General features: G+C 38.1%; 3 protein-coding genes across 5 annotated transcripts; 2 read left to right on the top strand and 1 right to left on the bottom strand.

Moving 5' to 3' along the window:
- Positions 1 to 2,331: 2,331 nt before the first annotated feature.
- On the bottom strand, positions 2,332 to 9,724 carry RPL3 (ribosomal protein L3). Its single transcript, XM_083366005.1, has 10 exons — positions 9,635 to 9,724; positions 8,406 to 8,598; positions 7,773 to 7,941; positions 7,041 to 7,176; positions 5,967 to 6,153; positions 5,457 to 5,617; positions 4,783 to 4,884; positions 4,430 to 4,525; positions 3,784 to 3,903; positions 2,332 to 2,433 (listed from the first exon to the last, which is right to left on the bottom strand). The coding sequence occupies exons 1-10, from the start codon at positions 9,635 to 9,637 to the stop codon at positions 2,389 to 2,391; spliced, it is 1,212 nt and encodes a 403-aa protein (XP_083222131.1). The 5' UTR covers positions 9,638 to 9,724; the 3' UTR covers positions 2,332 to 2,388.
- An 11,627-nt stretch (positions 9,725 to 21,351) lies between these two features.
- Positions 21,352 to 51,658, top strand: SYNGR1 (synaptogyrin 1). 3 transcript variants are annotated; one of them, XR_014492847.1, is made up of 5 exons: positions 21,352 to 21,725; positions 38,245 to 38,482; positions 42,525 to 42,670; positions 45,749 to 46,051; positions 51,020 to 51,658. XR_014492847.1 is itself a non-coding variant. In XM_083365723.1 (4 exons), the coding sequence occupies exons 1-4, from the start codon at positions 21,627 to 21,629 to the stop codon at positions 45,962 to 45,964; spliced, it is 699 nt and encodes a 232-aa protein (XP_083221849.1). In that variant the 5' UTR covers positions 21,352 to 21,626; the 3' UTR covers positions 45,965 to 51,658. The 3 variants fall into 3 exon arrangements, 2 of the variants coding, with proteins under 2 accessions (XP_083221849.1, XP_083221850.1); XM_083365723.1 differs by having other exon boundaries at positions 45,749 to 51,658; XM_083365724.1 differs by lacking the exon at positions 51,020 to 51,658 and having other exon boundaries at positions 44,430 to 45,898.
- Positions 51,659 to 57,192: 5,534 nt separating this feature from the next.
- On the top strand, positions 57,193 to 70,224 carry TAB1 (TGF-beta activated kinase 1 (MAP3K7) binding protein 1). The gene is made up of 11 exons (XM_083365546.1): positions 57,193 to 57,332; positions 59,029 to 59,165; positions 59,306 to 59,459; positions 61,369 to 61,455; positions 62,248 to 62,386; positions 62,643 to 62,756; positions 65,132 to 65,243; positions 65,348 to 65,492; positions 68,135 to 68,357; positions 68,679 to 68,835; positions 69,620 to 70,224. Exons 1-11 carry the CDS (start codon positions 57,300 to 57,302, stop codon positions 69,822 to 69,824), a joined length of 1,506 nt encoding a protein of 501 aa, XP_083221672.1. The 5' UTR covers positions 57,193 to 57,299; the 3' UTR covers positions 69,825 to 70,224.
- The last annotated feature ends 1,865 nt before the right edge of the window (positions 70,225 to 72,089 follow it).

Genomic DNA, 72,089 nt, shown 5'->3' with positions numbered 1-72,089 from the left:
TTTTATTTTAATCTGTCCACAGAAAACTATCCTGAAAGGCTACCAAACCATTAAGATAGTAACAAACATGAGACAGGCAGCACTAATGACAAGCGTGTTTTTCATCTTATTCCTCCCCCTGCCACCCCATTTCATTCTTGTTCATTCTTCTTAAAATGTTGACTTTTGTTGTTGTTGTTAGTTGCGAAGTCGTGTCCGACCCATCGCGACCCTATGGACAATGTTCCTCCAGGCTTTCCTGTCCTCTGCCATCTTCTGGGCTCCATGCCTTCTTAAATGTTGACTTTAGAAAATGCAAATATGCCTTGCAGATTCTTTGTTGTTATTTTGGAATACTTTGTGACATCCCTTTTTATTTTGGGGTGTGATTTTTGTTGGACAACCACTCCTGGGAAGAATGTGTAAACTGAGTGACAAGTCATTTTTAGTATTTGCTTTATCTCTTTCCAGTTTCATACTGACCTTTTCTGAGATCCCCAGAGAACCTTGTGCCAAATAAATATGCCTGTTAAGGACAGGCTTGGCAAGTTAAGACGTCTTTTGTCATGTCATCTCATTGATTTGGAACACCTACACCCAACCCCCCTAGAGAATGGCTTATCCAATGGCTTCAGTATTTTTCTAATGTTTTATTGAGCTCAACAAAGACAGGACACGTTTTATGTATTAGTTCTCATGGTATAAATGAGGGAGCTCAAATTATGCTACTTTGGACACATTATGCAAAGACCTAGCTCTCTGGAGGCTGTAACACTGGGAAAGATAGGGCAACCATTATTGAAGTGGAGGAGCTCCATTACAACAAGGGTAAATGCACCCTTGAAAGACCAGAAATACTAAAGTTAGGGGCATCTACTTGCTAAGAGTCATGACTTGATGGCACATAATAAATCAAGATAAATGGTAATCTGGTTATTCTCTCTAAAATGCCTATTTTCTACATCTATACTATGCTAGGGATGCGCTGAATGGAAAATGTTTAGTCTCAAACACAAAACTTATGCTTTAAGAAATCCATTAGAAACACTAAGTTGTTTTTCTGAACTTTGGCTTAAAGAAAATCCAGAAGGGTATTGTGGGTATCTAGCATAAAGTGGTCCACTTCATTCTTTTTTGCAACTGTACTCCCAGCAGCCTCCCTTTTCCTAATGTGCCTCCTAAAGTGTTCAAATTCCAAGTACAGCCTATTTATTTGTTCATTTGTATCCTTTTATTTTTACAAATAGCTCAAGGCAGCAAACATGTCCAACACATCTTCCTTTTTCCCCACAACCTGGACAGAGAATGACTAGCCCAGTCACCCAGCTTAGCCTGGTGCCTTAATCACTTGACCAAACTGGTTCTCAACTGGCCACCTGCCCCTTCTTACTCCTATCTTCCTATTTTCTTCCTTTGAACTGCCACCCACCCCAAAAGAGGTCTGACCATAACATGCATATTTTAATCTCATTCATTTCCAATACAGATCCCAATCCACAATCCCGCTGAAACTAATGATCTCATTGTTTCATTTTCTAGTTTATATGTGGAAAATTTCACAAATTTCCAGTTGCAGAACTTTTAAGGCTGGAAGGAAAAAGCCTCCCTCAACTCAAAAGTGTCTATAGCCATGTTTTGATTTGGCAACAATGCAATAATTATTTGTCCTTTTTTTTACATTTTCCTGAAATGCCATTACTATTCACCCAACCTTTGATTTCCTGGTGATCTTTCAAAGCGTCAAGAGCTTTTAGAGATCAAGGCTGCAAAGTGATTTCTAAGTTATCAACTCTAGTTACACATTCATATCAATCTTTGTAGTTGCTGGAGTTTGTTGCCACATGCAAAAATAAGTCATTTCAGGTTTTGGCATCTTTTCCAAGGAATCACTAATATTTTGGAACACAAGAGAGAGATCAGTACCCCTCACTCTAATTTGGGCACTGCTGAAGCATAATGTGACACCATGAAAATGTCTTGTTTAATGAGTCTCAGCTTCTACAATCACATTAAGAACAAAATATGCCAGGGGGGTTGTCTTTGCCTCCACTGATTCTTTCTGGAGACCTTTCTTTACAATATCATACATTAAATGTCTGCTTCATATATCTTCCTTAATGAAATGCAATAGATTGTTACAGGTACAAAAGCTGTCAAAATCAATGGCAAATATTTCTAAACACTGGAAAGCCAAATAAATTTTAATTTAGATCAATGGCTTTCAGAATAAGGTATCAACTACTCTATTATTTTTTCTTTGACAGTACAACTACTGAACATATAGATCAATACTTGATATTAAGCAATCTATTAAAGCCTAAACACAGATAAGCAGCAACAAGGCAAAACAAAGGCTTTTATTTGTAGTTTTATTATAAACTACAGATGAAAATTACAATATGCCAGATATTAAGCAGCCTCCTCTTTGGCAATACGGTCTTTCTTGAGTGGTCCCTGAAAAGAGGAGGAAAAAAAAATCTCAATTTACATAGTAAATACCAGTTACGGATACTTTAGGTGTGGTTTTTTGTAAGACAGAAAATACTCCATTGAACAGCAATTAGTGAGAGACTGTTGCCACCTACGGGACATCTGATGTAGCAATGTTTGAAGTTTAGCCATGTGGCTAGTGAACTACATCAGGGGTCCCCAACTTATGGTCTACAGCCTGGCTCTTGGCCACTAGGCCATAGAAATGGCTGGCCAGTGTGCACGTGTGGGTGCGCATTTCCCCCCCCCAGCCCAGTTTGTGCATGTAAATGGGGATGCTAATGTGGGGCATGTGTCTGCAGCCCGTTTGCGTCGCTAGCCTGGGCGGTTTGTGCAGCCTGTTTGCGCATGCATGAACAGGCCACTAGCTGTCCTGGGGGGTGCACAGCTGTTTGTGCATGCGCAAACGTGGCTGCTAGTGCCATGCCAGCATGCGTGGCCTTGTGCACCAATTTTGAAGCTGCTCTCCTTCCCTCAGGTCTGTGAGCTCAGAAAGGTTGGAGACCTCTGAACTATATCTAATGTATTTTGGTTTTGGAGATTTTTAAACATGCTGGATGGAGTCTTGTAAAAACAGCTTCAGTAACTACATTTACATAGCAAAGTTCAATACATTTATATTGGAGGTGTAAATGTGTTAAACGTATCAAGGATGGGAAAGAGAATAAATTTGCTTTTGGAATTGGACCAAATCAATTCCCATTTAAGATCTCAAACTTGTATAGGTTCCTCTAAATAAATCTGTGTTAAGAGTTTTAAAGGCAAACACTTAAAAATGTAACTAATGTTTAATTTTGCACATAGCAGAGAATCTTAATATGAAACGGGCATGCAAAGTATACGTACAGCTCTCAATTCTTAGATTATGAAAAGTTCAAAGAAAAAATAGCCACCAAATAGGCTTTGTTTCCCCCATGCCTTTGCAAATCCAAAAATGGCAAACCTAAATCAAGTATAACTGTATAGTTTTCAGGTATGGAACCACTTCCTCTTGTCAAAATTTAAGTTATGCACTATCATACAGAAATGGTAAGAAATCCATATGGGCATCTATTCCAGATAATCTTCAGTAGAGTAACAATATAAGTTTGCAATTTATATTAAATCTTTATCAATGGTGAAAGCAGAATTTGAGTCACAACTCATCTAGGTAATATTTTATACAAGCCTTGATTATTGTCCAGACTCTCAACAGTTACTCTATATCACTGTGGAATGAATTATGCTGTAGATATAGTAAGCAAAAGGGCGCAAAAAAAAGGACAAAGTAAAACCATTATTTAAGGTAATACATTGAAAGGAAGTAATTCTTACCATGAAAGCTTTCTTCTCTTCTGCTGTCTGGAAACGGCCATGGCCAAATTTGGAAGTGGTATCAATAAACTTCAGGGCAATCTTCTCCAGGGCCCGACGTTTGGTCTGCACAAGCAAGGACTACATAGGAAAGTGGAAAGGATTAAAAAAAATTGATAACAGTCAATTTGAAAATCTCATTAGCCCCTATTCAAAACTCAACAGTTACTTTTACAGCAAACCTACAGCTTCCACTGAACACATCAGCCCTCTAGATCTTAAGAGCTCTCCAATTCTTGGCTACAACTTCCAGAATTCTAGATAGCACAGCTCCTGGATATACAGGAGTCCAGATTAGAAAGAACTGGATTATATGCTACACATGCAAACTGTATACTAACTGCTTGATTCTATTGGAGTGCTCCACTGAATCCTAGTTGAAAAGGAATGAATTCAGACATAAACTTACAAGAAGTGAGCAACCTGAGTGCTTTCATGCTTAAATCGGGGTTTTCTGTTGTTGCAGACATGATTAGAATTAACTATGAGTCAGTTACTATCTGTCTAGGTTGTTTCTGCAAATGGTAAATACTTGTTGGAAAAATCTCTGTCTGGACAAGGAAGCAGAGGAACTTCAGCGTCAACCACCAATGCCTTTGAAACATACCTTGCGCAGAGTGAGAACTCTCTTCTTGGTCCCAACAACACATCCTTTCAACATAATGAAATCATTGGTAACTTCACCATAATGGACAAATCCACCCTGTGTGGTAAGGAAGCAATATTTTAAGTTAAGCCAGGTTCCCTTATTCTAGAATCTATTCTGGATGCTAACAAAAACTCAATGATTAGGTTTTTTTCAAGGCAAAGTTTCCAGAGCAGGTAATAATCAAACAAAAACTACCAAAACACATTGTAAGCAAAAGGGATAATAAAAACTATTTCTGCTCCATTAAAACATGGCTACCCTATCGTTACTACTCAAGTTTGCTTAATTTCCAACTTTTAAACACAACTCACCAGAGGGTTAATGCTCTTGTCAGATTGATCATATTCTGTTGAAGCATTGTTTTTTATTAGCTTGCCATCTTTGATCTGGTAACCTTGTCCAATCTTGTAGATCTAAAAAAATCAACACATGGCAAAGGTTCATCAATACTGAAATAGTTTCTGAAGAACAGTACATACTCATTATTTGTTACCCGTGCAGGTAAAAAGACTGTACATTTTGTTCCAAGTATTCTGTATGCCTGTCAGCAAATGCTGAGTGATAACTGCAAACTAAAATGCAGCTGAAAGTTGTATTATCATTTGTGGACTTCTGATTAACATCCATCGGATTTTTTTCCTGCCAATTGCCAACCAAGATTTGACACTAACCAAACATTTTACACACATGTACATAGTTACAATATGTAAAATTAAATTTATTCTACAGCAGTTTGACACTGACACTGCAAATCTTCAATTAACAATATCAGCTATCTTGTGCTTTTCAAAATTATGAATCCAAATCCACTCAATATGCCAGTATTCTCCCCAAACCAAACAGAAGCTTTTAAAGTAGAAGTAATGGTATTTCAACTCATACTAACTGTAATGAGTACAGCCAATGCCAAGGAACTGTGGGAATAATGCTTCAACCTGGGTGGGTACCAACTGAATGCTGCAAACTGTTAAAGCACACCCCTTACCTTTTTATTGATTTCTGTACGATGATGGTACCCCTTCTGACCAGCACGAGCCACAGAGAAGGCCACACGAGCAGGATGCCATGCGCCAATGCAAGCTACTTTACGCAGACCCCTATGAGTTTTGCGGGGCAATTTTTTTGTATGCCATCGGCTAGTGACTCCTAAGAACACAGAACTTGTCAAGTTACTCTGTTAATTTTTAGTTCTTTGAGGAGAAAATACTAAAAACAAAAGTAAACTACCCAGGAAACCTCTGCAGTTACTCTTCTACTGACCACCCTGTTTCCCTTTTATCCTTCATGATGATGATGCTCTCAGAAGGAAGGCAGCATGGAATAAATTCCTCATGGGTCTCAGGCACTGTGCCCAGCGCATATTCCATGTCCTCATCACCGAGCGGTAGCTTATTGCAGATCAATTTGCTCTCCTTGTCACAATGTCAAAAGTTACCCCAAACTACATAATTTGAAAAACCAGCCTTCCTATAGTTCTACCTAAAGTAACAGTTACCTTTATATCCCTTGCCCTTAGTGACTCCAATGACATCTATCATTTCATCCTGGCCAAAGACTGTGGACACAGGCACCTGCTGTTCCAGCTTTCCTCGGGCCCATTCCACCTTCTCAGCTACGGTGCCACCATTCACCTGGATCTCCATCAGGTGAGATTTCTTTTGCCGGAGTGGAAGCATTCGCATCTGAGGGACCAACAGAAGCAATATTACTCAGTTTGTACAAGATGCTTCATTTTATTCATCTGTGAATTTTTCCTGCCATCAGATTAACATCTTCAATGAAATCATCCAAAGATGAACAATATTTGTTCTAATAGGCCACTCAAAGCCCTGTGTGCTTAAAAAGCAAAAATAAAAAAGCACCAGCATTACCAACTACCTTTTCTTTCTAAAACTGATAAAACAGTTTGATTATAAGCAAAACCCAGATGATTAACAGGCAGAATAAGAAGTAACAAATAGGTAAAAGGTAAAGGTAAAGGTTCCCCCGCACATGCGTGCTAGTCGTTTCCGACTCTAGGGGCCGGTGCTCATCTCCGTTTCAAAGCCGAAGAGCCAGTGCTTGTCCGAGGACGACTCCGTGGTCATGTGGCCGGCATGAGTAGACGCCAAAGGCGCAAGGAACACTGTTACCTTCCCACCGGAGTGGTCCCTATTTTTCTACTTGCATTTTTACGTGCTTTCGAACTGCTAGGTTGGCAGAAGCTGGGACGAGTAACAGGTGCTCACTCTGTTACGCGGCACTCGGGATTCGACCCGCCAAACTGCCGACCTTCTGATCGACAAGCTCAGCGTCCTAACCCACTGAGCCACCGCGTCCCTGAATAAGTAACAAATAGACCATGTGAAATACTCAATAAAATTGAAACCCTTCAGGGAAGCCAAAATTTTCCAATGAAGTGTCCATTAGGACAATTTAGTTCCTATAGAGCAGAGGGCAACTGTACTTTACAAAGTGTTTAGTAATATTAGAAGTTAAAAATTTAAAAATAGCAACAGCAGCAATTCCTTGGATAAGACTTCAGTGTCTGTAAATCTACGTGTGGAAGAAAAACAGGTTAAGTACTCACCTGAGTATGGGCAATAACCCTGATGACCTGGCAATACTTCTTCATGCTGTTGAAGTCTTTCTCCAGCTGCTTCTTGCCTTCTTCATCCTGCCACTTCTTGCAGTACTTGGTAAAGGCCTTCTTCTTGGACTTATGCCTTCAAGGAGCAGAGCACAGAGGGGGTTTGGCACAGTCCTTCATCAGCCCACCCAGGGAGGTGGCCGAGTGGAAGAAACCGCCAGGGGGTTGAATAGGCTCATTGCCATTGCTTCCAATGGCAAGCGGAGCCTGGAGCTCATCAGACAGTGGCCAAGCTGCCAATGCTGAGCGGAGCTGCCACAAATGCCAAAGAACATTAGTATGTACAGAAATAATCTTGCCTTACATGCCAGGTTCACTTTAACATGAACTTCTTGCTAGTGAAAATAATTTCCTGAATGATCACTCATTTGCCAATCGTACGTCAGAAATTCTTGAATTATACCACCCTGATGGAAACTACACTCAGTACACTCGACAATCAGCAACAAACGCCAAAGGCGATTCCTTATGTCCGCCCGTCGAGAAAATCATCATGTGTAGTGCAGATACTGAATGTTTCATTTCTAAATCTCAAAGGGAACAAAATCCTCCAGTACAGCTTTTAGTGCTCTAGTTCCAGACTGAGATTGTGTAATCCCTGCCAGAAGTACCATATAGCCAAATCTAATACAACTTTGTACTTTCCCACATAGGAAAATTCAGTTATCATACCAGTTCTTGTAGAAACGACGCTTGCACTCATCACTGATGTGCTCCGCAAACACAGTCTTGAAGGTGCGAAGGCCACGGGGAGTTTGCACATAGCCAACAATCCCAACGATGACCATAGGCGGAGTTTCCACCACAGTAACTGCTTCCACAACTTCTTTCTTGTTCACCTCTGTGAATCAGATGTTACATAGTTTTCCTTAAAGCACCAAGTTTTGTTTTCTTGTAATTAATGGACAATGCAAAAGGTACGCCCAGAAATAATCTAATCATTCAGTTCTGCAAGTTATTTTTTTTTATTTATAAAATTTATAGGCCGCCCATCTTAACTCAAATTAAACTCCTTAGTGAAAACTACCGTGGGAAACCCAAAGGGGATTAAAAGATGTTATCTTATACCTATACAAAAGCCAAACCATTACACAATCAGAAAAAGACAGAACACATCAGACTTCCCAACTGTATTCCAACTGCAGTCTGACTGGCTAAGCAACTTAGTCTAACTACAGTCTCCATTAGAAATATGAGTTATTTTGATGCTATATCTTAATCATGTACATCTTAAGCACTAGTTGCAAACACTAGTTTCACTCCCCTCTCCCCCATTTCTCATCCACAGAGTAAAAGAATACTTACTGGACCCAACTCTATCAACTTCTCGGACAATGTGGGTCATGCCTGCCTTGTATCCAAGAAATGCAGTGAGATGGATTGGCTGGCTAGGATTATCTTTAGGAAAACTCTTCACTTTTCCTCGATGGCGAGAACTACGTTTGCGTGGCAGAAAGCCCAAAGACCCATGCCTGGGAGCTGAAAATTTGCGATGCGACTAGGTAAGGAAAAAAACCCACAAATTATTTCAAATCATGGACCCCTTTAAAGCAAAAAACCTCCACTGAACAAGAGTTGTATTCCGCTCATTAAAATCCTTCCTCTAAAATAATTTAAGATTTAAGGCATAAATACAACCATTACGCTCCCAGGACTGTTACTACCCCATAAGTTTATACATATTACTTCAAAAGAATCACTTCTATTATTTTTTATTAGGTATATGCCTTGAGAAAAAGACCAAGCTGGCTTGACTATATTTTCCCCTATACCAACTATGCCCTTTTAAATAGCATTATAATAGTTTATTTTTGGCGGGCAAGAATTGCATGTTTTTCTCATCCCTACGAAGAGTATGTGGGTAGTTTCACAAAGAATTGTAATCACATTCAAAATCGAGATTTCCCTCCCCCATGTGCTACAATTCTATTGTAGGAAAAAAACATCATCCTACAGGGGTTTTACATACTTAAATCATTCTAAAGAACAGCGAGTTAGCACTTGGGCAAGCAACTGGGACTTTGGTCAGGCAAACGATATCCCATCACGGCACAGCATTGCAAATAATATTTATACAACTGGAAGTAAAGCTTAATTCTCCACTAATCCCATCCATTAATGGACGAATTCAGTACACGCAGAAATAACCTTATTGAAAGGCTTTAAGTCCTGCGACTCACTTTCCACGTGGCCCTGGGAAATAAGCTAGGCCCTAATTCGAATAGCTGCATTATATCCCGAATAACTAGGCCAGATTCCTCAAACAATCCAGCCAGCCTCCATAGAGGAATGTCTAATTTAAATCCTCAATTCTGCGTGTTAAGGGAGAACTAATTATTTGACAGTAGGCCAATTCTTAGAACCTTAACAGGCCCAGGTCTCTCATTCATTGATGACATAGGGATTCCCAAAATACTTATCCGGGTACCTTTGATCAAATATGAGTAGGAAAAACCTGGCTTTTTACACGTGAGAGACACTCTCGAAGCGATGGCAATAGATTACATATCGCAGATCCCCACTCAACCACCTACCATTTTCTCTCCGAGCCGAAGCAGAAGGGAAGACAAAGGGCGCGCATGCGCTATTTATCTCCTTTTGCCGGGAGTTAACGCCGAAACGCCTTTCTGGCCTTTTACGCATGCGCCTTTTAAATCATTCGTACGTGTGCGTAAGAAATATCGCGAGGCGGGTAGAAGGAAGTGATACCATTGATTGTGGGGCGGGACTACGGGAGCTGAAAGAGCTTCAATGACGTCAGGAGACGGGCTTGCAAAGCGAAGGATCAATTAGGAATGTAATTCGTATCAAAGCTGACGTAGAATCGCTTGTGAATGAATGTACCTTCGGAATCAGGCTCTCAGAAAATTATGTCTTGGTCTTACTCGTGCGGTGTGGGCGGTGGCAGCAAGACAGTCTCCGTTTCTCCTGTGGTCCGTTGGGAAAATTAATGGTCCACCCCGAGGTAGCTCAACAAAAAGTTCCAAGACCCAGCCCAAACTTGTAAGCTCAGACTTATTTGGAAGGCCCTCTGTGATGGCCTTCTACTTTACTAGCGTTTTAGTATTCAAAGATATACAACTTCTGGACTTGCTTTCATTAGCTATCTGGAAGCAGAGTACAGCCCTCTAATAATAATAATAATAATAATAATAATAATAAGAAGAAGAAGAAGAAGAAGAAGAAAGGGACCTTGGAGGTCATCTAGTCCAACCTGCAGTCTCTTCTTAAAAACTTCCAGTGTTGGAGCATTCACCACTTCTGGAGGCAGGTTGTTCCACTGGTTAGTTGTAGTTAGTTGTTAGTTGTTCTAACTGTTAGGAAGTTTCTCCTTAGTTCTAGGTTGCTTCTCTCCTTGACTAGTTTCCATCCAACGTACACAATTTTTAAAACCTAAACATCTAAGCTTGTATAAGCTCTTGATTATTTCAAAGTCTCCCTCTTATACTAAAGGGCACTCAGCAAAATCTGTGTGAAGCATGCTTTTTAAAAATAAAATGTAGACAGTTTTATAGCCAGACGTTCCACAGAGATATGGAATCTGTAATGCATAGGAAAGCTACATGGAATGTATGTGCTGTGTAATATGTTAAAAAAGAATATCAGTGAAAATTAGCATTAACTTCTCTTGGTATAACCAAATAAACTAGAGGTCAAGGTTATTTAAGGCAGTTCCATATGGGTACACACACACACACACACACACACACACAAACATTTTTAAAGTAGTAAATTTTAAAAAATTGGAAACAATCCAAGATTTCTTGAAGGATTGGGCACAAATGTTCACAGAGAACAAGACAGGAAAGTGAAAATACTGTTAAGATGAAGAAGGCTGAACAAGAAAAACTGAGGAATCGCCTCTTTCTGATTATGTCAAGCTGTCACAATAGGTCTGACAAAAAAGGAATGTTCCGGATTCTGCCTGCTAACCAATCTCATCTGGTGCAACTCAGGAAGAGAGCTTTTTCTGTTGTGGTGCCTGCCCTTTGGAATATCATTCCCCCTGAGTCTAGATTTGCCCTGACCCCGTCTGTCTTTCATAAGGCCTTGGTTTTATCATCAGGCCAGAAGAGTCAGGAGATGGGGTTGAGCCTTTATATTGGGTTATGTTGACCTGTGATTAATGGGTCTGTTTTCTAGGTGTGGGGATTTTTCTCCCTGTTTTTTATGCTTTTATATTTTCTTTTACATTATTAGTTTCCTAGGATCATGACTTTGAGATGGGTAGCCACATAAATTGAAATAATATATTTATAAAAAATCAAAATTAAATACTTCCTGTCAATATTCTGACTATCATATAAGCTAGAGTTCATTTTAACTTTTTACTAGAAGTCCCCATTGTATCTTCTAACTATATCTTCTTCATTCTCAGCTTCCTACCCACCCATATCTTCCCCCTTTATAGAGGTAAAGAAAAACCATGCATCTGAATCTTGTTCAATAGTTATTTTTAAGACTGATGTCATAAAATGCCAGGAGTTCAACCTGGCAAGCCTACTACATATCATGCCCATATTTGGCTCTCTTTCTGATGTAATTGCTTGTTGGTGAGATATCTAGTTACGTAGAAGGAATCTCAAAACAGATGCAAAGGGAAGGGAAGAAATTTGTGCTGGAGTGAGAGTGGCCTTACATATCAGGGGCCCAATTTAACAACATGTTGGGCAATAAAAGATGTGCAGTTTACCAACCATTTGGAAAGCAAATTATGACTCGGAGAGCAGAACAGACTTTACAGCTTCCCCAAGCCCAGCTCATGGTACTTTGCTTCTTGATATATTCTTTTTTTGTAAAACTGTACAAGACACTGCTACATCCTCTAGCCACAATAGGGAAGCTAATCTTCTATTGGATCACTGCCCATGTGACTGGGATTGTCATTCTGTGTCACTTCAGCCAAAAGATGTCAAGCACAGTGCGTTGCATTCTGCTTAGGAAGCTCTGGAAAGATGTGCTAGCCCCTACAGTTCGGATCATGTGGTGTTTCCAGGCAGTAATAAAGAACTTATGCTTTTATTGGGCCAATGCGTTAAAATATTATGCTGCCAAATGGACTCTAGGATTGCTGTTTGTACTCCTGAAACAAAGAATTTTGCCAGGTGCTTCATCTACAGAGCAACAACTTTATCACTCTGTGCACAATTGTCCCAAGGAAAACAGTGAATTTTATCAGATAATGTTACGGCCAGTCATGAAGCAAATTGTGACCTCTCTCTTCCTGGGATTCTTGGATGGAGTTCAGGAGGCTGCCTGCTTGTCAATAGGAATATTGAAATATGCATTGACCCAACTTTTTAACTACATCAAGCCCATACAGCATTCAGTCCACAAAGAGGACATTTTAGGTGATATTACCTGTGTCCTTCCACGTATCCGTGTTCCCTTGTGTGCCCGTTTTAAGGGCTCTGCTACTTCTATTCTTAAAGACATACCCCAGAATTTTTATGTGCTAAAATTTGTTGTGGCCACAGAGCACATAGTCAGTGGACCAGGCAAGTATGGTTTAGATACCACCAATATTCCTTTGCATGAAAGATTCCAGAACAACAGAATGAAGAATGGGTTTTCATCTGTGCAAAAAACAGATACGACCGTGAAGCGAATGAAGGTGGCTTGCATGGTCTTCACTGCACTCTATATTTCCATCTTCTCCAGTGTTATAAAGATTATCAAATAAAAGCAGTCAGAATGTACAGATTGTTATATGCTGGCATATTTTTTTAATACCTTGGCCTTAAATGTTCCTGGTTATATGGGAATGTATGTATGCTTTTAGCATACAACTGCAAAAATTCCTCATGTATTTTGCTAATATAGCACGGTAGGAACAAATAACTAGATTTTAGACTTTCTGTGTAAAATTTTCAAGAGGGATGTGAGGGTAAAAATGGTGCTTTAAGAATTAAACTTCTAGATATTTCTGTTCTTAATGGCATATTAATATAGAGTAATTAAAATTTTAAATAAAAATTGTCTACATGCAAAAGTTCACAAATCACAAATGAATATATAGGATTTTTTGGTTTCAGTTTGCTGTATTCAAACTTTGAATTGCTTGATAGTTTTTAAAGCGTGATGTATTGGCTGGCATGAAGTGTGAGTACTTTGTATTTTGTGGATTGTTAAGCAAACCATAATTTACTGGCTATACAAGCACATACCTAGACAGGATTTATACACTGCACTAACCTATAATATAGCTTATTTGCAGCTTATATGAATTCCAGCTTTCTCCCCCTCCAAATCCCAACTAACAGTTCATACTTTTTTGTAAAGTTACTTACGTGATTAATATTCTAACAGGATGTTTAGCATGTTTTAAGTTTAGAGGAGTGTGCAAAATGGGGAAAAAATCAAGTTTAGAATGAAACATGAATGAACCAGTCAGAGCAATAGGGTATCCTCCTACATTATAAAATAAAATTGTTCCAACATCATCACATTATATTCCTTATAACAAAATCCAGTGTGCAAAGCTGATGTGGCATTTATCAGCAGTATCTCTAATTGTTATTCAGTATAAATGTCGCCCATTGATTTAAACAGATTTTTTTTCTATAACTCATTGCAAATTATTCTGGTTAAATAGATCGGTGTAAAACTGAATATGTATTGAAAACAGAATTGATGATTAATTAATTCAAGACTATCAGGATTTTCTGTTTGACAACCATTTTTCCAGCCTAAGTTCACAATTCCACTACTCAACGTTGTTATAACGCACATTTATACATTTAATAACAACAACAATAATAATAATAAAGTTGGAACAGACCTTGGAGGTCATCTAGTCCAATCCTGTGCTCAGGCAGGAAACCCTACACCATTTCAGACAAATGGTTGTCCAGTCTCTTTTTAAAAACTTCCAGTGTTGGAGCAATCACAACTTCTGGAGGCAGGTTGTTCCATTGATTAATTGTTCTCCTTAGTTCTAGGTTGCTTCTCTCTTTGGTTAGTTCCCATCAGTTGCGTCTAACAAGATAGTCCTGAATGTCCTGATCCTGTTAAGTGTTAAGTGTTAAATTCACAGCACAGGTCTACTTTGGAAAAAAATCTTAATTAACTCCTTATTTACCTCTTTGTTTTTTTTAAACACGTTTTATTGGTTTTTCAGTTAAAATCTACATATTTAGAGAGCATCATGATGACTGGGTAATCAGAGATTCAGTAACAGAGTTTTCAGTACATAATTCAGGTTACATTATCAAAACATCCTTCTCAATTTCCCTTAATATTTCATACAACCAGTTTAAACTAATAAATTTCTAGAAATAGCATGGTCAGTTGAAAAATTTGTCAATTCCATTTCATTGAGATATATCTATGTCCTGTTATTAAAGTTTACCTAATTTTAATTTTAATTATTCAAATTTAGCCTTTAACATCCCAAATAATATTCACAACCCAAATTTCCCTTATTTCATTACAGCAAAAACTATAGCATCTAACATGTACACAGTGGCTGAGTAGCTATGTTCTACCTAATAAACATCGTCTGTTTCACATCTTAATACATCACGCGTTACTGACAGGACCACAGCCTATGTTTATCAATCTAGAACTATTTATACACAACCAGATTCTGTTTTAAATTTTAGCTAATTAATAATCAAACGTCTTTTAACATCAAACGTGGGATCTATAAACCAAATTTCCATTATGTCACTGCACAAATTATAATGTCTAAAATAAGCCTAATAAATACATAAACACATTCTAGTTCTATCTCATAAACTTTTTCTATTTTAGATCCTGATAGATCACTGATTACTAAAAGGATAACCTTTAATGGTTCTCTAAGAACTCACTTTTTAAATCTAACTCGGGCTTTCTTTTTTTTGCCAATCAGGTTTCCAGACCAAGGCCTTTGAATTGCCAGATAGGTCTCCCTTCACCTCAGTACATATTATTTGAATCAAAGGAGGCCATCCACAAAAACCAAACCATTTGTAATCATTACGTTGTTGCCCTGTTAGTTCTAGTCTATGTATTTGCTCTAAAAACATTTATCTTCAGTTCGGTCTGGATTCCTCTTCCATCTGGGTTCATCTGCTTTAAATAGAGAGTCTTATCCAATTTTGTAATTAATGCTTGGCTATCCAGGCTTTCAGGAAACTGTCCTTGTTGATCTTCCATGTCCGGTATGTTAACATCACTATCTTGCACATTAGGTTTTCCCATAATATGTTGTTGGTCCTTAAGATTATTTGCCATAGTGATAGTTCCTTGTACTTTTAAAGTTGTTGGTTCTTTGGATAATTGTTGCTTATATTCCTCTGTCTCAATTTTATTATATTCTGAAGTGTAAATTCTTTAGTTGCAGTCTGGGTTTCAATTTGTGACTTAAGGTTGGCATGTAAATTATTAAATCTGGAGATAGACATCTCAGTGACTCTGTAGATTGTTTCAAGTATGAGGTTATAATCAAGCAAGGTTTGTGGCTGATACATCTCCATTTTGTAATAATTATAAATAGTCCTTGGTGGAGGCTATTTTTCAAACAAAAATCAGTAAGAGTCCACCTCCACAAGTCTAAGCCAGATTCATCTCCAGCTGTTTCAGGTTTTTATGTTAATGCCAAGGTCAGTCCAAAATGCAAGCAAGCTTGTTTGCCATTAGTATTCACTAAATATTCTCAGAGTACTTCAAAAGACAGTTTTTTTATTTATTTCTTTTTTTGTCCCCTTTTTTAGACTAATAGGTAGAATAGTCCATTTCTGTAAATATAGGAACTTTGGGCCAAAAGTAGAAAGGAAGTAAGTCCAATAAATCAGTATAATTTAGTAGAATGCTGTTTCTTTTCTCTCCCAATGTAGACAAAGGCCGCTCTTGAGGAGGGTGGGGGAAAAAAAATCCCTCTCTCCTCGCAGGGGGAGGCAAATTCAAGAAACTTTTGACAGGGAAAGTAGACAATTAGGAAAAGAAGAAGGCAATTCTCACCCAGTTTTCAAGTGCTTTCAAGTGCTTTGTTGTGCTTTTGGCTTTGGCAGGAAACGGCTAAATGATGGGCCATGGGAGTGGCCAATCCTTTCTTCTTCAGTTCAGAGAGTAGCTCCAAGCTGACAGGAGAGCCGCCGCCCTTCTACCGCCGACTGGAGAGACCTCTCCCCTGCTCATCACCCCTCCAGGGCGACTTTCGACCCCTTTACAGGGCCCCCCCCAAGAAGAAATCCAGGCAACATGAGGAGCAAATCCCTCGCACATCTGGGAGCACCGAAATTCTGGAACCGGAAGCCACCTCTTAGTTATTAATAAGACTTGGATCAGTGCCTCCAGTTGTTAAATAGGAAAATATTTCAGAGTATGGCTCGGCCTTACTGATGTTGGAGCACATATCATGAATAAGCCCAGCACTTTCTTCTGGTCCAGATAAAGCTTTATCTGGAGTAGATGTGATTAAAAGCAATTATAGAGCCTTGGTGGAGCAGTGGGCTAATGCCTCCTTAAGTAACACCAGCTGCCTGCAATTATTGCAGGTTCGCATCCCACCAGGCTCAAGGTTGACTCAGCCTTCCATCCTTCGAGGTAGGTAAAATGAGGACCCAGATTGTTGGGGGCAATAAGCTGACTTTGTAATAATGCTGCTTGGGGGGGGGGGCGAAAGCCCTAATAAGCAGGCATATACATAGAATGAAGGCTATTGCTAAACACATTGATTTGTGCTTAGATTGTAAGCCGCCCTGAGTCTTCGGAGAAGGGCGGGATATAAATGGGATTAAAATAAATAAATAAATAAATAAAAATAATGAAAAATAGAGGGGCAAAGCATGTACAAATTAACAGTCCTATTTGACAGGCAGCAACTGTTTTTTTCCTATAGTTATAGAACAATACATTTAACAGTTCATAATCAAATAAAACTATGCTTAAAAAGCTAATCACAGCTTAGATTGTTCTATATGTTTATTAGTTTTCAGAATGAGATAGGTAAGAGTGATAAACCGTTTCTCGCAAGGTTCTAACACTGCTGTTGCTTTGTAAATCAAATAGAGAGTGAATGACAAATCAGGCTATTTTGTTTAGTTTTGCAATTTGGCAAGTTTTGTAACTTTCTCAGCACTTTTTTTTTTAAACTTTTCTCAATTTTTATTTCTCTTTTTTTACAGTAAGCTTTTTATTGTTTTTTCCCCCCTCTACATACATATGTTAATTTTTCAATCAGCGTGTGATCTGGGTTCATAAAACGCTAATACATGATCAAGTCCTACTCTTTGGTTCTCTCCTCTAACCATTTGTAGAATAAATTCCAGCTTTGGTAATATTCTGTTTCTTCTTTGTCTTTCAGCCTCATAGTTAGTCTATCCATCTCAGCACATTCCAGTATTTTTTAAATTACTTCTTCCTCTGATGGTAATTCGTTCATTCTTCCAACATTGCGTGTAGGTTATTCTTGCTGCCGTTATAATATGTAAAACCAAATATAAACTTTGCTTATTAATCTTTTCTGGTATTATACCTAATTTTAAAAATTCAGGATTAAATACTACATGTTCTCCTAATATTTTTTCTAACCAAGCATGTATTTTTTCCCAATAGGCCTTTACTTTGTCACATGTCCACCAGATATGATAGTACGTACCTGAATTATGTTTACATTTCCAACATTTATCTGACACATTTTTAAACATTTTTGCTAATTTTGCTGGTGGCAAGTGCCATCTATAAAACATTTTATATAAATTTTCTTTATATGCAGTTGACATTGTCAATTTATAATTTCTCTCCCATAATTTTTGCCATTTTTCTAATTCTATATTATAACCAAAGTTTTTCGCCCACCTTGTCATTGTTTCTTTAGTTTGTTCACATTCCATCTCTAAAATTAGCAAAAAATTATACATTTTCTTAATTTTGCATCAGAAGTTAACAATATCTTATCAAATACAGTTTGTTCTTTATAAAATCTGTAGTTTCACATCTTTTTCATATCTATTTTGTATTTGTAACAATGCCCACCATGACATGTTGATGCCCTGATTTTCCAGCTCTTTCAATTTTAATGTCCCATCAGTATTCAAAATATCTCTATATGCTCAAGTTTTTTCAAAATCTAACAAATTTGGGTGTGAGAAAGCTTTCGTCGTTGATAACCACCCTGGAATTTTTACATATATTTTAGTTTTAATTTTTTCCCTTGCTGTTATCAAAGCATTTCTAATACAGTGATTTTGAAAATACTTATGAATTTTGTTTTTCCCGTACCACAAAAAAGCGAGCCACCCCAATTGTAAGTCATGTCCCTCCAAATGCATCAAGTTCTCCCAAGCTATGGAATGGAATGGAATGGAATGGAATGGAATGGAATGGAATGGAATAGAATAGAATAGAATAGAATAGAATAGAATAGAATAGAATAGAATAGAATAGAATAGAATAGAATAGAATAGAATAGAATAGAATAGAATAGAATAGAATAGAATATGGAAGAGACCTTGGAGGTCTTCTAGTCCAGCCCCCTGCTTAAGCAGGAAACCTATATTATTTCAGACAAGTGACTGTCCAGTCTCTTCTTAAAAACCTCCAGTGATGGAGTGCCCATGATTTCTGAAGCCAAGCTGTTCCACTGGTTAATTGTCCTCACTGTTAGAAAGTTTCTCCTTAATTCCAAGTTGCTTCTCTTTGGTCATTTTCCAATTTCCAGTTTCTTGTCCTGCCTTCTGGAGCTTTGGAGATTAATTTGGTCCCCTCTTCTTTGTGGCAGCCCCTCAAATACTGGAATATCGCTATCATGTCACCCCCATTTCTTCTTTTCTTTAGACTAGCCAAACCCAATTCCTGCAGCTGTTCTTCATATCTTTTAGTCTCCAGGCCTTTGATCATCTTAGTTGCTCTTCTCTGAATTTTCTTCAAAGTCTCAACATCTTTTTTGTAGTATAGTGACCCAAATTGGTTGCAGTATTCTAGGTGTGGTCTTACTAGGGTATATGTATACATGGTAAGAAAAACAAATCTTTTTTTTTAACCAGATGGATGTCAGAGAACAAGCTGTTACAGAATCTGGTAGCCCTGCTAGAAATACTTCAAAACCTCCTCCCAGAAGGGAGCAACAGAAACAGACTGTGAAGTTGAGTGTGTAGGGTCTCTAACAATGATTCAAGTTCTAACCACATAGCACTTATAAGCAGTACCTGAATAATGGGAAGTGGGCTTCATATAATCTTCTCAGCTGTCCTTGCCACTCTCTGTATGGACCTTCTATCTGAGGCACTGCTATCGCCAAACCAAACAGTGATGCAATTTGTTAAGGTGCTCTCAATCATGCCTCTGTAAAAAGTGGCCAGGACGAGAAAGATATACTCTCCTCACTAAGGATGATGTGTGGAGAGACCAAGTCAGATTGTTAGTTATCTGCACCCCCATATATTTAATACTGTTGACCACCTCCACAGCTGCAGCCTTGATAGAGAGTGGAGCAGGGGTTCCCAAGCAGGGGTGCGAGATGATATTCCAGGGGGTATGAAAACTTGGGTTTTCAAAATTATAGTGTATATGCATAATTCGTTGCCATTATTTCAAACTTTTGTAAGGAGTGCGAGAATATATCAGAAGTGTTCTAGGGGTGCGGGGTATAGAAAAGGTTGGGAGCCACTGGAGTGGAGTATGGCTAAGCTGGCTTTCTAAAATCTACAACGATCTCCTTTGTTGTATTAACATCCAGAACCATTATTGTGCCAGTCCACCAGAGCCTATAAGCATCTTAATTGTCATCCTGGATAAGACCCACCACTGCCGTGTTGTCTGCATACTTCACAATATGATTCATAGCAGATTTGGCACAGCAGTCATGGGTCATCAAGGTGATCAGTAACAGATGCTACACACAGCCCTGTGGGGAACCTGTACTCAAGGAGATGGAGTTGGAAACTTTTCTTTCCAATTTGCACAACCTGAGACTTATCAATAAGGAAATCAAGTATCCAGTTACATAAAGGAGTATTAAAACCTAATAGGCCCTGTTTGTTCACTAAATTGAGGAATGATTGTGTCAAATGCCAAACTAAAATCAACAAACAGCATTCGCATATGACTATTCTTTTCCTCTAGGTACGCCAAGCTAAGGTGAAGCACACAGGAAGTGCATCATCTATAGAGCGGTTCTTAGGCAAACTGTAATGAGTCAAATGTATGGGGAAGGCATGAAACCAGGGCTTTTTTTCTCCTAGAACGCTCAGAATGGAGTTCTGGCACCTTTTTTGGATAGAACCTTGTAGGGTAGGCAAGGCGGGTTGTACGACATGTGTGAGTTCCGGCACCTTTTTCTTTTACAAAAAAAGCACTGCATGAAACAATATAGTCCTATCTCTGAAAACATTTCATCATAATGGAAGCAAGTGCAACTGAATGGTAATTATTAATTTTAATTTTTAGGGCACTGGTACAATGATTTCAGTCTTAAAAAAACGACAGAACCATGGTGTGATGCAAGGAAAGACTGAAGATGTCTGTAAGAACTATGGCCAACAAGCTAATTGCTGTAAAAAAATGGTACACAAGGAAAGAGTAAGAAAGTTCCATTTAACCCAGGAGTTCTCTAGTCTTGTGTCTTCTATATCTTGTTTTTGTAAGATATAAGAAGACCACCTTCAACGAAGACCAGCACAGACCTAGTCCTGTCTATCCAAAAGAAAGTCCTTGCACTCACTGGGTTATGTATCGGCAGTGGCGTAACGTGGGTTGTCAGCACCCGGGGCAAGGCAAGTAATTTGCGCCCCCTAACCCGTGGATTTTAACACTCAAGTCTCTTCCACTAGATTAGTTAAAGAAACCCTTACCCCCTAAGCACATGTATTGTTTGTTATGAAAATACTGATGTAATTAAAGTAAAATGCATCGAATGCACCCCCCCAGATGTTGCACCCGGTGCGGCAGACCCCCCCTGCACCCCCCACGCTACGCCACTGTGTATCGGAGGACTGCAATCCGTTCCTGAAGTAGGCTCCAGACCCGAACCCGCCTCGTTAAAAAGAAGAGCGCGTTCCCTGTGGAAAGGCCTTCGCGGCCGAGGGAAGCGGAGCTCCGCACCGCCCTTCCCCACTTTCCTCCGCCCCCCCTCCAAGTTGCTAGGATGGAGGGTGCACGTAAGCGCGTGCCGTCACTAGGACTCGCGGCCGCCCTTCGACTGCTGCGAATCGGGAGCGCGCCCAGCTTGCTTCGGCAATCCCGTGTAGCGCGTACGTAGGTTGCTTTTCCCACCCAGCCTTAGTTGTCGCCCGCGAGTTTCTTCTCTCGGTTCAGCCAGGCAAAGTGAGGCAGGGAGCAAGAAGTGAGGGCGGGGCTGTCAGGCAGCACTAACTCCCAACCAGAACCTCCCGACCTCGCAGGCGCTTCACTTCGGCACCGTTCCCTCCGCCGACACCGCCGCCGCCGCCTCTTTCTGCGGGCTGCGCTCTGGTTGCTGGAAGGCGCAGCCCGCTTTCTGCCCTCTCGCTGAGCATCCCTGGCGCAGTAAACTTTTCTCGCCGGGGGAACAGCTCAGAGGGAAGGCAGCTCGGCGGGTCTTACCAGCGGGCTGCTCCGAGGATGGAACCGGGCGCGTTTGGAGCTGGCAAAGCCGGAGGCGCCTTTGACCCCCAGACCTTCATCCGGCAACCTCACACGATCCTCCGGATAGTTTCTTGGGTAAGGAGGCGCTCCTGGAGGCCACCGGGTTGCGAAGGAAGGCTGAGCTTTCCGGATCGAGGGGCTAGCCCAGCGCGTTCAAAGCCTCCTTTGGACGCTTGAAAATTCTCCGCCAAATGTGGCGCAGACGGCTCGTTTGCGGAGAGACGGGCTGGGAGCGGTTGTGGGGGTGGTGGTGGTGCAAATGTAAGCACACCTGACCGGAAGATTTAAAAGGGAGCCGCTCGAGCAGGAGCCATTGACATTTGGTGGGCTTTAAGTCGTGTGTGCCCTTTTTCAGGTGGGCGGCGCGAAGCACATTAGGGAGGCGATTAAGGGCTGCCCGGTGGGGCTGGCTTGGATTGCAAAGGCCCCGGTCTGGCTCGATCAGCTTCTTCTTGAAGAGCCTGTAGGGCAAAAGCGAGCTCTGGGGCGAGCGGCAGAATAAGACGGCGCTTGGTGACCTTTGAAGATGGGGAGGGAGGTGGGGTCGCCTTTCCAGCTCGGGCTGCCGCTGCCTCCTTTTCTGCTGTCTGTCGCTTCTGCGGTGCAGCCCCCTAGCAAGGGTTGTTTTGGCCGGTGCAATGTTTGTGAACGGATACTGTGTGTTACGCAGACCCAACCAGCAAGTGGTTAAGAAGGATGAAACACGGTCCCCCTCTTTTTTCCGATCGCCAGGAAATGAGGCTTAATGGTTTTGTATTTGGGAAAGAAAACGGCAAAACTTACTTGTTTTTGAACGTTGGGATCTCTCCTTTGCCTTTCTCAAAAACTTTTTTTTTAAAAAAAGAGGTGATTCAACTGGTTTCCCCCCCCCACCCTTCACGCTGACATCACTATTAATTTTGATCAAAATAGGAAAAGTTTTACATAAGAAGCAGCTGTCTTATGGATAAAGAAAGTTGGATTGGGGAATTAAAAAATAGTGAATTTTCTGTCCTCTATGAACCCCCGCTTTCAATGTTTTAGTTTTCTTTTTGAAGATTTGCAAGGAGGGTTGGGGATAAAGAACTGAGGAGGGGGAATATATGAGGGGTAAAAATGTGTGTGATTCTCTAAATCCTCTCTCAATTTCCTTAGTTTCAGTTTAAATATTCCTCCCCATCCCATCTGTCTGTCAGTCTGTCGATCTGTCTGTCTGTCTGTCTATCTATCTATCTATCTATCTATCTATCTATCTATCTATCTATCTATCTATCTATCTATCTATCATCTATCTATCATCTATCTATCTATCTACACTCACATATATATTTACACACACACACACACAGAGCATTTTTTTATGTAAGAGACTGTAAATGTAATGAGGAAAGTGATGGAGATATAGCCAGACAGTCCAAGGAGAAAAAATCCTTCCTGTACATATTTTTTTTTCTTTTGGAACAGCTGAATCAGGGCAGGCATTCCATCTTGTGACACTTTGCCATGGCTGCTGTGCACCTATAGTGTTTGCAAAAAGGTCATTTGGATTAGGAGAGCAAACTGCAAACAGAAATCTAGAAAGAGCTTTTGTCTCCTGTGACTATCACAAGGAGAGAAAAGGAGGACAGTATGACATGGAAGAAATTATGGAAATGAAATGGCTTCCTCCCCCTCCCCCAAGTGATCAAGGAAGGCAGACTGAACTGAGGTTGATGGCTTAGGGCAGGGGTAGGCAACCTTGGCTCTTTTATGACTCATGGACTTTAACTCCCAGAATTCCTGAGCCAGCTGGCTCAGGAATTCTGGGAGTTGAAGTCCACAAGTCATAAAAGAGCCAAGGTTGCCTACCCCTGGCTTAGGGCCTGGAAATCTGAGAAACCACTTATCTCCAATTGTTTCTGCCTTTGTTCCACCAGAATGGATGTGTTCCAGGTCTCCTCCATTAAACAGTGTCATATTGTGGGATCTAGGCAGGCATTTCTTTGTTGCAGCCCCTACCCTCTGGAACAGCGCCCCCTAGAGATGAAGATCTTCTCTCCTAGGGTCCAGAAAGGTTTAAAAAATTGGCTTTGGTCTCAGGTGAGGGGTTGATGTTTTTCATTGTTTAATGGCCCCTGTTTGGTTTTGTTGATTTTCTTAGTATTCTGTTGATTTAGTGTTTTTCTATTTTTTAATGCTTTTTAATTTTGTACGCCACCCAGAGTCTGTTGGGGTTGAGCAGCTAATAAATTTAAATAAATATTTAGTGTAGTCTTTTACTTGAGATCCATTCAGATCTTCAAGAGGAAGCCAAACAGTAGGACCATATGTGTTTCCTGTCTGAGCCATTCCTTATGGCAGTTTTCCCATTTTTCCCAGAGATAACAAGGAGTGAGGCCTCTTGTCTGCAAAATCTCTCCTCTGCTATTATCGCAATTATACGGCTTAGCCTAAGAATGCAGCAGCTAAAAAGGCCAGTGCAGTTGGGGTGCATTGACGTTAGCATTGCATCCACATCACAGGAGATAGTTGCTGTACTCTGCAGTGAGTAGGTTGCACTTGGAATACTGTGTCAGGTTTTAGGTGCTGCATTTTAAAAGGGCCACGGAAATGCTGGAGTAAGTTTAGAGAACTGAGGGGTGTTTAAGCTCCAAATAAGATGATTAGGGGAGAAATGACAACGTTCTACAATATGTAAAACCTGTTTGCGCATGAATGTGGAAAATACTGAAGGGGGGGGTTATGAATGAAATCCTAGCAAATTTGTATAGATAATTAATGTGGCTAGTAGGAATGTCTCTATCCAGAGAGATTTTACAGTACAGCATGTTTACCGTTCTCATTAGAAGGTGGAAGGCATTTGGTTCCCAGCTACTGCTGAAATTCAACGTGAAGTGATAGGAAGAAACTTGTTGCATGAATGCTTGAAACTTGCATGAGGCAAAGTGACAGAGAGCCCAGGTGACAACACAGCTGAGGTCAATTACAATTGACACCATGCGTCCTGAGATGTTTCTGTTCTTGAGAATCTAGGACAGAACATTCTCTGATTTACAGCTGTAACTTCATTTCATTACTACAGGGCGTCACTAAGCCAAGGAGAAGAGTTTTTGCAGCATGTTGCTTTCTGTTTCAGAGTGCTACTTGCTGACTTCTTTATGAAATGAACTCCCAGTTGCAGAAAGTTGCTTAGCATCCTTTTTAAATTTTCCCCTTGGATGTGTCCATGTTTCCCCAGAGTCATTAACTGCATATTGTATGTTGACCTTGGAAGTGGCTTTGATAGGTCTCTATTTCTTGTTATAATACTGTTGACTTGATAAACAAAGGATTATAGAATAGCAGTAACATTTCCAGACTATTCTCTGTATCTTTATCTGGGATGAAGTCCTCCTGGGTTTGTGAGTTTATCCAAATTACATGCTTATAGGACAAACATTTCATAAATTGGAGCACAAGCTTAGAGGAGCAAATTAGATAATTGGCTACTGAAATACAACCTTTTTCCTTCTTGTTTGGATTTTCTTTATTCCTTTGTGGAAATAGAATTCTTCCCCTATCCACTTTAGCTACCATGCACTTTGTCAAAATTTATATTCAGTGCAAATTTAAGCATATTTACCAATAGTCTTAATAAGTTTAATACAACTTGCTTCCAAGCAGATAATGTGTGTGGGGTTATACCCCTCCACCACTATTTTAGAATTATATCAATGTTATGAAAAATTACTGAGGTAAACATTACATGGCCAGAAGAGGTGACAGCTAACCATTCAGAATTGTTGAACAAATAAAGTGCAAAATATTAATCCCATTATATTTTTATAATATTGATGGGAGCTTTATAATAATGATGGGCTACATAGAATTTGTATCCTGTGTATTGTTTCTAGAGTTTGCAGATTCTTTTATTTATTTCTCTGCATCTCTAGTGTTGTGAACTAAAACATTTAAAACTAATGAATGCTGAGAATGAGTTTATTTATAACAGGGTATAAAAAATGTTGCTTGAAACCATGGGAAATCAATTAGCATTCCTTTTACGTGGCCAAATCTAACAGAATGATGGGAGCCAAATACTTGGTTCCTTTTTGTGTTGATGGTGACTGTGGTGGAGCTGGGAAGGGATTAACTTTTTAATCTTTCAGAAAAATATATCCTAATATTTGGACTAAATGCAGGAGGCAGAAGAAGACAGTCTTGGTTAGTAGTTTTCCACAGCAGTTCACTATCCTGACTGCAGTTATTGTAGTAATAAGCAGAAGATAAAAAAAAATTAAGTCTGATGATGATTAAAAACCAACTTATATGTGGCCTATTAGATGATGGACCTTACAGTTGTATGTATTAAAATGACAGCTAAACTGTACTAAACTGACAACATGTTTGCTATATAGCAGGGCTTTTTTGAAAGACCAATGTACCAAATTTAAATTCAAGAATGATTTTCTGTGATGTTGGAATTTTGCCAATTATTCAGTTGTGAAACATACGCTAGTCCCAAAGGAATAACTTTGTTGTGCTAAATTAAGTAGCTAAAAACATTGATTTGGATAAGAACACTTTAGGTGTGTTTAGTAAACATAACTAGGAATAGACAGCAAAATATATAATATAATGATATTCTCTGCAAAATTGCCAGCTTTATTCATTGTTTGAAAAAAAGTTTAAAAGCTAATTTTTGCTCTGTAAGCTATACATAGACATTGGACAGGCAGATATTATTCTTGGTTTACAGTTTTTGTCTCTGCAGATGCAATATCAGATGCTCTTAGGTTGCCTTTAGGAAGCTTCAGCAAAGAGGTATGATTGATAACAGTTCCTTTGTGACTTATATTCCAATCGAAAGCCACATTTAGAAACCCTATTGAAATTAGTGGTTCTTCCAAGCAAGTATACTGTATGTTGAGATGACATTCACTATTCATGAGATTTATAGCTACTGTATATTCTAGATACAGAGCAGAAACAATAATACTTACCTGCATATAGACCAGACATGTCAAACACAAGGCCTGGGGGCCAGATCTGGCCTGTGAAATGGTTTCATGTGGCCCGTGAAGCCATCCTGGAAACAGTGAGGGAACGGCCCCCACTGCCTTGGCCCTGTCCCAGAGACTCTCCTTCTGCCAGAGACCCTCAGATCTGTCCCACTCCTGCCCAGGCCCCCATAGGCACCCTTGATACGAACGATGTAGACCTGGCCACGCCCATCCAGTTGGCCACACACACTCTAGCCACGCCCACCCAGTAGGCCACGCCCACCCTGGCCATACCCACCCGGCTCCCTGAGGGCAACCGCAATGCTGATGTGGCCCTCAATGAAATTGAGTTTGACACCCCTGATATAGACCATGGAGATCTCAGACCCTTCTTCATTTTAAATGTATTTTGGAGAATGGTGGGACCAAGACATTGAATAGAGTCTCTGAAAAAATGTTGCAAATATATGAAAATTGAGAAAATCTTAGGAGGCAAAATAGATCCTGTGCTCCAAGAATTCACTCTCTCTAAAGAACTGATAAATACTTTTTGCTAAAAGTCTTTATTGACTAATATTCTCATTATGATTTAATATGTATTTTTTAAAATCTCTGAAAGCCCAGTGTATGAGCTTTCTATCATTGGATTCTATGGGCAACAAAGCTTTCTTGATTATTAGGAATTCAGTGCTATCTTGAGATTTGCTCAGGATCTTCAAACTTTTTCTGTGCTTTTTTCACCCCAAGGAGAAGGGGGCTTCTCTGCTGCTTTAGCAGCTCTATAATTCTATGAGTTTTATCCCTGAATGTTTTATAGCTTTACTCCTTAAATGCCAAAATAACTTTTGTATTCTTCTGAATTATCTTTGCATGGTTTTAAATATCCTAATAGAGCAGTAACAGCCTGATCTCCCTAGTCACATGCTCTCAAAGATTTAAGGTCAAGAAGTGAAGCTACAAAATTTATTACTGTTACTATTTTGCTGTAACTACAGTAAAGCAGTCGTGATTTCTCTCTCTGTCCCAGATGCTGGGTTTGGGGGAAAGTGTGCCAAGTAAAAGCACCTTCCCTGACAGATAGATGATGGCAACACAACCTACCCACAAGATGTACCATAGCAGGAAGGCAGGCCCAGTGGGAGGAAGGGGACATTCCAGAGGAGTTCTGGGAAGGAAGTGGAGACTTCAACCTTTTACCCTATGGGCATAATCCTCTGCTGCTACAGTATTCTTTCTTCAGCTTTTATTTTAAAATTAGTGGTATACCTGTAAAAAGATGCTATAAGAGACAAAACTCTAGTATTGTTCATATCATTAGGGGAAAGCAAAGCCTGTTTCCTATTATTTCAGATCAGTTTGAGTATTGGAATTATATTTAGGCTGAACCACAACTAAAAAATTGAATCATCTGAGCAATTTTTGTTTACAATCACTACTTTGTTCATTTTTAATCCCTGAAATAGGATAATAGTAGTTATAGTTTTGGAAAATGACAGTCCCATTTTCCAGGCCTTCGATCTATTTAGGTAAGTGTAGAATGCAGTATATGGCTTGGATTCTCTGAGAGATGCATATTAAATGTTTGCTGTAATAAGATATGTCTGTGGTATGTTCAGGTTTCTTAGATTCCCTTAGATTCCCTGTTCATCTTACATTTAGAAAGTGAACATAGCACTTGTCTGCAACTTTTCAAAGCACCTTTATCATCCAGTTCTTTTTTAAAATATATTTTATTATTTTTTTAACATAATCACCATTAATATTTGGTAAACAGTGTTTTGTCCGTTTTTATATTTACAAACTATCAGTAATAATTAGTTTCTATAATTCCATACTCCACATAACTTTCCTTGATTTTCTCTTCTTCCAATAATATTCTCTTTTATCAACCTTAAATTAGTACATTTCTTAGTATTTTAGTAGATAAAAATTGAATATAATTTTTCTAGTATTTCTACACCCCGAACCAACCCAGTGATGCCCTCGATGTGATGTCCCGTTGCCTGGAAGCGGTACAGATTTGGATGGGAGAAAACAGGCTTCGACACAACCCGGCCAAGACAGAGTGGCTCTACATACCGTCATCTCGTTTAGTCCAAGAGGTTCCATCTTTGACTATAGGAGGAGAGATGTTACCTCCCATTGACAGAGCATGCAATCTGGGCGTCCTCCTAGATTCACGACTCAGTTTTGAAGATCATATTGAAGTCGTGGTTAGGGGGGCATTTGCAAAGATTCGCCTTATATGCCAATTGCGCCCCTTTTTGGACCGAGATGCCCTACGTACAGTCACCCACGCACTCGTTACCTCCCGTATAGATTACTGTAATGCTCTCTACATGGGGCTGCCCTTGAAGACCACCCGGAGGCTTCAGCTGGTGCAGAGTGCAGCTGCACGGGTTGTGATGGGAGCACCCCGATACTCCCATATTACACCCCTCCTGCGTGAGCTGCATTGGCTACCGGTTGCCCTCCGGGTGAGATTTAAGGTGCTGGTACTTACCTTTAAAGCCCTACATGGCTTAGGCCCGGGATACTTGCAGGACCATCTGCTGCCGGGAACAAGTTCCCATCGCCCAGTACGCTCACACAGAGAAGGCCTCCTCAGGGTACCGTCAGCTAGGGAATGTTGACTGGCGACCCCCAGGGGGAGGGCCTTCTCTGTGGGAGCGCCAGCCCTATGGAATCAGCTCCCCCCTGAGCTTCGGATGACCCAAAATCTCGAATCCTTTCGCCGCGGCCTCAAAACACTCCTTTTCCACCAGGCTGACCTGGACTGACAGGCATTTTAATTAATTATTTTTAGAATTTTTAATTTATTTTTAGTTTTTAATTTTAATTTATTGCACAGATGATTTTAATTTTATTTTTATCTTGATTTCTGTACTTATTATATGTTTTGTTGTTAGCCGCCCTGAGTCCTGCGGGATATAAATCCCATCAATTAAATAAATAAATAAATAAATAAATAAATAAATAAATAAATAAATAAATAAAAAACATTTTTACCTGTTAAGATTTTCTTAGTTAATTACACTTAAATATTAAGGTTTTTTTTTCTCATGCAAGCCATCACAACAATTTTACATTTCTCATATCTTAAACAAAATCAAAAAAGAGAAGCAAAAAGAAGGAAATAATATATTACTTGAAAAACATGCCCCTCTTAAGCTAAAATACATTTATGTCCAAATATATTTCTATTGTTTTTAAGCATATTCAAACCAATATTTAATCTTTTAAGTATTCCGTCTAATAAATCCACAGCTAATCTTTTAGAACTGTTCAAAACATTCTTATTAATTAAATTTTTCTCAAAATCCATTACACTTAAATATCTAAAACATTTCCCTCATATAAATCATCCCAACATTTTTATATTTCTATATCATAAACAAAAATACTGTGCTACTTGAGGAGCCTATCCCTCTTAAACTAAAATTCATTTATATCCAAAATTTTAACTTTAACCATATTCAAACAAGTGCTTAATCTTTTTAAATATTCCATCTGTTAAGTCCCATCATCTAATTTCTTAATTCTAACTTTAGCCCTTTTCCCCCTAACATCTTTCCTAATCAGTATGCTCTGCTAGACCAAAAGGTCTTCCCATAGTTTTATAGATATTGTTGTAGGTAAAAGAGACGTGTCAAGTAAGGTGTTTTTCTGTGGATGTTTTGCCCCTTCATATTCCTTGAAAATCTTTTTCTTTCTTTCTCTCTTAGTTTCTCCTATCTTTTTTTGTCTTTCAAGTTCTTGTAGTTCTCCTGACAGCTCTTTAATCCATTTTGTCAAATCTTTTTTCTTATCCTTAGACTTATTTTGCAATCTTGAAGTATAAGTTGTCTTTTCCATATCAAATATTTCCTGCAAGTTTTTCTTTGCCTGGGTTAAATCATAGTTCCTTCTATTGCTGAATTCCATCTTTAAGTCTCTTTCCTCTGGTTTATGTTCAGTTATCTGCTTTACTTGATCGCTCTCTTTTTTCTAAGAATTTTTTGTTGTGAAGTTAAATTGAAGATGTGTTCATTTAAATTTTCAAAGTTATTTTTAATTTCCTCGTGGCTTGAAGTAATTGTCATTTGTATTAGTTATAGCATAGCATACATTTCCTCCTGGAAAGTATTTGTTTTTTCTTGATATGCTTTTTCTGCAGATCTCTGATGTTCCCCGATAGCCAAAAATCAAAGTTTTCCTTTCTCTGAAAACAGCTTTAAAGTCACAATTCAATAAGTATTTATAATTCAGGAAGGTCAATCTTTTTTCCTAAGTTTTATAGTTCTTGTTTTGTAGCTAGCCCAAAATGTTTTCTTTTCTTTATTATAGCTGTTCTTTGTTTAGTTAAAATGTTGAAGGTCACAATAACAAGTTATCTTTTCCTGGGCTTGCCAGTCCCTGTATTTAGAGCAGCCATAATTATATATTGTCATCCACCACTAGATGTCAGCACCAGTTCATTTTTCAGTTTTCAAAACAGGCAATTGCTTTCTGTTTTCATCAGTAATCTTTTGCCAAGAAAATCTTAACTAATTCCACTGATTTCACACTTATCCAGATTTATGTTTTATATTCATTTCATTTCAGTATATTTCTGCCCCTCATAAAAATTTAATTTGCCGCTTCCGTCTATGGGAGGGTAGAACAAAAATCCTCCTCCTCTAACTTTTGGAGGATTTTTGCTTCTTGGGGTTTTTTTCTTCTTCAGGAAATCAATCAAGTAGAAGAGAGAGAATCAGTATTCTTACCCAGTTCCAAACATGTTTACGATCAAGCTTAACTTAGTGCTTTTTGGCTTCAGCTGCTTGTAGCTTGGGCTAGATTCTGGAGTGATGCTACTCTTTCTTCTGTTGGTTTCTGGAGGGCTTTCCCTGAACAACTGGATCAACCGCCATCTCTCCACAGTTGGCGGGGCTTTCCTCCTTCTTTGCCGCCTCTTCAGGGTGACTTTTGGTCCATTTAAGGTCCCCAAACAGAGAAGAATTGGCTGTAGGGTGCAGAGCCCCACGATCCCTAGGCTACTTGTGCTACTGCATAAAACCGGAAGCCATTTATCATCCAGTTCTTGTGTATATCCTCTGCAAATGCCATGTGATCCAGGAAAAGATGTCACTGTTTCCCAGGCAAATGGCTGCATTCATGCTACTGCATACTTGGAAGAACCTTTTTGGAATCTATTCCAAACTGTTGCACAGCCATACAAAATAATTCTCCTTTGATTAGTATTAGTAATTTATCACTCAAATGCAAGATATTGCTTTCACTATAGTTGGGTAAAAGTGGGTAAAAGTTTCAAAAGGTTACATCTGTACACATTTATTTCTCTGTATGTTTTCTATTAGAAACCAGCAGTGTTCAAAACCTTCAAAACTGCTAACAAAAATAATTAAAACAATATCACAGCATTCATCCAAATCCAATATTAATATATACATTTAAAACAGTATGCATTTATCAAAGAAGATGCCCATTTTGTGGGAAGAAAGGGAATGTGTTCCAAAAGGTAAGTTTGTTAGCAATTCTTCCAGTAGAAATTTCTCTTCAACATCTTGTGGGATGAAGAAATTCAACAGATTACTGGCATACTAACACAATAAGATTTTTCCCCCCTCCTTATTGCCAAAAAAACAGTTTACATGTCAAATGCCGGTCATGCTGCTGTTAAAAGAAAATAAAGTATTAGGAGGGAGAAGGTTGGCAACCTTGACGTGCCACCTGCCATAACCCATCATTCTTACTTTATGTCGTTTTTCTGAGTACTATGCAAACTATACTGTCTATCATGCATATACTGTATATTTTATGACAGCTCTTTCCTTGAGAATTCTTATTCCTACTATCCATTTAAAAGTTCTTAGACAGGAATTGGGGCATGTGAGAGTAGGGAAATGAGTAGCAGGAAAAAAAACATGGTGATTACATGATGATTAAAAATGTAAAAGAAAGTTCTGTTTCTCAAAGATTTGCAGAACAGGATTTCAAAGAATCAGGAAGTAGCAAGGAACAGTTTAATCTGCTAATTTCAATCCCCTACTCAGTTGCAAGAATCCAAATTACAGTAAAGCCTCAACAGATGAAAACATGCAGTAAAGGGGAAATTGTGAATTCTCCGGGTAACTGACTTTTTTTTTTGGTTAGGAAGATTTTTTTCAACATTCAGTTTGAATCTACAATCCTGTCAGTTTTACTTTGTGTCCTGACTTCTGGAATAAGAAAAAACAAGTCCTAATCTCTTAAATTATATCCTTTCAGATATTTGAAGAGGGCTTGCATATGCCCCTCATTCGGCCTTACAGTTAAACAGTCCAGTCCCTTCAATTTCTCTTCAAGGACCTTTTAGCTTCTAGTTCTTTGATCAAGTACATTGATCTTTTGTGAATCTTTTCCAGTTTCTCAATATATACTTTTAAGAGTGTAGTTCCAAGAACCAGACAAGATAGAATCTGATCAGTGCAGAATAAAATAGAACAAATACTTCTAATTTGGAAATTATACTATTGATGTAAGCTAAAATTGCATTCATTTGTTTTACATCCTCTTCACGCTGCTGATTTGCAAGCTACTCTTATAAAGTATTTTTCTTAACTATTGTTACCTAGACATGTATCACTATACCTGTATAGTGACTGCTTTGAGTTTTATCTTCTGGAATAAAAATTATCCTATCCAGTTTTGAATAATATGCATATTTGATAAGCATTCCATCCACTTCTTATCCAAATCATTTATGCAGCTCTGTGACCATATTTAAAGATTGATTGACTGACATACAAATCATTAAATGAAAATGTGAAATGTAGAGGTAGAGGATCACACAGGAGAAAGTCTTCTTCTATCTACGAAATAGGTGAGCACCTAGAAGCAGGGGGCGGGGAATCTTCAAAAGAGAGTTAGGCTTTAAGCTGTGTGCAGCAACACCTTAAATTGTGCCAAGTAGACAAATGGTAACTAGTAGACCTCTTAGTGCAAATATTGTATGCTCCCTGTATTTTCAGCTGTCATGTTTTGCACTAACTGCAATTTCTGGACACTCTTTAGGGCAGTCCCAGGTTAAGTGAATTGCAGTAGTCAAGCTATAATATAAGCAAGGCATGGACAAAACCTATCTCTTATTTAAAAGCACTGAAATATGATATGTATGAGATAGCTAAGCTATATGTTAAATTGTGCAGAACTGAATATAAGTGTGTTATAGACAAATAATATAGAGGCATCACTTTTCAAGCAAATAGGCATGCACTGGATTTATTTTCAGGAATGGCAGAGAAAGCATTTCTGTGGAAAAATGAAAATTGCATGTTGCATGAAGCTGAAATGTCAAAGAAGACTGGAGTTGGTAGCAGCCCTGTAAAATATAAATACTGTATATGATAGCAAAGGTACCACCTATTATTTCAAGTTATAGACAATATTAAAAGTGAAAAGTGCTATAAACATCTTGACTTTTCTAGGTGTGGTTCTGTCTATAGTTATCTAGAATTTAGTCCGTTGTGAATAGGATTTACTCCTTAATGGGCATGTAGAAAGTTGGTTTTATTAAATTCAGAAGCAGTGTAAGATATTGTAAATATTTATAAGAATAGGTTTTATGAATAGATCTCGTATAATAAAGACTGAGAATAATTTGTGCCCCATTTGAATAACCATTTCTCACAAAAAAGTTGCAAGTCCAAATGGAAAGAAATTCCTTCAATTATAGATAGTCTTCAACTTACGTCAACAATTGGGACCAGAATTTCTGTTGCTAAACAAGCCAGTTGTTAAGTTTATAGCACTCAATTTTATCACCTTTTTTGCTACAGTTGTTAAGTAAATCATTGAATTTGTTAAGTGAATCATATCATTATTAAGTGGAAGGCCCAAAATACCAGGACCACACATGAAGTTCCAAATTAAACTGATTTATTGCTCATGTGTATGGACAGGAATCTACTCAACTAATGATTAGCACTATTTTGGTGCCAGATAAGGGATAATGGAGTTCAAGAGGGATTGGACTTAATCCATTTGTGGCTATGTAGAGACTGTAGGCTGCTCTTTTGACTCTGCCCCCTATTTCTGTCAGTTCTTTTCTATTGAGTGAATCTGGTTTCTCCTATTGATTTGCTTGTTGGAAACTGGCTGAGAAGGTTGCAAATGGTGATGATATCACCCCAAGATGTTGCAACCATCATAAATACATGCCAGGTGCCAAGCACCCAAATTATGATCATGTGACTATGGAAGTGCTACAATGGTTGCAAGAGTAAGAATTCATTATCAGTTATGTTTTTCAGTGCTGTTGTGACTTTGTATGATGACTAAATAAATGAGGACTACACACTATTGTACCATATAACAACTGGCAACACAGCAGTGGTCTCAATAAGTGTCAAGTACAGTACTCAGAGGATCAGTAAAACATCTGAGCTTTTCCATAACATCTTTGGGGGAAAAACTAGAACTTTTCAGGTGTACTGAGACTTCTCTCTTTCCCCAATCCTAGAAGTTCCCTTTTTAAGAGGTGTGTGTGTGTGTGTGATGGTCATCTTTCTTTGCAATAAATATGATAAATGGTCAAAATGTGGAAGCATTGTGTTAGGTGCAGGTTTAATTCTTCTTCAAGTAGATCCACTGAAACAATGGGAGCTTAAGGCTACTTTAGTCATATCTAAATAATTTCCCTTGAGTTTTAGTTGGTCTGTTTTAAATATAGCTGAACTTGGATTTAGAGAACAATAGATTTGAAAGACTATGTTGTCCAACTTCTTGGGGTTCAGTTCAAGAATCCTAATTATGATGGAGATTCAGCTTGAATCTCATTTCATTTCAACAAGAACACAATAAGAACTTCTGAAGCTATTCTATTCTGTCTGGAGCCCCCAACTGTTTTTGCTTGGAATTATCATATGTAAGAAAAAAAGTCTGCTGTATTCTTTCTGAGATCAATTCAGTTATAAACCTGGTGAGAAATATGTTGTGACTAAAGAAATGAAAGGTGGTTTAGCAGCATTTCTGTGAGGGGAAGGATTCATAATACCGGTAAGTAAAATGCTAGAAATAAAAAGAATTCAATGCACAGTGGGTGGTTTCAAAAATTAAGTAGTACATTGGTCAAGGAGAAAGGCAGCTTTCAGTGTCTGGTGCTCAAGAGGGATCTGGGGGCTGAGATGCCAACACATCACATGATACCTAGGAGAGCTTAATAGACCATTGGAAATGGGTATCATGCTGCAGGCATCACATGGCAGTCAAGAGATCTATTGTGTAAGCTATCTGTTCAATTTACTTTGCAACATTGGGGATAAGGAAGATGAGGGTAGTTTTTTTTATCACTGACTGACTTTATGGAGAAAATATCCACTGAAAATAACAAGGTTCAAAATCACAGGAGTGCTGAGAAAATATTTTTAGTGATTAATCTAGTACTGTACAGGTCTGTGCCTTGCCTTCTCTCTCATTCCTTCTTCATTTTCTTGGAAATGCTTTGCCTACAGCCATACGTTTTTCTGTCTGTCCTCTGTATCTATAAATAGAAGTGATCTGAAACATTACAAAACAGTTGTTAATTCCAATTTTTCTGCTATGTCTTTATATCTACACGCTATACAATTTATTTCAGATGGAAATGTAATCAGCTCCTGGATTTAAAGAAATAGTCCTAAATTATGGCACACACTGATAAGTACATGAAATTTGTCAGAGGTTTCCCAAGCCTTAACTGGGATTGTTTGCTTCCATAGCTAATAAGGCTCTCTATTATCCCTGCACTATAACATGAATTAGACTTTTTTTTAGTTTTATTAGTAAGAGTTTAGTATGGAAGTGGTTCAAAAGAAAAAGTATACTGATGTTTTTAATGGCTGCTCCATGGTTAGAGGTTGTCTAATCTAGTATTTTTCAACCTTGGCCTGCTTAAAATATGGGACTTCCAGCATGTTTTAAAATCTTTTAAAATATCGATATCACATTTAAAAAGTGTATCATCATTTTTTAGACCATAACGGTTTATTTTAAAATATTTTAACAAAAATAACAAAGGAATTATAAATACTCTTGGTTATGCTAAACAGTTCGATAAATTGCCATGCACCATTTCTGCGGTGACCCTTGTTCAAGCTAATCACTACAGAGCATAAACATTATGTGGCACTGGCCAGGTTGTCTGCAGACTACCTGTTCTTGTTCATTTTGCCTTTCAGTCTTAGGTCCTTAATAGGTCACGTTTTGCAAATATCAGCACAAATATGTTTAATATCTACAGGAATTTCTGCTTTTTTCTGTGGCAAGTTATACACCGTGAAATTAATTGTCATAGGAACTAAAACTCCTAAGTACAATTTAGAATATACTTGTTACAATTTTAAAGGTTTACATTTTGTTTTTAGAGCTGTTTTATATTTTACAGCTTTTGGAATGCATTATTTAGAAAAATTATGTGGCTACTCATCTTGAATGTATAACTCTGGGTTGTTCAGAGCAAACCACAGAAATAGATTTTAAAAAGCTGATGTGTAAGTATAATACATCAATAGAAGCATCATAATATACTGCCAATGCAACTATGAACATGTTGTATGTTACTGATATATTCCTCCAAGTCACCTTGACCTATCAGAATGGGCAGTATGTTATGTAAATATGAAAAGTCAAGAATGCTAATGATTAGATATTATTTTTGAATGTTATTGATGTATTGTTTTCTTGATTTGAAAAAAATAAGGAATGAAAAAAATATATACATACGCAGTATTCTAAGTGTGGTCTTTGTAAAGTCTTAGTAAGAACACACTTAGAATACTGCATTCAGTTTGGGTCATCAAATTGTAAAAAAGTTGTTGAGACTATGGAAAGAATGCAGAAAAGAGCAATAAAGATGATTAGAGGGCCATATGAATAATGGTTGTAGAAATTGGGTTTGTCTAGTATAGTGAAAAGAAGGACTAGGGGTGACATGATAGCAGTATTCTAATATTTGAGGGGCTGCCACGAAGAGGAGGTTAACCTATTTTTCAAAGTACTAGAAGGCAAGACAAGAAGTAATGGATGGGAACTAATCAAGGAGAGAAGCAATCTAGAACTAAGGAGAAACAAGTAGTGAAACAGCTTTGCCTTCAGAAGTTGTGGGTGCTTTATCACTGGAGGCTTTCAAGAAGACTGGACAGCCACTTGTCTGAAGTGGTATAGGGTCCCCTGCTTGAGCAGGGGGTTGGACTAAGATCCCTTCCAACTCTGTTATTTTGTTATATGAAAGCCTAAGTGGACGGATGTGTTATGATATAAATCATTAGCTCTGGAGTTCTTCTTGATATATCTTTCAGCCAAATATTTAGCTGAAATTGAGGAAAAAAAGAACACAGCATGAAAATACCTGAGGAACTAGCCATGTTGAAGGCCTCCTTAGCTTTTAGTTACATACTGAATTCTCCTTTCACTGATATAAATGGGATTCCGAAATGGTTATATTGTCTGAAACAACAATTATAGCAAGAATGGTTGTAAGACACAAAGGGCCAAGTTGGGGACAGTTTATCCTGCGATGGTAAAGCTCTGTGTTGATCTAGTTGCTAAGAATCAACACCAATTTGATGATCTATAACTAGTGTGCCTCATGTGAATTTTGTATGTATTTGTATAATAAATTCTTTTAACTCTTTTCTCATCTTTCTGTATCCCAGCTTTTTTCCATTGTTGTGTTTGGCTGCATTGTGAATGAAGGCTATATCAACCATTCAAAGTCACCAGAAGAGTTCTGCATCTACAATCGCAACCAGAATGCCTGCAACTATGGTATCACTGTGGGAGTCCTTGCATTCCTCACCTGCCTTCTTTACTTAGCCCTTGATGTCTACTTCCCACAGATTAGCAGTGTCAAGGATCGCAAGAAAGCTGTGCTTTCAGACATTGGAGTATCTGGTGAGTTTCTGGTGAATGTATATGGGTTTCTATAAGGACAGCGTGTATTCCTGTTGGTGAATATAGATCCAGTCTTACATCTGTATACATGATTTAAATGGCTTTTTAATAATCAGAGATGGAGTTGTATCGTTTTGGAATCTGCTTTACTAAATAAACTGGTTACCTATTGAAATTAAAAGAATTTCTTCTGTTCTCTTGCATCATCTTCATTACCCTTTTTCCTATTTATCTGGCTTCTTAATTTCACCAGTTTTACTCTTTTTTAGTTTTTAAATTAACACATTTTCTTGCCAAATTAATTAATTGTAAATAAGAGGAATTGCCTTTGCTGTAATGGAGGATGACTGTCATTCAGGGCAAATGAGAACTCTGGAAAATGAGGGGCCTCTTTTGGTGGAGTTACATGGCTGCTTTCCTTAACGTCATTCAGAAATGCATAAATAAAGTAACCAGAAAGATTTTTGGCACCACTTTTTAAAAAAGAAAAAAATATTCCTAGAAATACCCTGTTGAAAGGAGAGCTCTTGGATATAATGGAGAAAAGGAACACCCACTTTCTAATTATTAATTTTCCATCAAATAAATATTAATTCTAAAGCAAGCTAATTCCTGATTAAACTAAAAATCTTCAAGATGCCACTGCCATTTGTTTTGGCTCTAAAGGATACAGTAAGACTTAAAATCTTCTCTACTTCTTATGAAACTGAAGACCAAATTAAAAGGAATTGGGGCTGGCTTATGCAGGCAGTAATCGGCTTAGGAGAGTTATCTACCTATTCAGAGAATATTCTCCAAGAGCATCAACCAGGAGCATTGAATCAGCAGCATCCATGGGTGAGTGGGTTTCAAAATGGGCAGGATGGTGAATACAAAAATCTAAGACCCAACAGGTACTGCTGTTCTGGACTATTAGAAATATTTTTTAAAACCCTCTTGATTTAAGCTTGACTTTAATTTGTCTCATTGTTCTATTCAACTATATCAAGTCTGGTTCCAAAGCAAATTGATATATAAACATTAATGCAGTCACAACTTATTTAAGTCACATTGATTTCAGTGAATTTCTACACTTGAATTACACATCTTTCTTAAAAACATATCTTTATTCTGAGATGCTGATTTGTTCCTATGGTTCTTCCAAGCATTATAATTTGCTATCACTAGTAATTGTCTCCAATTGTTTCTGCCCGTCTGGTTTGCTTGGGCATAGCAGACACACTGGAGATCTGCTCAATTAAATGTTGTTATCTTGTGGGATCAAAGGGTTGTGGAACAGCATTCCTCCACAGACACACAAGCCCCAAAACCTCAAGCCACCTGGAAGCTTCTTAAGACCTGGCCCTTTTCCCAGGCCTGAAGATAGGATGTATGTGGAGCCCCAACAGTTTTTTAGAAGTGTTATTTATGTGGGTTTTGTCTGGGTAATCATGTTTCATTAAGTGATGCATTTTTAAATCTTAAAGTTACCTAGAATATTTTTGGAGTCAGAGAGCCTAAAATCCAATAAATAAACCTAGCAAAGCAACAGTTGTCCAATGGACAGGGTTATTTCAGTGAATTATTTTTCACAATTGTATTTTCACAAATGTTATTTTTATAGTTGAGAAGTGATTCCATACTAATTCTCCCTTCAAGGAAGCCTTCTGTGAAAATTTTCAAGCATGAGTTAATGCAGCCTAAGATAACATTGTATGGCCTTCTCCAGCAGCATCTTTTCAGATAAGGTAGAGACTAGTTTGACAGACAATCTTGGAAGCCGGCAGTCTTACAAATTTGAAAAAAAAAATGCCCTTGTGCTTTCAGAGAAAATAAAGCACATTGTTATACTAGCGCATCAGGCATGCATTCTCTTCCATGGACGGTGCTGATTGTTTCTCTTGCCCATCCTTAGAGGAAGCCATCCTTTTCATCCTTACGATAGGGTTTTTTTTCTCCTTCCATTCAATCATGCCCACTTCTTGGAGATTGCCTGCACAAATCCCTGCAGTTTTGTTGACAGAGTTTTTCAGAAGTGATTTGTCATTTCCTCCTTCCTAGGACTGAGAAAAAGTGACTAGTTCGAAGTCACCGAGGAAACTTTGTACCTAAAGTGGAATTAGAACTCACAGTTTCCTACTTTCTAGACTGATGTTTTAACCACTTAAACCAAATGGCTCTGTAAGATGGTTCAATTTGATTATAAATCCATTAAGGTATAATATTTACAATAGATGCATCTGTTCATAATGTCAGGATAGAAAAGAACGGCCAGGGGATATTTGCTTAATGCCTGCTCATTTTTGTTTTGTTTTGCTTTGTTTCTTCTATGTTCTTCTATAGCAGAGCTAGTTAGCTTACTGGCATGGAAATGCTACATAAATAATGGAAGAAAGGAAATACATTTTGGAGTTATTACTCCAGTTCTCTTAACCATGATTACTTAAAAGCAAAACAGTAATTTAAAAGCTGTGTTTCAAGCCAGTCAGAGTCAGTTTAACTCTTAGTTCTGCTTTGACTCAGAATGAGGCCAAAATCACATTGTTCTCTCCCACCCTCACCCCATCTAAAACTGCAGAAATAATAACTGCCTACCATACAGAACCGATTATAGAAATTCCTATGGATTATTTAGACCAGGGCTTTTCAACCTTTTCACCCATTGTACCACTTTTAGGATATGGCAACATCCAAGTACCACCAGTCGCCTAGCTCCAGCCATCTCTTGCCTAGGCTTGTGCGGTGCTGCCACCAGTTCAGCTCATTCCCCTCCCCCGCTACCACTTTTCTAGGATGATCGCGTACCACCTGCCAGGTGTCAATGTACCACAGGTGGTACCCGTACCACTGGTTGAAAAGCCCTGATTTAGACTATTGAGACCATCAGCAATATAGGATTTCTTTCAAGATAGGGCTCTTTCTACATCTGTCCTTCTCAGCTGAGCCTGTTTTCCATTGTATCGTTTTAGTTCTGCAGAATTGCTGCAATTCAAGAATAAATGAGCAAATGACTCCACTGTTGTGAGGCCAGGAGATACCGTTTGTACAGTGGAAATGAACTTATTCTTGATGACTAAGCCTTGCCATTCCACAGCATGTTCCTTACTTAAGGCAGAACTGACTGTTAACACAACAAACCAGATTTGCTGGGTAAATGAATATGTGTGCTCTCCCTTCTTCCTCCTTTCCCTAAAAGTCCTCGGCAATACAGCTACATTCCTTACAAGCTGAAAAGAAAAAGATGCTATTGCTGCTGGCTTGCAAAGCATAAAGGAGGAAAAAGAATACCAGGATAGGAAATTGGTGTGTGTTTGTGTGTGTAGAACTTGACAATTGCAACCAGAATTTCCATTGCTAAACAAGATGGTTGTTAAGTGAGTCACACCCAATTTTATAATCTTTTTGCCATGGTTCTTAAGTGAATCACATGGTCATTAATTTCCCTATTGACTTTGCTTGTTGGAAGCCAGCCAGGAAGGTTTTAAATGGCAGTCACATGACCTGGGATGCTGCAACTGTCATACATGCTAATTGCCAAGCACCCAAATTTTGATCCTGTGATTATAGGAATTCTGCAATAGTTGTAAGCACAAGGACTGGTCATAAGTCACTTTTTCCAGTGCCATTGTAACTTCAAATGGTTGCTAAATAAATGGTTGTAAATCAAGGACTACCTGTATGGAGAGCAACGAGGACTTATTATATTTTCACAGCTAGAATTACATCTGAGTGCAGATCCTGGCCAAATGAAAGATGTTAAAATGACTGTTGCCATATTTATCAGGGATAGATAGCAGAGAGGGAAAAGGGCCTTTTAATCACTAGTTCCCTTTTTCAAATTCTTTCATTCCCTCAAATTTGGAAAATGTAAGGTTTGGGAATAATAGGTTTGGATTTAACTTGCAATTCCACGCTATAAAGAACTGGAATTTATCCCAATCTGCAAATCACTTTGAGATATTATAGGGAAAAAAATTCTGAACAAATGTGAGAATTAAAATTCATGGTTGTGTAATCCTTCATCCCTCCCTTTCCCTCTTGTTTTGATGGTGATATTTTATAGGCTTTTGGGCATTTCTCTGGTTTGTCGGGTTTTGTTTCTTGGCTGACCAATGGCGTGTTTCAAAGGAAGAGGATAGTCTACTGAATGAAGGATCAGATGCTGCCCGAGCAGCCATTGCCTTCTCTTTTTTCTCCATCTTCACCTGGGTAAGTTATACAGGCTTGGGCCTTGTCTAGTAATGAGGGGAGTCATTTATAAGCATCTTAATTGCTCCAGGGAGAGCTCCTCTGTCTTTAGTCTTAAAAAATCTGCTTATATGATCTGAATAATGTGGCTTGACTATAGAGAAAAAAAGAATTAGTTGGTCAAAAACATTGTTGCTTACATACTGTATCTGTTTTCTGTCCAACCTTTACTTCCCTATTTTTTTTTATTTTTTTATCCCATTTATATCCCGCCCTTCTCTGAAGACTCAGGGCGGCTTACACTCTAAGCACAAATCAATGTGCTTAGCAATAGCCTTCATTCTATGTATATGCCTGCTTATTAGGGCTTTCAGGGCCACCCCCAAGCGGCATTATTACAAAGTCAGCTTATTGCCCCCAACAATCTGGGTCCTCATTTTACCTACCTCGGAAGGATGGAAGGCTGAGTCAACCTTGGAGATGATGTTGCAGCAAAGGAAACCATCTTAATCCAACTCAGTTGACTTCTACAGCTCTAGATCTCAGCAAACTAGGAGAGGCCTCTGAGGCATCTAATCCAACTTGTTTTTCAAATTAAGCTTTGTAATGCAAAATGGTTCCATGACAGCCATCTCCAACCTGGTGCTCTCCACATAAGCTGGATTTCCTTTCATGATTTTAACTGCTAGTTTCAAAACATTTTAAAGGTTCTCATTGGCTACTTAAGAAAACCCCTAAAAAAGAATGCTTATTTCATTTGACACTGGCATCTTTTAAAAAACAAAATCATCAAATTTGATGATACCGTAGCTAATTCGTTGATTTAGCACTACATTTTTTCTCTATAAATATGAGAAGCAATGTAGATTTTTTAAGATAATTAAAATCATTGCTGGAATAGTTAGGTATACTAACTAAAACAAACTAGACTTGTCATTTCTACAGTGTGAATGAGAATATATCATATTTTGTTCATCTATATTCATTTAATGTCTTTAAATTTAAAATTACCCACCATTTGACTGATGGATTACAAAAAAGGATATTCTGCTTCTGATGATGGAAGGAACAAAAAGTCCAGGATGGATTACAAATGACACTTATTACTAGCCTGACACAGAAAATATTACATTTTAGAGATCTAATGTCATATGGCTTATTTGCCTTATATATTGTCACATGGCGAGAATTTGAAAGGGCTGCAAGACAGCTATTACCAAACATGATTAGGGTGGGAATGGAAAGCCTGGGAGAACAAACTGCTCCCTTCCTCCTCCCTAATCTTCCCGAGCATTCTGAAATTCTGCTACATAATTCTGGCCATTTTGTTGGCAAATCTCAATGGTTTTATCTGGAGATGCTGTCCTGGAGGGACGAGGTTACCCCTCCCAGTGCTGCTTATTGTTTTTATTATTGGCAGTATTGACAGAAGAGAATATTTGTATTCTCTTTTGTAGCTCAGGGGTTGAACTGTGGGGTCCTTGGTGGTACTCTGAGCCACCAAGCTCATGGAGCACCAAGAACCCCATCATTAAGAGATTTTATTCTTGGGATGGATTGAGTCCTTTTCTGGTCCCAATAGAGAAAAAATCTGCTATCTCCTGAAGAAATTTACTGTCACATGAAGTCTTTTATTATAAACACGGCCCCTCTAGATTTCTCTTCTGCTAAATGGAAGTTAGACATCCAGCTGTTTTTCCCATGTTATCTTTAATTTCTATAAGGCCTTGAATTCACATCGTGTCTAATGCCCTTTGTCCATCCTATTCTTTCCCTACAGAGCTTCCTGGCTTTTCTGGCCTTTCGCAGACTTGGAGAAATTACTTTTCAGGAAGAATACAACACACTGTTTCCTAATTCTTCACCAGTTCTCCCCTAATCTTGGGTGCATAAAAATTAGCTTATCAGAGAAAAAATGTTGAGAGCAAATATTTCTGATGCTTAAAGAAAGGAAGGAAGAAAATAGGATGAAAGAGGGCAGGTCCAGCAAATAAAATGGGATGTTTTGGGAAAGAAGGAGAATTCTAGAAACATTGAGCTATTAAAGGAAATATTTGAGGTCTTCTTTTGAAGCTGCAAATAGTTGAAAATAGAGTATTTCCTGTTCAATTTCTTTTCTTCTGCTTCTTTCTCCATCCTCAATGCTAGATAACACCACTGTGCCTTTTTTGTTGACATGGCTAACAACTTTTAACACTAACAACAACAGGTTCATATTCAAAATGTATTTTCTACTCCTGCTCACCCTCATATTGCCACAGCTTGCTCTTCTGTTGCATAACCTACATGTTGATGGTATCAGAAGGCAGTTTAGAAACTGCCATGGTTTCCCACACTGTTTCTTCAGCATTGTTACTAAAGACTATTTCACAAATAAGAGATTTATGATGGGGCTGGACCACTACTTTGATTAATCATAACCACTACTTTGATTAATCTTAAAAATATGGTTTGCCTTTATTCCTACCTGCCAGCTTCCATAGTTCTCCAGAACTAATAGAGGTGGAGTTGCATGGGTATGAGATGTCCCTGAAAAGCTAATGTTGTTTCAGACTCTACCTCCAGCCCAGTCAGCATTGAAAAGCTTGGCTGCACAACCTTCTGTGATCCTTCTGTTATGTAATATATGAGACAATACAGTTACCTGTCCCAGGTATATGAACTATTGAATATGAAAGAGGTCTGACTAAAGCCTTCAACATACTTGACCTGGCCTTGTTGGGTTTCGATATGCTAAAAAAAAAACCCACTCCAGAGCCATATCTTCTACTGTAGCTTTATTTCCGCCAGCCTTTTATCCAAGTAAATAAGCCATAGGATCTCTTCTGAAAGTTTGTTCTTCCCTTGCTTACTCTGCAGTTTCTTTCTTGAACTTGCTGTCTTCGTGAACTGTGCCAGTTCATCTGATCTTTAGAATGTATTTACATTCAGTTAAGTAATTGCAACATGTCACATTCCCTAATTTATGTCTTGTGCATTAACCATTATTAACACAGCTTCTATTTGTTTCTTCCTGGTATGTTTCTCTCTTTTTCCTTCCATTTTTTCCCCATTCCATTTTCCAAAATCTCCCCCATGCTGCCATATCTTCCCTTAAAGGTGGGCCAGTCTTTTCTGGCATTCCAGCGATACCAACTTGGAGCGGATTCAGCACTCTTCTCCCAGGACTACACGGATCCAAGCCAGGAGGCCGGCATGCCTTATGCACCCTACACAAATGACGATACCACAGATAGCATGGGGACCTACCAACAGCCCCCTCCCGCAGATGCTTTTGATGCTGGGACACAGGGATACCAAATTCAAGACTACTGAAAACTGTTGGAGACCTCCTATTTCCCTTTCCCTCTGCCCACTCTCTTCTGCAGAGAAGTCAACGTGCAAAGCAGACCAGAACAACAGGTGACTCTTGGCCAGTTCTGGCCTTCTAGGTTCTCTTTTTTTAATTTCTTCTTTACAGAAAACCTAATGCCTCCTTCTCCTCCTCCTCTGGAATTCTCCATCAAAACTAGATTGTTCATTGAAAAACACTTTATTGTTTGTGTTGCAGTGATAGATTCTTTGTCTGGGAAGCTCAAGCTGTCTTTCAGAGGGAAAGAATCTCAAGATGGTGTTGGTGGAAAGCATAAGCACTAGATAGATGGATGAATACTAGTTAAGATGCCAGTGCATAAATATAAGTGCTGAGAAATGAGAATAAGAACTGGACAAATGAGTAGACCATCCTATAAATGAGTAGTGAAAGTGGGCAAGCAAAGGTGAACGATGTACATAGCAGCAAGGAAAAATATAGATATGGTAAACAGAAAAAGATCTCAGGTAGATGACAATGAAATCATAAAGTGTTGGATGCGGAATCTACAATAAGCCAGATTGGATTTGACAATAGGAAGCTTTAAAAATATCCTGGACTTGATTTTCATGAAATTACTAAAATGTTTTGTTTTGTGCACTCTATTATTATTTTTTATTTATATTTTACCTGCTTCAGGTTGATAATATGTGGTTTCCTTTACAAACTGTTCCAAAGTTTGATCATTTGTGATTGGTTTTTTGGAGAATTGAGAAGTATTACATGATTCTCAAAATGCAAAATGTTAAATATAGGCTGAAGAATGAGACACATGATTACATTTGTTTCTGAATATGAAGCAGCTTTTTACAACAGAATCACATCTGTTCATTCTATAGTAGACTAAACCAAATCTGTTGAACTGACTTTAGTTGACAAAAACAGTATTTGAGAAGAGGCCCAGTCACAATCCACAAAATTTAAACTTAACTAAATGACTGATAATTTCATTCATTTTTTCCTCCAAAAATGCTTTATGGAGACAAGTATGCAAATTATGAATTGTCAACAAATGATGTAGTATTCTAAATCCAGCATAATGGTCATGAAATCTCCCTCAAATTCAGACACATAGTTAATAGATTGTCATCAGGATTATATTGTGCAAATCACAATTCAGATGGAAAAAATGAGTGCCAATAATGGTTTAGAAAATCCTATGAAGATATTGAGATGTAATTCAAGTACCACTGAACAAAATTACCTGTATCAGTACACAATCTTCTTTTCTAGTTTTTTTTAAATAAAGCTGATTTCCACTTGGAGAAATGCCAATGCTGATAAAATTATAGTGAGTGGAGGAACTCTAATGAGGAATGGATATAAAAATAAACAAAAATGTTTGAGGTAAAGCATGGTCAAGAATGAACAGGTAGAAAATGAAAGTGGACTGAATATAAAAATGAGTCATCACTACTGTACAAAAGAAGTTTATTGAAATGGTTTGGTCATATAAAAATAATGAAGTTTGATTTGCAGACTTAAGTACATGAAGAAAGAGTGTATTGAGAGGAAGGGGTAGACCAAGAAAGTCATGTTGAATGAAACTCAAATTCTTCTAGGGAAAGAAGTTTCTTTTTCTTATCTCATGCCTTAACTTTCTTCAGTAAACTATTTCTTGCTTCTTTACTGCACTGTTCATTATGTTGATTGACCCAAAAGGGAATAATGTGATGGATATATAATATATGTATACTATTCATATATTCATTATTCGAGCAATTAATAGGATAAATAAGGAATAAGTGATACAAGTCTAATCAGACAAAGCATTATTCAGAAGTAAACTCCATCTAGTTCAATGGGACTTGCTCCGGAGAATTGTGTCTAGAAGACTGTAAGTTTAAAAATATTTATTCATGAATTTCTGAAGAAAAGTGCTAGGACCAAATGTCATCTGGAAACCACATTCATTGTATTAAATGATAATGTCTTATAAGAAAACATTAACCTTTTGTATAGAGTGTAACAAAACAGAATTCTTCTATCTTTTAAGCTCATGTACAGTGGTCAGAGCTAAGAAAACACCACTAGGTTGTATACCAAAAACATCTGTAAAAAGGCTCATCTACTCATAGTGGTATGTTACCTGATTTGCACGTTGCTAGTACAACTACCTGCTCATCTCTCCTTAACCACTTCTTCATTCAGCAAGCTTTTACTGCCCATTTCCCCTCTAAAGGAAATCATATAATTATTTTCATTTAAGAGGTTTGCCTTAAGTTTACAAAGATCACAACATTTAGTGAAATAAGCCTGTTGCTAAGCAATACAAAACACTAAGCCAAAAGTGAAGATGCAGTATTCAGTCTCAATACTTAGCTAATTTCAAAAATCGTATTTTCTTAATTGTATGTCAGGGAGCCGAAGATAGATCTTTGTCATGATGGCTGTGAATGATAGGAGCTGTAGTTCAGATTATGCTCCCACATTGTCCTTATTCTGATATATCTACAGATAACCTTCCCAATATCACAGCAGTACATCAGCAGGGCCACTGTATAAAATAAGGCAGTGCGATATTTGAAATGCCATTTGGCTATGGGCATCCAGAAGGGGACGTGTCAAAATCTGCAAGATGGCAGACACAGTATTGCAATTTTTTATATGGAAAGCCAGTGAGCATACAAAAGTGTAGGACTTGGATCCCAACATTACTGTACACCTTACTGCAGATATTGATCTCTTTCCTCAGTGGATGTTGCAGCTTTTGACCTTCTCTGCTTTTATTAGAGTCAAGCTAGTATAAACAGACAGTTTTTGTACAAAGAGGAAAAAAAATCTCCATATAATTAGTTCAGGCTTTGAAAGCAGAAAGCAATGAAATGAAAAGAAACACACGCTGTGGTGTTTGGTCTTCCCCTTGTGTGTGGCTTGTATGATGGTTTTGTATGTAGAGTGACTTCAGTATGTTTTCTATTGTCTATTTTTCTCCGGAAATACACTGTGAAGTGGGTATGGCTACTAGGCAGCATTAAGAGGATGTGATCATCTGTAGCACTGAAGCACAAAGAAGAACTTGGTCCTCTTATGGTTCCAGGTGAAAGCAATATTGTATAGGATTGAGTGAGAGGGGAAAATTCTCTTTCAAAGCTTCTGTTATTGGAGTAGCCTTATATTTAAGTCTATAGGAAGGGGAGGGGGGGTTCTTATTAAATCAGGCCAGGGATGCTTGATTATAGAATTGGATGGGAGGCTAGAAAAATCTAGTGGTATAGATTTGCAAAGTTTTGTAAATGTCACTTGCATGCATTCACATCAAGTTCACCTAGAAAAATGAAAACTGGGTTTTGGCTTGTGGGATGAGCCAAGCTACATCAAACTATCTATTTACAAACTGAACTCTAAATTCTTGTAGTAATGGACATTGATTCATGGCACTTTTCCTTTCCCATATGAATATCATTTTAAATCCAAATAGGAGCTTACCCCAGTCATTCAGTATCTATTACAAAGTCTAGAAAAGGGGCACACCTGAGCATGGTGAAAATGTTAGCTCATTTCTGTCACTCTGAAAACCAGGATTACAATTAAGGGTATTGAATCTTTCACTTTAAAATAAACACTATGCTCTTAATCTGGGCGTGGCCAATGTCTGTCTTAAATCTTCCTTCTTACAAAAAGTTCAATAATGATTATCTCTTTGTGTTCTCTTTTGAAACATTTTCTGTTTCATTCAAAGAGCATCAGATGTCAGTTTGGCTTACTTCCATTATTTTTTTTAATTGAACATACGCAAACAGTAACACTGACTACTACATGATACAAGCCTTTTATTTGAACAATAAAAGGGCTTTCTGTAGAAAAAGTCCACCATCAAGAGAGACATTTTGGCTACTCAGAAGCTATATTACCTATTTATTTATTTAAATATTTATATGATTGCCCAATTTGCAAAAATGCAAATCCTGGCAGCCAATAACCATAAAATAAATATTAATCCTTCCTGACAAAGGCCCAATAACAAGAACAATTCACACAACTGGAACATAACAACATATACTTCCTCCCCCCAGTAAGAGCTCACTGTTATAATTAATTCAGCATTGTGATGATTGCTCTTTGATATACCACTAGAATCTTTGCATTAATTTCTGACACAAGATTACAGCCACTGCATACTGAATTATAAAGCAATTGAATTACCTCAGTTTAGCTGAGGAATCATGAGGAATGGATAAACAACATTATGCATAGAGGTCATGCTCAATGAGTTGTCACTTAACTTAGCTTCCTGCCACATGGCTATGCCTCTTTAGCACCATACATCTGCCCTTTACACTAATGTATTCCTTGTGCTACAATTCTAGTATAATTTGGCTGCTTGACCTAATGTGAAACAGTTTGGAAATAAAATATTGGCACTGAAACATTACATTATATTTCTGAAGTATCAGTTGTTATCCTCAGATTGTAATTGTTCAGAGGAATACAAGCCACATAAATGTTGACAATTAGATTGATCAGCATATAGGGATCTCATTTAATGATATCTTTGTTTATTACCAAAGCAATGAGGGGTGAAGCATATCTTAAATATACAGTAAATACTATTTGGCTCAGACAGACACCTCTCTCATTCACTGGAGTGTAAGGAAGAGGAGATACAATACAATCAGATTTGCAACATTCTGTTATTATGGCCAAGCATAATAAAAGTAAATTTAGCCTTCCTGTGGAATTGATTTCCTAATCTGATCTATCTGGTGAAGTTGAAAGCCCCCAAAGTAAATATCCATCATCCAGATGAAGAAGATTGCTAGGCAACAATGTAGATTGTTTATTGAAGGTTTGGTGAGTTGCCTTATATTGTATAGAGCTGTACTAGGCTAATGGTTCATAAAGATTGGCTTGTAATTTTTGTGTGCACAGCAAATAGGGAAGTACTTGAATACATATCTTATCTGCAGACCATTATCATTATGATGTGCAATTAAGGAGAATGGATATCCAGTTCAATTATTTATTGACTATTGAAACCAAATTAACATTTCTCCAATCTTTGTATTTTTCCCTAGTTTTTTCAATAATGGTGGACAGTGGTTCTTGGTATTTCATGCTGCTAGATCTCTGTACATTCCCAAGCATGATTTCATATGCAAAGAATGACTACTTTGGGTGATCCTATGAAATTAAGCTGGAAGAGAATAAGAAATCATAGACCAGTTCATTTTATGTCATGCAATACATACAGTTCTGACAATCTTTGTCCCAGAATCATTGTCTCAGGAGTCTATCCTTAATCTATTGCATTACTGCCCATGTATAGTATATATATTATATATATAAAGATGTATAATATAGAACTCTATATAGACACTAATACACATATGTGGCAATGAAAGAGTGGCTTGCTCCATACAGGATCCCCAAATATTCAGTGAACTCATAGCTCCACTCATTTTATCCTCTTCAGTGTATCTCTTCCTGCCAACTAATAGAAGAAACCCTGATCTTTTGGCACCTCTGTTTATGATGTCCTGTATGTTTGTGGTTATTTAAAAAAAAACAAGTGAAGGTGATAATTGATATGTTACCAATAAAATTGTTACATTGAAAATTGTAACAGGAGTCTTCTGAAATTTTCATTTTCTCAAATTTAAATTATTATATTAGTTCAAATGACTGTGCACAATTTGTGGCCTCAAAGCCACATGCAGCCCTGAATAATAATAAACCTTTATTGTCAAAGTACAACATGTGTACATTGAGATTAGCTGAGCCTCATCCCCCCCCCCTGTGCTCTCTCCCTCCAACACACAGTGACAACAAACCCTCCATCCTACCACACCATGTGAACCAACTACACCACACACCGGCCTCCCAAGTCAATTCTGCATAAGATTATGTCCCATTTAAAAGCCTAACAGCCCACGGATAAAAGCTATTTTTCAGCCTGTTGCTATGGCTGGCTATGTTCCTATATCTCCTACCGGATGGTAGGAGAGTAAAGAGATACCGTCCAGGGTGTGAGTCATCCCTGAGAATCTTCCTCACTCTTCCAAGGCAACGAGCCCTGGCGATGTCATCCAGTGGTGTCAGGGAACAGCCCACAATGTCTTGTGCTGTGCTCACTACCCTCTGTAATACTTTCCTGTCCGCGGCTGTCAGACCAGCATACCAAACCACAATACCATACGAGAGGACACTATAGTAGACCGGTAAAAGAGGGTCATTAGCTGTTGTTCTACCCTGTTCTTCCGCAAGACCCTAAGAAAGTGAAGCCTCTGTTGGGCCTTTCTAGCCACCTGGGTTGTGTTAACTTTCCAGGTCAGATCTTCACAGAGGTAGACTCCCAGAAATTTAAAGGAGGAAACTCTCTCTACACAGTCCTCCCCGATGTAAAGTGGGGCAGGTTCCTCCTTTTTCCTCCGGAAGTCTAACACCATCTCTTTCGTCTTGCCGATGTTTAGGTGCAAGTTGTTGTTACTACACCATATGGATAGTTTTTGTACCTCCGCCCTATATGCTGTCTCATCCCCACCTGTAATAAGACCCACCACAGTTGTATCATCTGCGAACTTGATTATTGCAGTGGATGGGTCAGATGATACACAATCATAAGTGTATAAAGAGTACAGGTAGGGGCTAAGCACACAGCCCTGTGGTGTGCCGGTGCAAAGCTTCAGGGGGGTGGACAAAGCAGACCCTTGAAACAGTCCCCAGAATCCTTTCAAAAACTGTTACAGAATTGTAATCTTTAAAGCTGACAGGCAATCATTTTGGTACCAAAAATCAAATCAAGTTTTAATCATATTTGTTAGATGTATATCCCAACTTTCCTCCAGGAGCTGAAGCTGGCATATACAGTACTCCTTCCTTTTAATTTTTTTTCCTGTAGATTGGGCTGAAAAAAATGGCTGGTCAAAAGTCACAAAGTGTTGTCTGGCTGGAAGGTGGGCTTGAATCAGCATCCTACGTGTCACAGCTCTGCTGTGCTCTGTTTCTGAAAATTTAACCCATGGTTCTTGCAAGCTGGTACAAGTCTAGTTCCAGTACACCGCTGGCTTGAATCCAGATCCCGTGTCTCAGCTCAACACCTTCATCTCTTCACCTAACTGGTTCTACCATCTGTTTTCCCCAGCCTTGTCTGATTTTTGAAGCAGGTCCCAAGAAAAGTGTGGCTCTTGATATGAGAAGAGATGCATAACCCTACTTTATCTGAATTTTTAAAATCTATTTTCCAACCTGAAAGCTTTTGTCCACGTAATACCCAAAAATGTTTTCTGAGAAAATGGAGAGGGAAAAGAACCAAGAGCACCCAGCCACAGATCTTGGTTTTTATGCGGTTATACTAGTGTTCTGTACCAGCCTGCTACCGGCCCTGCAGAAAAGGCAACCCCTTTACAAACGGCAAGAGGCTGGATTAACGTCTGCCAAATTTATTACTAAAACAAACAAGACACGAACCAAGATACAGGAGCTTTGAAACACTATCTGAGCAGTTGCTTTCAGCAAACCAGCCCTCCCCACACATTCCCTTTATAAAGAGTTCAGGGCATGGCTTCTCTCTCCCTCCTTCCGAGAAGCCCCACTGCCTTCCTCTGTTTACTCCTACTTGACTGCCTCCTGCATTGGGCGTCCTTGAACAGGGCCAGCTGTGGGTCATCTTCATCCACACTGTCAGGCTCACACAGCTGGGTCTCCATGGTGACCAAGTGGGAGGGGCCTGCCTGAGGGCAATCATCAGCAAGATCTTCAACCCCCTCAGCAAGGTCTTCAACACCCCCCTCCTCCTCTGAGTCGTCCGACCCAACTGCCGAACCCACAGGCTGACCCTGAATCACAACAACTAGCCACCAGTGGCAGAAAAGAACTTCTCAGGGTAATCTAAAACAGAGGCTCCTCCATTCAAAGATCTGGCTGCTTGTCCTCATGAGGCAGTTGCTTCTAATCATTAGCATGGTGAGCTAGAGCTTTATACCTGCACTAGCAAATCTTGTCAGCCTATTGTGTGCAGAGGCATTTGGGTACAATCAAGGGGGAAAGATAACAAACCATTGGATTCATTTGATCATCTGATTTTTCCAACGGCTTAAGATTTTCAAAACACATACTTGCTGGGACATTAATAGATTTCTATTAGGAAGTGGCTCGTTGACTTACCACCAAAATTGAGCCCAAAATTTCTTTTGCTAAACAAGACATTTGTTAAGTGAGTTTTGCTTCATTTTATGACTGTTCTTGCCACAGTTAAGTGAATCACTGAAATTGTTAGTAACACGGTTAAGTAAATCTGGCTTCTCCATGGACTTGTCAAAAGGTGTCAAAAAGTAATCACATGACCCTGGGACACTACAACCGTCATAACGTATGAGTCAATTGCCAAGCATCTGAATTTTGATCATGTGACCATCGGGATGCTGCAGTGGTCCTAAGTGTGGAAAAACAGTCACAATCACTTTCTTCAATGCTGCTATAATTTCAAATGGTTACTAAACAAACTGTTGTAAGTTGACTGTATGACACTGAATGCTAGGGTACTGTAATGGCAAGAAGCCTTCTCTTACCAATTTCCAAAGCATTTCAGCACAAAACTCAAGTTCACAGCCAGCTGGTTGATCTACTAACTCCAGGCCATTCAAGAACTAATTCATTTACTTTACAGTTCTGCAAGTTTCACAATAGGGCCTTTTGGGGACAACCCTGGAAGAGAGGCCATCCTGCTTGTAAAACCTGGCTTGGATGCTCTAAAGTCTGTCACAAACTCATTCATTCATTTCTCACTTCTCCAGTAGTTCATGAGGAACTCCCCTCATTTAATCCTTTTATCTTTACAACAACCTTGGCAGATAGATCAGGCTGAAAGTGACTGGTATTAAACCAGCTATGGAGTTAATAATAAAGTTGGAAGGGACCTTGGAGGTCATCTAGACCAACCCCCTGCTCAGACAAGAAACCCTATACCATTTCAGACAAATGGCTGTCCAGTCTCTTCTTAAAATTTCCATTCACAGCTTCTACAGTAGAGGCAGGTTGTTCCACTGATTAATTGTTCTAACTCAGAAATTTCTCCTTAGTTCTAGGTTGCTTCTCTCTTTGGTTAGTTTCCATCTGTTCCTTCTTGTCCTGCCTTCAGGAGCTTTGGAGAATAGCTTGACTCCCTCTTCTTTGTGGCAGCCCCTGAGATATTGGAACACTGCTATCATATCCCCCCTCATCCTTCTCTTCATTAGACTAGACCAGGGGTAGGCAACCTCGGCTCTTTTATGACTCATGGACTTCAACTCCCAGAATTCCTGAGTCAGCTGCTGACTCAGGAATTCTGGGAGTTGAAGTCCATGAGTCATAAAAGAGCCAAGGTTGCCTACCTCTGGACTAGACATACCCAATTCCAGCAACCGTTCCTTATATGTTTTAGCCTCCAGTCCCCTGCTCTTCTCTGTACTCTTTCTAGAGTCTCAACATCTTTTTTACATTGTGGTGACCAAAACTGGATGCAGTATTCCAAATGTGGCCTTACCAAGGCATTGTAAAGTGGTATTAACACTTCATGTGATCTTGATTCTATCCCTCTGTTAATGCAGCCTAGCACTGTGTTGGCTTTTTTGGCAGCTGCAGCACACTGCTGGCTCATATTTAAATGATTGTCCACTAGGACTTCAAGATCCCTCTCACAGCTGCTACTATTGAGCAAGGTATTACCTACTATACCTGTGCATTTGTTTTTTCTTACTTAAATGTAGAACCTTGCTTTTTTCACCATTGAATTTTATTTTGTTAGATAGAATCCAATGTTCAAGTCTTTCAAGATCCTTCTGTATCTTAAGCCTATCTTCTGGAGTGTTGGCTATTCCTGCCAGCTTGGTGTCGTCTGCAAGTTTGATGAATTCCCCATCTATACACTCATCCAAATCATTGATGAAGATGTTGAAGAGCACTGGACCTACAACAGAGCCCTGGGGTACCCTACTACACACTTCTATCCATGTAGATGAGGTTCCATTGAGGACCAGACACTGAGTACGGCCGGTCAGCCATCTACAAATCCATCTGGTGGTGATGCTGTCTAACCCACATTTTTCTATTTTATCAAGTAGTAATAGGTTGTGGTCTACTTTATCAAATGCCTTACTGAAGTCCAAATAAATCCTATGTCCAAGTAAGTCCAAGTAAGTTCTGGAATTGGTCTCTCCAGACTAAAGCCAGGACCTTAAACACTATGATAAAAAGGTAAAGGTTCCCCCACACATGCGTGCTAGTCGTTTCCGACTCGAAGAGCCAGTGCTCATCTCCGTTTCAAAGCTGAAGAGCCAGCACTTGTCCGAGGACGTCTCCATGGTCATGTGGTCGGCATGACTAAATGCCAAAGGTGCACGGAACACTGTTACCTTCCCACTGTAGTGGTCCCTATTTTTCTACTTGCATTTTTACGTGCTTTTGAACTGCTCGGTTGGCAGAAGCTGGGACGAGTAACAGGCGCTCACTCTGTTACGCGGCACTCGGGATTCGACCTGCCAAACTGCTGACCTTCTGATCGACAAGCTCAGCGTCCTAACCCACTGAGCCATGTCCCTTACTAAACACTATGATAATGAGTGGTAAACTTAAAACTTAAGCAAAATTGCAGTAAGAGAAGAAGGCACCAAAGGTAACAAGCAAATATCACAAGACAATATTTTGCAGGCTACTGAAATTTCTCACAGATGATCTAACATGTGATTCATATACTTAAAAGCCTCCAATTGTGTGAAAATGTACAATGTACTGCCATTGCTGATCAAACAGACCAATCAATCAGAATAGAGGTGGAAGGGACCTTGGAGGTCTTCTAGCGCAAGGCTTAGAAATACATGATCAATTGAATGTAGAAAGCCAGCTGGCGCTCCTCCTGTTTTATCTGCAAAATACAGCATATCCGCTATGGCAGGGGTCTGCAACCTTGACAACTTTAAGACTTGTGGACTTCAGCTCCCAGAATTCCTCAGCCAGCCTAGTTTGACAACTTTAAGCATAGCGGCTGAAGAATTCTGGGAGCTGAAGTCCACAAGTCTTAAAGTTGTCAAGGTTGCAGACCCCTGCGCTATGGTAACCGAGGACTGACAAATTTCCTGCTGCAAATAGATAGTGTATATTTTTTAAATAAAAAATCCTATACGCAAGAAGACAAAATGCAGAAGAGCAAAGCAACCAGTCTCAATACTTCCTCCCATGCTCTCGAGGGCGCTGTCGACCGAAAGCAGAACTAATTCGGCAGGATAAAACTACATTCGATGGTCATCCTGGGCCTTTCCTGCAGCCCAACCTACCTCTCTTGCCCGCCGATGGGTGGGAAGAGGGTCTTGCTTCTGCGTAAAGATGGCGGCAGTGAGGAGGAGTCTTTTGCAGAGTGTGAGTAGCTCCGCTTTTTCTATGTGATCACGAGAGGGGCGCGGTGGGTGGGAGGAAAGTACCACTCCCGGATTTAAAGGGAAGAGTCGGGTGGCTCGCGGGCTTCTTGTTTCCCTGCCTTGCCCACATACGGAGGGATGCTTTCCTGCAACAATAACGGAAAGGGTGGGCGTGCAGGCAGAAGTGCACGTTGTGCTCCCTTTCAGCCGTGGAAGTAATCAGAGCTAAAGGAATAGGGGTTCCGCTTTAATGACCCCGTATGCGATGCAGCATTTTGGGGTGCGTCGTTTTCTGTGCGCCAAGAAAAAAAGGTGCTATTTTGAAATTCCCTTGGCTGCATGGTGGTCAGAGGAAACTCCTACCTCTGCCTCCCTAGTTTTCTCTTGCTTTCCTCGGTCGGGCGCGTCCAAATGCGTTGGAGATAACTCCCGCGGTAGGCTGTGCTGATTTGGAAGTATAGGCATTGTAGCCATCACCGCCAGAAGAGGCACCGTTGCGAAAGGCGGGTTCGCGTCCCATTCCCGTAAGCTGCAAAATGTGGGGCGTGTAAATAGGCTGGATCCTAACTTGTCTTCCAAACTCTTGAATGAAACCAGACATCCTTTATTACCTGCAGTGGCCGGGTGAGAAAGTGCTGCATCTCCCCCCCCCTTTTTTTTTCCCCTTCCGCATATATTTGGTAATAAAACTTGCAAATTAGAAACTAACTGAATCAGAGCAACTTCCATGTTCATAATTTTCACAAAATATGCATGAAAACAAAAAATTAATGTTTTCCCACTCCAGGAATATAGACCTATTTTATTACTTTATCGGGAAAAAATTAAGTGAAATCAAAACATAGTCATTTTCATAAGATGCAGCATATCAGTGAGATACACCAGTTCCACTATTCATTACTTTGTGCATTAATATATTATTCTGCAATCCTTTTTTGCATCAGCTTTGTTGGGATAATTTTCTCCAGTATAAAGATTAAAGGAAAAACACTGGTAATAAAAGAACTGGTGCTCTTATGATATTAGTAATATAGAAAGATAATTATATTTCTCTCTCTGGCATGCACAATATAGTCAAGCTCAATTCAGTGTTAGTTGTGAGTGTTACCTATAAAGATCTAAATGAAGGATTTGCAGATTTCAGCTAGATTGCCACTTCCAACCAGCACTATTTGCACTCTTGCCCTTAGACCCATATTAAAAAAAGAACTACTTTATAAATACTTATGCAGTGTTTCTAGGGAAGATGATTCCAAATTAACATCTTACAGTTCTGGTGAACAGACAGATATCTCCTCTGCAATCCATATACTGGTATATACTGGGGGCTTTCTGGAGGGTAACTATTTTAGAAATGCAAGAAGAGTATTACTGTCTGAATTATGCATAGAAAAACAATTAAATGATGGTAATTAAAATGTATGCCTCTTACTAGTTTTGCAGGACAAGATATGTATATTCAGATGGTAGTGTAGAGTATGCATACATAGGTATTTAATATCTGGAGTTAGGTTTCAAGGAACAGGCAATAAAGTGATGCAATAGCAGAAAATATGGTTGAGGTGGCAAGATCTATATAAGTACAAAAAGGATCTTAAGTGTTTTAACGGTGTAACTCTGATAAGGCATTCTGATTAGTATGCCATCATTCATTTGCTTTTATTGAAAAATGGAGCTTTTTTCTTGTAAATATTTAGGAGCAGCTTTCAAGCTGGACAGATGATTTGCCACTCTGTCAGCTCTCTGGTGTGGGTTCAGCTTCCAATCGTTCCTACACTACTGATGGAAAGGGCACTGAAATTCATCCCTTAGAGGATAACTGGTTGAAATTCAGGTAAGTAGCCACAGATTTGAATGGAACTGTTCAACTGCACATGGGTACAATTTTCTCATTTTCTTGTTTGGTTTTCTCTGGCTGTTACTCTGATTACATAAGAAAGAGCACTGCTTACCTATCCTGACTCATTTTGGCAGAAGTGAGAATAATTGCTACCTCTATGGAGTCTTTAATGGTTATGATGGTAACCGAATCACAAACTTTGTGGGAGAGCGGCTTTCTGCAGAACTCCTGTTGGGCCAGCTGAATGCAGAGCAGGATGAGGCAGAGGTGCGCAGAATCCTGTTGCAGGTAATAGAACCTTCTCTTTATGTATGACTGTATTGCCATTTGTAAATGAAAAATAAAAGAGTAGGGAAAAAATAATATCCAACAAATTATGAAATTGAATCAATATACCCTCGATTTTTTTTATAACACCAACAATCTGCTGTCTATGCTTTCTGATACATACTTTGAGGACTTCAGTAGACTTGGAATAAAATATTTTGAAGCTTTAATTTCAAATTCAAAAAAGTAATATTTAAACTTTTAGACCCATTGATAAGCCTTTATTAAGTATTCAACTCTTATTCCATAACTTAGAAATATCAGTAAATTCAACTTCAGTTTTTGAATTTCTGATACGGACCTGGTTTAATTTCAACAACAAACAGTATAGAAATGATAGCATTTTGAGATTTTTCTGAAGCAGCTGTCTGATCCATCCTGAGAAATCAAAACATGCTAAGTTGAACGTAGGTGTGTTAGCAAGGGAAAATGTTATCTCTAGTTATTTAAAATCCTTAAAATAATTATTACAAAATGTTTGATTTAAATAATTATTTAAATCAAGGATCTTCCCATGTTTTTAATGGAACATTTTCTAAAAAAAGTTTTTTAAAAAATTATTCCACAGATTTATATATTCATAAGACTTAACACCAAAATCCAATATAACTTAAATGAAGCCCAAACATATTTTAGTTTCACATAAGTAAGGAAATAAAAATGTTTTTTGCTATATGAATATAAAAGTAATTGCTGGGTTCTTAACAGAGATACATAGTCACTTTCCAATATACCTATTGGAGATTTATACTCGGTTCTCATTTCATAAAGATCAAATAAATGCTCAGTTGTGGAAAATCTGATAAATTAAAACCTTCAAAAAATAATCTCAGGTTATCCAATGAAATTCTTTGGTGGCTGTCTCTTTATTTAGAGATATCATGCTGTTCTTTTTTAGAGCACATCTTTAAAACTACACAAAAGTTCAGCATTCTTTTCATGTAGTGGAATTATTATTGTATGATGCTGTGCTAAGAACTCTAAAGTAGTAGTAGCAGTAGCAATAAAGTTTCTTAATGGTATAAGATTTAAAATAGGGCCAAGTACCATTTAGTAAAGTCACAAAGGCCTTAGTATATGTAGGTGCTCCATTTCTATCTCTTGATGTGTTAAAAATGCAAAATCAATTTAAAAACAAATCTATGACGAAACCCACAAATATTCTAAAGTGTTTGATAAAAAGAATTTGTGGTTTAGAGGGTCCCAGAAAATAAATGTGCTTTTGTGTGATATCAGAAGAGCAGTAGAAGTGCTCTGGAGAGACCATTTAATAGTGCTACAGTGGTGCTTACAAATTTGTGAACCCTTTTGAATGTTTAATATCTCTGCATAGATATAACATGAAATGTGATCTGTTTTTCATACAAACCTAAAATTAGATAGAGAGAATCCAATTAAATGAGTTGAAAACATTATACTTGTTCATTTATTTATTGAGAAAAATGACTGATTTTGGATCTCTGAAGCCAATCCTCAAACCTTGTAGATATTTTTACATATTTTACGTATTTTCTTTATCTGCCTATTTTATTTATTTATTCTGGCAATTAGAAATTTTAGCCTGTTTGTCCACTGGAGGAGAAAATAAATATAGTATAAAACTGGCCTGATGAGAGTAGTGGGATATTTTGGCAGAAACAAAGATGTAAGATGTATTCTCACAGATACATTCTCTTTGGTATGATCATGGTATGAGTGTGAAGCAATAACATTAGATGTTAGCAGCGTTGAATTCCCACATTTAGGGAATTCTTAGAAAATGATATATTTGACAGAAAAAAAGAATCTTGATTATTTCTATATAGCTGTCTATAAATATTTGGGGATCTAATAGGCTACTTCTATTAATCTATTTCTGGTACCTCCTCAGGCCTTTGACGTGGTAGAAAGAAGTTTCTTGGAGTCCATTGATGATGCATTGGCAGAAAAAGCCAGCCTTCAATCCCAGTTACCAGAGGTAACTCAGCATCTTACTAGGCAATTCAAGGAATGTTGACTTCGCATTTTATTTTTGGAAACTAATTGCTTATATATTATTTTAGAGTGTGGGTAGATAATAGAATATAAATACTGTATGCACAAAACTGGGTCCTTGTAGTCTATTAAATAATTAAGAATTAATGTAGTCCTTTGAGAGATACTTCGGTGTATGTAGTGGTTAAAGCTCCAGGCTAGAAGATTATGAGTTTTAGTACTGCCTTAGATATGAAGCAAACTGAGTGATCTTGAACCAGTCATGTTCTCCCAACCCTAAAAAGGAAATGGTGGCAAATTACTTTTAAAATGTTGTCCAGAGAACTGCAGGTACTTGTCCAGGCAGTCGCCAAAAATCAACACTCAAAGGCACACACACACACACACACACACAAAACCCTTTAATGTCCTATGTTTATAACTATTAAATTAACTGGAAATTCTGCTTCACACATAGCACAAGTATTTTGAGAGGGAAATGTTTTAACAATTTTGACCTAATAATAGAGATGCTTAGACTAAATACAATTGAATGCCTTTGTTCTTTGATAGCTTGTTTTGATCCTGTCAAAAGTTGTTATGTGTTTGGGGGTTTTTAGATTAAAGTGTAGCATTTTAACTTTGTGGACTGGAGTCACTTGTCAAATGCATGATGTATTTTCCTTGTTTGACAGGTATATAGGTGAAGAAAAGTATAAACAGAGCAATTCTTTTGGTGCATAGAAGATTCCCAAATTATATTGGTGAGGAGCTTAGTTATGGCTTTGTCTTCTAGGGGGTTCCCCATCACCAGCTGCCTCCTCAGTACCAGAAAATTTTGGAGAGGTTGAAGTCCGTAGAAAAGGAAATCTCTGGAGGAGCCATGGCCATTGTGGCAGTGATTCTTAACAACAAACTTTATATCGCTAATGTAGGTGTGTTCCTCTTCTACACTCTTTTGACTTGGCACTTTCTGAGCCCAGAATTGAGTGATAAGAGTTGGTTGGTTGGATGACAATATATTTATCCAAGGAAAATGCTTCTCTGATTTCTCAAATGGCCACAAATGAGCTGTATGAAGCAACTTGGAATTGTACAGTTTCCTGGCAAGAAACAAAAAGATCTTTGGTCATGAGGCGGTAGTGGTCAGTTACAGTTTCTGGCTTTGCATTGTACATTCTCTCTCTATAGGAACAAACCGTGCACTTTTGTGCAAATCTACCATGGATGGATTGCAAGTGACACAGCTCAATATGGACCACACTACCGAGAATGAAGATGAATTATTCCGCTTTTCACAACTGGGTAAGAAATGTTTCCCTGGCTGTTACTAAGAACACCGTGACCCGGAATAAAATCAATTCAACCAGTCTTGGTTCAAATAAAGGCTGATTTCATAGAATTTGGGAATGTGAGGTGAATATATGATGAACTAGTTAAAATTAGCACTCTTGACAAAGTGGAAGGAAATAAACTATGGATATGGTACGTTGGATTACTGGAACTGTCTTGGAAGAACTATGAGTAATTATTGGGGACATTAGTAGGTGAGCTTTTAAATACCTAGTAGCCCAGAGTCATGTGCAATTCTATGATTAACTAATTAAAAATAATCACAAGCAGTTGCTGAAGCCATGATGCAGAAATAGGCAAAGCCATGGAGGAAAAAAAATCTAAAAGTGCTTTAAAAGCCCCCACCATCTTCAAGAATTGGCATTTTAATTTGAAACAAAAATGGATAAAACAAAATATATCAGGGTTTTATGGAGCAGTTTAATATCAGTTTTTATACTACCAAAAAAGTATTGTGAATTTTGTAAATAGATCCCAGATTACCTCCCTGCAGTAAGGGGGAAGAGATTCCAAAATAAGATTTTTTTTGCTGAGGTTTTTCTTTTTGTTTTGTTTCCCTGCAGAGTATCATTCTTAAGCATGCCCAATTGAACAGGTGAAGGTAGTAATCTCTCTCCTTCCCACTATAGGAAATATGTAATTGAATATCTGAAAATCAGAGTAGTCGAAGAAGGCTTTTGTTGCCACCACAGGTTTCAAAACTAATATTTTATTTAGTCTCAGCTGTAGTATTCCTGGTTACAGAGAATGGATAGCTAAACCAAATACATAAATATTTAAATTTGTTCCAATATGTATTAGACATGGTGCAGAAAAACATTCACCAAAAAACCTAGTTGCTTTCAATAAGTGAGCCCTTATCTATGCTGCCACTAGGAATCAAACCCAGGTTAGTTAAACCATTTTCTGTTGTATTTAGAAATTCCTAAGCTCAGACATTTATTGATCTCTGGAAAAGCAGATATTCAACAATTGGTAATAAGCAAAAAAAAAAAAAGCCCAAACCCTTGCTGTGTTTTCTAAGTTTTTTCTTTTCTTTTTCTTTTTTGGCATCCAGAGCACACTATTAAATGGCTGTTCACATCCAAATTGTTAGAAGGTAGCAAGTAAAATTCCCAAATTATTGGTAGCTTTCTGCTAAATGTTATAAATCACTAGATGTATTTAGAAATCATTTTATATGATGTGTTCTTCTGAGAGGTAAATTATAGTAACAAATTATTTTCTCCCGCTCCCCTTTATCTAGGTATTATTTTGATTTGTAGAGGTTTTGAGTCAGGCGTCTTTTATCTCTCCTTCCTGAATCTTTCAATTGAAGATGATAAATGTTGAATCCATGGCTTACTATGTACAAAACACATGCTCTACAGTTGAGCTTTGGGCTCTCCCTCTCTCCCAAACATTGTATTTTCATCTGTGTTTGCTTTCTAAGTCAAAATATTAATTAAAAATGAAGATTAGCCCAAGGTTAGAGAACATTATCCCATCTTCTTCTGCTGGCAGGAAGCACACTTGTTTTTATGTTGCGCTGGATTGCTCTGCTATTCACAGCCTTGGCAGCCTGCTGGTACACCTAGATTTTAGTTAATTTCAGAATTAGTATTCAGATAAAAAAAAATTCACAAAGAAGTTGTTGGAATTATTTAACAGAACAATATGGTGGCTGAAAAATCAAGTGTTGGAAATAAACCTCATAAATTACATCATTGTATTAGACACAGGAAATTTCAATGTTCTATTCCCCTCAAAACTGACTTAAGTAAATTATTCTAGATTTTATTTGCATCTCAAACTTAGATAGTTTTCATTTTTTTCTTTGGAGCAATCAAGTCAATGCACAGCTCTTAGAATGGGGTAGAAAAACGAATGATAAATCTGAAGAAAATAAATTATAAATATTTTGATTTAGATTAAATTGCTGTATGAAATGAACTGCGATATGATTAAAATGGTTTGAAGTATATTAACTTTTTCCTGAATTCTTTGATTTATAGTTGTTTTAATTCATGAAGGCAGTGAAAGCTGATTTATATTTTCAGAAAAAAAGGTTGACTAATCAGTTTGCAAATGCGGTGATACTAGATTGTATAAGAACATCTAGGATAAGAAGCAGTGTCTAAAATATGAATCTGCATTTTCTTTCCAATAAATAACTAAAGATGAAAGTCTGTTCTTGGTCTTATAGTCCTTTCCAAATTCATGATCTCTTCCCTCATTGGTTAGTTAATTTTCCAGCTGACATTGCTGTCCCATGACTTGGAACGCAAATGGAAACTCTTTGGCACATGTACCTAAATCAATGAGGTTTTTATTTTATGCCCTGGCAGGTTTAGATGCAGCAAAAATAAAACAAGTAGGAACCATAGGTGGGCAAGAAAGTACTCGACGCATTGGAGATTATAAGGTCAAATATGGCTACAGTGATATTGAATTTCTTAGGTAAGTTGTTTGCATCTTACTCTTATTTCTCTATTTGATTTTATTGTATTGACAAATCCTTTTTCATTGCATAATGTAGTGCTAATTCAAGTTTCTCTTTGAAGTGCTGCAAAATCTAAGCCAATCATAGCAGAGCCTGAAATCCATGGCGGGCACCCATTAGATGGCGTCACAGGCTTTCTTGTGCTCATGTCAGAAGGACTCTACAAAGCTCTAGAAGCTGCCCATGGACCTGGACAAGCCAATCAGGTACTGACTACACAGCAATTAAAAATTGTGCTTTTGCACCACATTGTCTTCAGATCTAAACCGAAGGGCTTTAATTCTGAGTGCTTATAATCTGTGGATCACTGTAGTTTATTATAGATGAACCATTATTGTAAATGCATGGCCAATAACTCATTGGCTGGTGAACTGCACATTCTCGCTAAGATGTGCAGTATAAACAGTGAAATCTGGTGTTTTATTAATGTTATATTTAGAATGTAGGAAACAGATTTCATATTCTAAAGTGCAACCACCATTGGTTTATTGGGTTATCTTGGGACATGATAAGCTGCTTATTCCAGGGGTCACATAATAACTCCCATCAACTGTATCAAATTCCTTCAGGTAAAGAAGGGTTACTGGCTTAGATGCCTAAGTTGCTAATTCCAGAATCTTTTAACCATGATAGAATGTCAAGACGTTGTGATTGCATCAGAATTAAATAATAGTTTTAATTTTAATTTTATTAAATTGCTTGTAAGCATTATGGGAAAAGTCAAATTCATTTTTTGAATCTGCATTTTAAAAATACTTCTTCAGAATTGATTTGAAGCAGTAATGAGAGACTATGATTACCCAGAAAACAGGATTAGATGCTAGCTTTAAACTGAAGTTATTTCACAAAATAGACTTTACATTGATTACTAGATCAAAATTCTATCTGTGGCCTGTTATTTTTCATATATGTCCTGCAGCATTAAATCAAGAATTAAAACTTTGCAGAAATAGTATTTGTCAGATAGTAGTTCTTGAGCCCAAAGAGAAGCGGAATTCTAAAGATCCTTATTCCTTATACAGGAACCAAAATTAGGATAAATGCCAATGACAAGCCTGAAAGTGTGAAGTTAAAGATTCCTATTTTATCAAATAATTATGCATTATACAGTCAACATTTCACTGAATCCCCTTGCCAGAGAAAAGTATTCAGCATCCTGTATATTCACTTAACTATAGTGGAATAAATATGGAAAGCCCCTTTAAGTTGGGTACAATAAATATTTTTTCTAACATTCTTCTGGAAAGCTATCATGTCCAGAAACCTTCCCCAATTACATAACTATAATAAGTGAAAGATGTAAAGGAAAAATGGACTGATCTTATGGTAAATGTAATAATTCATCTTGTAGTTTTGTTTTGTTTTTTTTTAAAAAAAATCATGTTTTGATAAAGGATTATTGCTACACAGTTTTTTTAAAAAAAATATACACACATACATACATATATATTCCTTTTTATAGCCCAAATAGATTGCAATATTTTTTTTACTTACTTTCTTTAAAAAGCCAATAACTTACTAAAAGTGTATCTTCTTTTCTAATATTGCACCACCTTCTGTAGTTTAGTAATAACTCTGTTTTAAAAGCATAAACCTCATGGAGTTCATCTTTAGTAGAAATGAATGATCTACATTGGTTTGGGCCACATAGAACAATAATGATTTAAACTTTTCCTTTAAAAGTTATTGCTTTTTATATCAAGTGTATGAAATACCTGAATAGAAACTATGATGTAACTGAGCCCCTGTTAAATAATTAATAAGAGTATTTTTAGGAATACAAACCTATGTCCCCAGGAAAAACATCACGGTCTCTCCATTGCTGGTAGTTCCACCAGAGAGACACTAGCAATAATTTTTGACTACTTAGATAAGAACTTGACATCCAGATCTGTCCCAGAGACCTATAGTAATTTCCTTCCCTCCATCCATTTCCAGTACTTGGGAAGGAAGAGTCAAGGAATAATTTCTCTTTCTTATTCGTGTATGTAGGTACCTTGAAAGGGCTACATTGGGATTAGAGAAGACAATACATTTATTGTCGACTTAAAACTTCTCACTGATTTTTTTGTGTAAACAAACAAAAAAAGTATGAGATGGTTTTGACAATCAAATAGGATAGATTCTAGAAAGAAGAGAGTTGTTATGTAACTTTAGAGAAAGCTAAATTTACAATTGAACTTACAACTGCTTTAAGATTGGAAGCCACTTTTTATATTTTTTTCTTTTTTCTATTTTTCTTCTACCATTTTTTCTCTTTGCCATTTCATTTTTTTTCTTTCTGATTCTGTTTTAGCTTATATTAATTTTTATTCTTGTTTTTAAAACTTTCAATGAAATTATATTAAGAAAATGAAAAGGTTTTATTGGAAGAGAAAAATACATGTGGCAAGCTACAAATAAACCATATTCATATCTCCACTGATAGAAGGCTTTCTGTATGTACGCACATACTTGCATGAAGAATGTGCAGTCCTTCCATGTAATCTGATAAAAGGCTTATTAGGTTTTAAACCTTTCCACTTTAGATGGATTACTGAGATGTCCTCCTAGTGTTTATCCAGATCTTTGGGAGCTGTTTAGCCATGAGCAGCTTTCATATAATGCCGCTTTAAGAGCCCAGCCATGATGGTTAGATCTGATTCTCAGGTTTTTGATCATAAGATACTTGTTCTGGTCGAGTGTCTGTTTTGGAGCAGGAAACCACTCCCCCCCCCATTGTCTAAGCTGCAGCTGCATTGGGGCTGCTCACAAATAAGTAACTCCTAAGTGATGGGAGAAACATCCTCAGGGCTTTCCATTAATCACATTAGTGCCAACATACTTTTTTGTAAACTTTTTTTTCCAGGAAATTGCAGCCATGATTGCCACAGAGTTTGCCAAACAAACTTCATTGGATTCTGTAGCTCAAGCAGTTGTGGATCGAGTTAAGCGTATTCACTGTGATACCTATGCCAGCGGTGGTGAACGGTCCAAATTCTGCTCTCGGCATGAAGACATGACAGTCCTAGTAAGAAATTTTGGCTACCCACTAGGGGAGATGAGCCAGCCCACACTGACTCCAACACAAGGTATGGGGAAATTAAAACATTTCTACAACAGAAATTGTATATGAAAAACAGCAACAGATTTAGACCTGTAGTCTCCCCCAGTTGGTTGTGTGAAAGAGAAGCATATAAAGAAGGAGGATCACATAAAAAGAAGCATTATAAACCTCTTGTGAAATTTTGATTTGGCTTAGTATAGTATGAAGCAGCCATAATGCTATTTTTGATTAACAATTAACATCATTGGATTAAAGAGCCATGCTTTTAACATCTGGGGGGGGATTTTAGAACAAGGCTACTGGCATTTTCCAATTTACCCATTCTTTTCATGATGTATTTCTCTAGGTGGTCGTGTCTATCCTGTGTCAGTGCCATATTCTAGTACTCAGAGCACAAGCAAGACCAGTGTAACTTTATCACTTGTCATGCCTTCCCAAGGCCAGATGGTCAATGGTGCCCACAGTAGCTCTACGCTGGATGAAGCCACACCCACACTTACCAAGTAAATGTTCCCTGTTAAGTTTTATTCTCTGTCGCCCTTTATTCCTGTTATCCATGGAATACTGGACGTGTTACATTTTTTTTCTAGCTGCTGCTTAATGTAAACTTCCTAGCTCTGTGCTGTTCAACATTTTTGTTAATGACCTCAAATTAATCTCTTCTCTCAAAGAATTGAGAGAATAATTACATGTTTTTCCAGTGACACAAAACTAGAAGTGGCTAACATTTAAAAGAAAAAGAAGATTACAAAGACAAGCTTAGGCAAGCTTAAGCAATTAGGCAAAACTAACAAAGGAGAAATTAGTCCTGCATGGGGGGAAGGGATGAAGTGACAGGCATGGGATTAGGGAAAACATGGCTTGTAGTAGTACATATGAAAAAGTGTTTTTCATCTAAAAACAGACAAAAATTGACACATTCCTTTTGTCAACAAGAACAGCAATAAAGTTAAATCTAAAAAGCCTTTCAGAATCTAAACCTGCTCTCCTAGGGTCTCCTAACAAGATGAATACAAGTAGTTCTCTGTTTACGACCACAGAATTTAACTCAGAATTTTCATCACAAGCCATGGTTGTTAAGGGAGACATCTATGTGATCATCTTGCTCAGTTATCACAATCTCAGTTCTCCCCATTGTGTCTGTTAAGTTATTGTGCAAAGGTGCCTTGGAGGTGGGGGAGGCTTTGAGAGGTCCCATTGTAAATTATTTTTGCTATGTCGTTTGTGAAGATTAAGTGAATGTTTGTTTTTCTTTCTTTTTTTCTCACTTGATGGCTTTGCCTACAGTCAAAGTCCTACTATGACTCTTCAGTCTACTAACACTCATACTCAGAGTAGCAGCTCAAGCTCAGATGGAGGCCTTTTCCGTTCTCGTCCTTCTCATTCTCTCAGGCCGGATGAAGATGGACGCGTTGAGTCCTATGTAGACTTTGCAGAATTTTACCGCCTTTGGAATATGGACCACAGTGAACAGGGGACACTCACTGTGTAATAATGCACAGAGACTAACCCCCTGTGAAGTCCCACCAGATAATACGTTGCAATTCATCTCTTGGTTGACAACATTTTTCTACAAAGCATGATCCTTTGGAGATTTTGGGGCAAATTGCTAATGTGATTATTCTCATCAACTTGTCAAGCATATTTATACATATTAAATTCTTTTCTAATGTCTCTTCCAATGTGAAATCTTGTGGCATTAGAGAGGGTTGCAAACCCTGAGTGCATGGCTACAGAAGAAGAATAGTCAGCAGCCGGACTTCTCTTATGGATAAGTATCTGTCAAGAGAGTGTGTGTGTGTATGTGTGCCCATGTTGTTGAAGGGATAAATCTGGGAATACTTATATGAAAGATACCTCTGATTTGCAAAATAAACGATAACTTATAGTTACTACTCTTGCCATTTTTTCTGAAACATTTTAATCTGTGATCATTTGAACCATATATTCTCAGCTCCTGCTGTAGAGCTCCTGAGGAGTGAATACCGTCATGGATTTAATTATTTTAGAGCTTGAAAACAGATGTCTTTCAAAAGAATTGACAACATACATATACATTTTTAAAACTTCCTTTTAACATTCATAACTTTCAAATTCACTTTCAAAAATATTTTGCAAATTTTAGGAGTTACTCAAGCACTATATATAAAAGAAGAAAAGACCAAAAAATCTCTTTCCCTCTTCCTCTTGTACATAAAATTTTATTTCAACAATCATTTTCAAACCCACTTTATGAGAAAACAATCCATAGAAACTATCTTTTAATTACATATGTCAAATAAAAAATCCATCCTAATGCCAAAGAATTTACTAAATTTAAATCATTCCCTCCAGCTTGTCTTAATAAAACAAAATGTCTATTAAGCAAATATTTTTTTTTCTCACGGGATTCTCCAATATGACTTTTAAAACAAATATGTCAACATTATCAATTTCCACACTGATTTTGAAGTGGAGATTCCAGATGTATTTTCTTGAGTATCTAGTGAGATTCTCAGTCTTCAAAGAAAAACAAAATCCAATTGCCTTTTGAAAAAGCACCTTTAGGTTGTTCTCTTGAGGACAGCAGATTTACTACAACTCTTCTTTCAATTGCACTAGGAACTTGTAATTAAATCATCTTTATAATAAGCACTGTTGGTGTCAAATTTATATCCCATAATTACAATTATATGCTTCATATTGTCAAATACTGGTGCAGTAGCCTAAGTGGTTTGATAACTGTCTACACTTGATTGTAACTCTGGATTACTCATCTTTCTTCCAATTACTTGAGTTGTTTGTTCCTCTTGCTCCTTTTTTATAACATCTTTGGAACATTTCAGTTTCTGTCTGGCTTAAATGCCTTAGATATTTCTTTAGCTCCCTCTTGTGATCAAAGAATAATCATTCTTATTTAAAAAAAAATGGTTTCTGTAAATCACCGGGTGTCTCTTGGCTAATCAGAATCCATTAAAATCAGATTTCAGCATCCCACAACAAATAAATCAAAACTTCAAATCATAACTCCCAATGTCAAATAAAGGTGGCGAATTCATGAAAAAGACAAAAGAATAATCTTTTAAATCCATGTTTTTCTCCATCAAAGTTAGAAAGAAAAAATACTCCACACTTCCCTATTCTAGCTTACCTCTAGCACCCCTCCATGTCTTCAGCAATAACAATGTCCTAAAAATGGCACAAATCTTTAAAGAGGATTAACAAGCCTCTTTTAATTTAATAAAGGTAAAGGTTTCCCCTATCCAGTAATGTCTGACTCTAGTGGGTGGTGCTCATCTCCGTTTCTTAGTCAAGGGATCCAGCGATGTCTGAAGACATTTCCATGGTCATGGTGAGCATGATTATATGCCAAGGTGCTGTTACCTTCCCACCGAAGTGGTACCTATTTATCTACGCAAATTTGCATGCTTTCGAATGGCTAAGTGGGCGCTGGGGGTCACCCTCTTGCATGGCGTTTGGGTCTCAAACCCACACTATCAACTTTCCACTGACAAATTCCGTGTCTTTACCTCCTGAGCCACAATGTCCCCTTTAATAAATAATCAAATACATATAATAATCAAATGTTTAAGAAGTGAAAGGCATGACTTATTGTCCATTTGAAAAATAAATTCCAGAATTTGATGAAAAAATGAAGTGATTGCACCCGTGTCCCCAGCTAGACTGCTGACCTGGCTATTTTGGAGTGCTGCTCCAGAGTCTCCTTGAAGACTACCACTGTATGGAGGAACTGTATGGAGGAACTTGTGGGGTGATT

This window comes from Vipera ursinii (assembly GCF_947247035.1).
Source record: "Vipera ursinii genome assembly, chromosome: 6".
NCBI classification, from domain to species: Eukaryota; Metazoa; Chordata; class Lepidosauria; order Squamata; family Viperidae; genus Vipera; species Vipera ursinii.
This window is presented reverse-complemented; position numbering and strand designations above follow the sequence as displayed.

Excerpts from the sequence above, each read along its gene's own strand:
- TAB1 (XM_083365546.1), top strand. The coding sequence starts at position 57,300 with ATGGCGGCAGTGAGGAGGAGTCTTTTGCAGAGT. Across the intron at positions 59,460-61,368 it reads TGCGCAGAATCCTGTTGCAG|GCCTTTGACGTGGTAGAAAG; the intron begins GTAATAGAACCT and ends GTACCTCCTCAG. Across the intron at positions 68,358-68,678 it reads CACACTGACTCCAACACAAG|GTGGTCGTGTCTATCCTGTG; the intron begins GTATGGGGAAAT and ends GTATTTCTCTAG.
- SYNGR1 (XM_083365723.1), top strand. The coding sequence starts at position 21,627 with ATGGAACCGGGCGCGTTTGGAGCTGGCAAAGCCGGAGGCGCCTTTGAC. Across the intron at positions 21,726-38,244 it reads TCCTCCGGATAGTTTCTTGG|CTTTTTTCCATTGTTGTGTT; the intron begins GTAAGGAGGCGC and ends TCTGTATCCCAG. Across the intron at positions 38,483-42,524 it reads TTCAGACATTGGAGTATCTG|GCTTTTGGGCATTTCTCTGG; the intron begins GTGAGTTTCTGG and ends GATATTTTATAG.
- RPL3 (XM_083366005.1), bottom strand. Across the intron at positions 6,154-7,040 it reads GGGTTATTGCCCATACTCAG|ATGCGAATGCTTCCACTCCG; the intron begins GTGAGTACTTAA and ends TTGGTCCCTCAG. Across the intron at positions 4,526-4,782 it reads ACAAGAGCATTAACCCTCTG|GGTGGATTTGTCCATTATGG; the intron begins GTGAGTTGTGTT and ends CTTACCACACAG.